The 60948-nt window shown below is 53.4% G+C and overlaps 1 protein-coding gene across 1 annotated transcript; it reads right to left on the reverse strand.

The window, feature by feature from the left end:
* Window positions 1–19919: 19919 nt before the first annotated feature.
* On the reverse strand, window positions 19920–56170 carry CAPN8 (calpain 8). Its single transcript, XM_053913104.2, is given in 17 exon segments — window positions 19920–20150; window positions 21041–21105; window positions 22639–22696; window positions 24239–24307; window positions 25228–25264; window positions 26097–26290; window positions 29371–29382; window positions 32578–32753; window positions 35350–35510; window positions 36220–36294; window positions 37965–38050; window positions 39544–39627; window positions 40612–40780; window positions 41487–41620; window positions 42118–42236; window positions 53735–53804; window positions 55801–56170. Coding segments are annotated over 17 exon segments (1977 nt in total). The 5' UTR covers window positions 56038–56170.
* Between the last annotated feature and the right edge of the window lie 4778 nt (window positions 56171–60948).

Below are 60948 nucleotides of genomic sequence, written 5' to 3' on the forward strand. Positions count from 1 at the left end.
GCAAGCGCAGCACAGATTTCCCAGCATGGGCTGGCCTCCCCATGGGTATTAGTGATTTAGGGTCCGTCCAGCATGATGATTTTCCCAGGGAGGTGAGTGAAGTGTCTGACATCTTACCTCCAGTCTGCCTGATGGGCAGTGAGCCACCTCTAGCTAAGCTCAGGAGAGGGAGGGCCCAGCCCCGTGCCCCTGGGACTGGGGTGGTGCTTAGGCCCCAGGAAGGCAGCAGAGAAGACCGTGGGTCAGAGCACAGTCGGTAAGCCAGACTGGAGCAGAGGAGAAAGCCTTTCCAAAAACCAACACTCCAGCCCTGGCCAGGTGGCTCTGTTGGTTGAAACTACATCCCATGCACCAAAAGGTTGCAAGTTCAATTCCTGGCCAGGCCACTTACCTAGGTTGTAGGTACCATTCCCAGTCAGGGCATGTGAGAGAGGCAACCAATCAATCTTTCTCTCTCACATTGATGTTTCTCTCTCCCTTCCTCTCTCTCTAAAATCAATAAATACATATCCCTGAGTGAAGATAAAAATAAAAATAAAGACCAACATCCTACCAGAGACGGTCAGAGGTTGAGCGTTCCCACCAGCCTGTGGGAAGATGCAGGGCCAGCCGACCAGTGAGAGACCAGTTAGGGGAACCAACGGTACCCGGGGGAGCTGGGCTCCAGGGACAGGTCGGTGGGAGGCTGGTGGCACCTAAGACATGGCCCATGTGTGAAAAAACATGGGTACGTGGGTAGGAGGGACATTGGTGACAAACCACAGGGCAGGAACCAGAAAGCCAGAGGCCTCGAGACCACGGGAGGATCAAGGCCACAGAAATGCAAGTTTCCTGACGTCCAGCACCACGACCTTGGGCAAAGGTTCTTGCCCTTCCCTCTCATGCCCTTCCCTCATTAGAAAGCCCAAGAAGACAGCAATTATCTGCTTCCGTTTCAGAAAGCCTTTAAATAATTAACATTTATGGACTGCTTTGAAGTCCTCCTACAGGCAGGCGCCGCTGTGAAAATACTATTATTGTTTTAAAATAGAATATGTCTGCAATCACTAGCTGTTGCTAACGGCTCTTATCTTATCCTTGGGGGCAGCTGTTTGCAAGCTGATTAATTAGAACTCCATTTTTCAGACTTTTTAATTTAGATGTTAATAAATTCAATAACTCTATCCATTTATTGTACCAGATAAGATCCTTTGGGAGGAACTTCTCATTTACGATGGTGACCGAGGCCAGGAGGCTCCTGCTGCATTATGAATGCCTTCAATATGAAATGAGGAAAATCACGCAGTGAACACAGGACCTGGCAGGCCTCCAAACTGCCAGGCCCGCTCCCCAGCCCAACACCACTACGGAGTTGAAATCAAATTCCTACAAAATTCCTGCAAGAACTGCTCTGCTGGTTAGTCTGATTCCGTGTTCGGTTTCTCAGTCCGACCACCCTGACTTTTTCACCAAACGGACTGGGCTTCCGTCTTTACCCAAAGGGAAAAAGATAAAGAGGCAGAGGGAACCTTGCGCCCCTCTGGCCTTCCCATCTGCAGGGTGCTGCCCCACCCAGCCCCCAGGCTAAGGGGCAGAGCACCTGGAAGGAGAGACACAGCCCTCAGCCAGTAGGGGGCATGGGTGAGATCTGTCTCACTCCCAAGGGACAGCTGGGCACCCTCCCTGGGGATGGAGGTGGCTGTTGGGGGGCCTGGGAGCAAGAGGCAGTCAGAGATGTGGGGAGGGTGGGCTCCGGCCTGTCCAGAAGGGACAGCCCTGCTGGAAACTGCAGCTGGTGGCCTCTCTGGGGCTAGCTCGGTCTTGGGGCCACCCTGGGGATATAGCATGGGGTGTCATCTTTCTCCAAAAGGCCAAATCCAGGTCTATCTGGACTCTAGGCCCCCTTGGAGAGGACCCCAGGCCTCCTCTGGACATCCCTGTCCAACCCCCAAACTCTGCAGGGACACCTAGTCTGGTGCTTGCATGTCCTGTGGCTCCCCACCACACCCCCAACACACACGCCTGCAGACTCTTCTTGGCCAAAGCTTTGGTTCACATCACAAGTCAACCATAATCACCTAAGCGACAATGAAGATTCATCCATCAGTCCTCAGTTACCTACGCCGAGATGGGAGGCAGCGCACAGATGAAACGAGGCCAGGAACCACCTCCAGGCCACAGACGTTGCTTATTTGGAAGGTGCTGAGGATGGTTCTGTAAGTTACACTCCCAATGGTGGCTTTGTTAGGTTACTCTCCAGGTGAACCCCATTCTGCCAGCGCTGGTCCCTGATGTGTGGTAGATGCTGTGTGTGGAAAAATAGGGCTGCAGTCACACTCACCAGGCCCCAGTAGCAGAGAGCCAAGTCACAGGCAGGTCCCGGAGTCCCCTCTGGCCAGCTCTAGTTTTACTTGGGAGGTATGGGCACCAACAGATCCAGGGTGGGTGGGGTGGAGGGAATTTCCTTTGAAAGGGAGCAGCCGCATCAGACCATATGCTGGCAAGGGAGGCGAGAAGATAAATCCCCGTGGATTCAGGCACAGAAAGAGCAGTGAGCGTGTTTTGGAACAGACAGCTCTGCCTCTCAGTCTGTGGGTGCCTGCTTCCGCAGTCGGGGTGAACGCATAATACCTGCCACATCTGGGCCCCCATCACAGCCTCTGTCTCACCTGCCTTCCACCTCCCTTGCACTCAGTCTCCCTTCTACTCCCACAGGAGCATTTTAAGAAGCAGACCTAACCCCATCACCTTTCACTCATAGCCCAGACAGTGTTTGAGTGGCTCTAACGTACCAGGCACAACTTCCACGGGGTGGAAACTAAAACACACACACACCCCCACACACACACACACCCCGAGGGAATTAACCATCTAGAGAAGAAAGCAGGTCTGCATAACCAATACATTAAACGAGCAGCTTTATATTTGTCTTCCAATTTTCTTTAAATGTGTTCCCGGAAACCCACCCCCCCTTACCCCGCAGGGAACCCACTGTAGGTCCACAGCTCTTCTAGTCACTCCCGAGTCACACAAACGGCTCTCCATACTCACAGTGACAACTCTTGGTTTAATCATTAAAAAGCTACACTGGACCCAAGACCCTACGCTGGAACCAAGCTGGAGGTCCCTCCCACATGTTCACGGCTTCTCTGGAGACGCCCCAAACCTGGGGCTCTCCCGCCGCCAGTTCCCTTGAATGGAGACAGCGTCTCTATCAGTGTTGGTTCCTTACTCTTTCCTCGGCCTCTAGTCCAGCGGGATTCCTCCAGGTCCTCTCCACTGTGGCCTCTTGGACAGGACCTAACATGTCCTACACCGGCCCTCCCTCGCACGTGATCTAAGGTGGTCCTCAGGGATCGCCCCGCACCTTTCCACCTGCCAGACCCCGGGAGTGCAGGCCAATTCCTGTGCGGCAGAAACCTCTGCTTTGCTCCCCACAAAGCCTCGGGTGAGCCTGTTTCTCTCCTTCTGGATTTTCCAGGGTGGGGTTCAGGCTCTTTGCCAGAAGGTTCCTAGAAGACTTGCCTTGCTGGCTCCTTAATCTAGGCCAGGTCCCCTGGGCACTCCCCAGGTACCTCAACCCCGAAAGGAGTAAGGGCTGGGGAAAGATTATTGGTTCAACAACCAAGAACGAACTCTTCTCTCCTGAAGCCATACAGCCCAATGCTCTGCACATAGTAGGTGCTCAGTAAACACAAGTGAGGCAATGAAACATCCAAGGGCCAGCTGGGACTACTGCTCACTCAACTTAATCAGCGTGGTTCTAAGAGCCAGCCTCATTTTCCTCCCCCCGGCCTGGACCGCCCAGGAAATGAGTAAAGGAGTTGTATTGACATCATTATCTTGTTCTCAACTCACGTAAGAGCTGTACTTGCCCAGGCAGGGGAAGGCTGGAGACCCTGCAGACTGACAACAGCAAAGTTGTCCCCACAGCAACGAGAGAGCTCGTCCCCACTTGACCCCAAGGGGCCTGCCTTCAGATCTGGGCACAGAAGGGCCTGTCACGGTCCCGGGGAAACGGAGGAGAACACTCTTGAGCTAAAACAAATGCTTCACACCGGGCTTTATGGGGGGGCTGAACCCAAATGGCTTTCCAGAGACGAGAACAGTGGGTCCCAGGACTGAGTCAGACTGCCAGAGTTCTGCATCCCCCGCAGGGTCTGCGAGCAGGGGGCCCCCTTGTTCCTCCAGATGCACGTGGGGGCTCACTAAGATCCCACAGCCGCTTCCACCTGCAGCTATGACCAAACCTCCACAGTCTCAGGACCCCCTGGCTCTCACCAGCACTCTCTCTGTTACACTCCATTCTTCCGGAAAACCAGAGAACAGGTAGACGCTTCACCAAGTTAGGCGGCTCTTTGCAGAGGCTTAGGAATCCCTGTCCACCCCTAGTTAGTTGTATCACCTTGGGCAAGCAGCATAGCCACTTGAACACTGGTTTCTTGCCCGGTTCAATGGGGTTAATGATGCTTACTGCCCAGAGCTGCTCCAGCATCAAACACAATGAGGGTCGTGGGGGCACACGCTAGACCTGGAAGTCTCCCTGACCATCTCCCTTCCTGATCCTCAGCCCACTCGGCCTTGGGGTCCCTGCAGACAGTAGGGGGCTGACTGTCCTCACCGCGTGAACCCTCTTCTCTTTCCCCAATACGATTGCCAGCTAGGGTGGGGGGATGGAGTAGGCAGGGGATTGCCATGAGTCCCCACACTTGGAGCATCAGCCAGGGTCTGCACGGTTCCTTGGAGAAATCACAGATGCACCCCCACCCCACCTCCACTTGCTTGGAGCCGTCTCTTTTGCCCCACAGAGATGCCAAGCCTCAGCGCCTAGGGGAAGACGCAGCAGCTGCCTCTTCCTTTTAAGCCAGCCAGGCTGGGCCGGCCCTCAGGCGGGCTGCTGTGCTCACTTCAGCTGCAACCACCTGTCAGGAGCAGTTCCTGCCTTCAGGGACAGAGGAGACCAGCCCCACCACCCTCCCACCTACCCCTGGGTCTGCCTGGACGGGAGTTCCCACCCACATCCCAGCTGTGCAGCCCCATGTCTGTAGAGTCAGGGATTGCCGAAATGAAAGTAGCCCTGTGGGCCATTCTGGAAGAGTGTCCTCAGAGGGATAATCATTCACAGAGATGACCTCCTCTTCCCTGAAGCTCCTGTGTTCCTGGTGCAGGTGAGTGTCCCTGGCGGTCCCAGCCAGACACCAGCTTCCTGCTTTCTGGGTCCTTCTAATCCCTGTGACTCCCCAATTTGAATTGGAAATGTCTCCTGCAGCGGAAGCTTCCAGCACAAATAGAGCCTGTGGGGAGCCCCCCAGGGTGGCAGTCAGGATTCCTGCCTAGGACTTCTTATGGGACCTCCCCTGGAAGCATCATGCCTCCGGATCCGCTCAGACTTGATGTGTAGACATGATCTCCCTCACAGGGAGTTGCAGGGAATAGCTGCATAGCGACTGTTTTTTCAGCACTTTGCCAAGTGCCACACAAATACCTCTTCATGTAAGTGATGGTCCTATATTTGAAGCGCTACAGATGGAGGGGAAAAATGATCTCGAGGGGCAGAGACACACAAATTCGTGTCAGGAAAGCGGGTCTCCAGGAGGGAGGCACCTGCGGTGTCCTGAGAATTAGATGCCAGCAGAGACCCTGTCCCTGAGCCTCCCTTCCGCTCTGCCACATGCAGGCAGCAGGAGATGTGTGTATGTGATTGAAAACCAGCAGCGGTAACACCCCCTGAAGACAGTAAAACAGGCCTGATGCAGGGACTTACACTGATTCTACCGAGGACCACCTCTCATCGTCTGAAAAAAGGGGTGATATAACGTAACTATTATTTTGCCATCTTATCTGGGGTTGCTTATTCTTTACCTTCTGAGCACTGGGGGGGGTCTTCAAAAGGGCCATTTTCTGCCCCCCGGTAGGGTGGTGTTGAGCATTATATGGATGTCATTTTCAAGTGCAGCGCAAGTCCAAGCTAGGCCCCCACCCACGTATTCCCCTCCATCTTCGGTAACACGGTGTTCGGTCGGCTTCACTCTTAGTGTGAAACAAGTTCTCAGAAATAGAACTAAAAGTTAGCACACGAGCTTTTCATGGGACAGCTTCGGCGTCCTGGCTGTTAGCTTAAAACAAGGGGTCAAACACAAAGTCCCCTCCTGGTGATGGGCCAGGCCTGTCCTAAAATGGGACACGCAGGGAACACAAACAGGCCAACGCTTGGAAATACTGAGAAGAAAACAGACAAGACTCTAACAAGACTTGATCGGCAAGGGAGAGACTCCAGATGGAATTCAGCAGGAATGAATCTAGATAGAATTACAAATCTGGCCGGCCAGGTCCCCGGTGGACGACGTTCAGGAGGCAGCCACACACTGATATTTCGCCCCCTCTCTTTCTCCCTCCCTTCCCCTCTCTGAAAATAAATAAATAAAATCTTTAAAAAAAAAAACAAATACAGCAAAGATTACAACATCGTAAGAAAATATATGAACATTTGCATGCCAACGACATTAAAACCTTCAATGAAATGAACCATTTCCTACCCGACTTCACCCACCAACTTGAAAAGAAGCAGGAGGCGGGCTGCTGAGTAAAGAGTGGGTCGAACCCGTGCATCTCCACTCCTCCCCCCGTGAACCCGCTGAAACACGTTACAGGCTTTCTCTCCCACTTGCTGGGTTTAGGGTGCGGTGCCCTTTCTGCCTGCTTGTACAGTTTGCTCTTCATTTCCATTGAGTTCTGTTGTGTGTGTGTTTTTTAATGAACACGATTTGTCACAGCAGTTTAGCTTCACAACAATATTGAGGGGAAGGTACAGGGACTTCCCACACGCCTCTTGTCCCCACAAGGATTCTCTTTTAAGAAAGCAAAATAAACATTTGGAAGCTGAAAATCCGACCGACACGTGTTCAGTGACGTAGCCATGTTAAAGAGGCGGTGTCTCCCATGGTCCCAGCCCAGCCGCCCTCCACCGCCCCCCAGACCCTTGATGATGGAGAAAGAAGATGTGGTACAAATACAGCGTGGGGCATAAGGAGGTTCACAGTTGTGAGTGTGCAAACCAGAGTTCATTCTCGTATTATTATTTATTAATTATTGCTTTATATTCCATGTGAATAACTGCAAACCTCCTCTTGCCCCACCCTGCACTAACAGGTTTGCTTGGGCCCATGGCTATATAGAGAAGAGCTTACTGAACCTCAGTTTAGGTTGGCCCCCTGGACTCTGTCCTCAAGTGTCCCTCACTAGCCTACAGTGCTTGGGTCGCCCCCCTGGGCTCCGTTGTTACCCTGTGCCCCCAGAACACCCTTCTCTCATTCTCGCTGGGCACGCAGAAACCTCGCAGATTACCTGCACCCCATAGTTTCCGAAGGGGGTCCCAACTGGCTTGGCTGCCCTACTCTGACTCCTTCGAAGTAAGGAGTACCCTACACACCCCATAAAGAGCTGCTGCAGTTGTGAGTACATCTGCTCAAGAACCCAGAACCGTGTCCCTTGACCTTCCTTGTCACCAGCTCCCCTTAAACTCACCCCTTCCTCACTTCATGTCAGGCTCCGCCTTTTCCATCCACCTTCATGGGGACCTAGTTCTTGGACCATCTACTCATCTTAGACCTTGGCCCTCAGACTCTGCTTCCCGTGTTTGCTTGTTGGCTCAGGGTTTTCCCTGCATTCCCCCCTGCTGCCCCCCACTCAGGAGAGGGGCAGCCCTTTGTGTGACTTTTCAGGGAGGAAGCAGACAATGGAATCCCATCAGAGAGCACAGGAGCGCCCGTAAAGCAGACACTTTGCCATTATAATCTAATCCTCACAACCACTCGTAACTTATTTATTCTCCACTTTATCCCAGAAATGGGATAAGTGTCCTTATGAGACTATTCATAAAAGACAAACGAGTAGGAATTAACAGCAGAAGCAAAAGAAGAAAGGGAAGCATCAGGGCTTGTAAACCAAGATTAAAACGCAAAGTGTGCATGAGAAAGTCTATCTCTGAGACCCCCAGAGCCAGGGAGAGAAGCAGACCCTGAGCAGTGACAGGAGGTGGCGGTGCCATTTCTGATGGACAGGTAAGGGAGCAGACGAGAAGGGTGAGTGACTGGCCCACAGTCGCATGATCAGAGGTGGCGATGAGCTTAAATCCAGGCCTAAACAGAAGATGCTTCCCATAACTGCACTTTAACTGCAAGACTCCCTGATCACGCCCACCCGGGGCCAGCACTCCTTCCTGAACAAGCAGTCCCCACCAGCCACAGGTGCCCTCTTCCTGACACAGTGCTGCCCCGGCTGCAGCGGGCTTCCCTTCCCTTGGCGCCATGGCAACGAGGACTATGGGCTCCCACTGCTGCTCTATGCCAGTAAGCGGCAGAAGCATCGTCCCATAGGCCGAGGCCAGGGAGCTGGGCAGGCAGCCCGCAGGATGACTGTCCTTCTGTGGGGCCACCTGCTTCCCCCCTAAGGCCCCACACAACTAATAGGCTTGTTAACTGGGGAGGTGGCATTATCCCCATCGCCACCATTTTATTAATAAGTCATTTTAAATTAATTACATTGCACTCTGGAAAGAATTAGCTCTGGCTGACTTTTCCATCCCTGCAGATAATCACATTGGTGGAATTCATTAGTCCTATAGATAAACCTGAGAGTGTGTGTGTGTACTGGGCATAGACAGGCTCACCGAGGCTGACATAGGTCAGCGCCGGGAGCCTGAGCACATGGGAAAGAGGAGTCTGTGGTTGGGCAGCAGGCTCGGGCCCACCATGACCTCTCATAGGGACACAATCCTCAACTGTCATCATCAGCCTTGAGAGAAGCATCAGGTGTCTCACTGGCTGGCTTTGTCCTTGACTGGCCCTTGACTCCTCCCTTCAGTTCTGTGGGAAAACCTGCGAATTAACATGTCAACTGGTTTCCTCTCAGTTGAAGAGTCTCCAAAAACAGATGGATGGGACCCTGAGGGAAGGGGACAGGGACGTATACTTCTTGGACCTGGACGCTGTGCTGAGGCACAGGCCAGAGAGGACCATTCTGTAGCACTGGGTGTTGTGGAGTGGACACGTGTGGCCAGTCATGAGTTTGAGTTCCACCTCGGTCTCTACGATGGACTTAGTGTTTGTGCCCCCCAACATTTACGTGCAGAAGCCTAACCCCCAATGTGATGGTGTTGGTGGGGGAGCATCTGGGTATACCGTATTTTGCCATGTGTAATGCACACCCACATTTCTGTGCACATTATACACGAGATCATTATACCCATGGTATGTATACATGGTATTATACCCATGTATAATGCGCATCCTTATTTTTCCCTCAAAAAATTGGGCAGAAAAGTGTGCGTCGTACATGGCAAAATGTGGTTATTAGGTCATGAGGGTAAGGCCCTCCTGCATGGGATTAGCGGCCTTATAAATGGGACCCCAGAGAGCTCCCACACTTCCTTTCCACCATGTGAGGACGCAGCGAGAAGACGGCTGTCTGCCACCCAGAAAAGGGCCCTCCCTGGACCCGACCACACTGGCACCCTGATCTCAGACTCCCCTCCCTCTGGAACCGAGGGACACAAAAGCCACCCAGGTTGTGTGGGACTTTGGTATCGCACCCTGAGCTGACTGAGACAGCCAGTCCCCTACCCTCCACTTCACGAAGCCTGTTTCCTAAGCGGTCGGAGACTAGCAGTCCCATCTGCAGGGCTGGGGAGGGGCTGCCATCGGTACTGTTCACAATGAGATTTTAATGGAGAATTTGCCGTGATCTGTACACGTTGACCATTCCACTCAGTCCTGCCTGCAAGGGCTGTGGTCGGGCTTCAATATTGTAACCATGAAGCACAATAATTATTCCTGTTTTAAGATGAGAAAATTTAGGATACAAAGGTAAACAATGACCAGGTAGCCCAAGGTCATACAGCCAGCAAGTGACACAGCTGAGCCCTGAAGCTAGATGGCCACCTCCACAGCCATAGCCCATGACCCCAGTCCCTGATGGATGAAATGAGATCATGCATGAAAGAGTTCATAGGAATTCTGGCATCTAGAAAAACCCAACTACTGTTAGCTGTTCTCGTTAATTTTGCAGCTTAGTGGGATGGAGAGGAAAGGCCAAACAAGGCTAAGGACATGGAAATTCCACTGGAAGGGGCCCCACCACCCTGGGTTCTCAGCTTCCCAAGGTAGCCCAGACCTTCCTGCTGAAAGGTGTCTGTTGCAGAAGCTCCACCCTCCACAGGCGCTATAATGATTTTCCCAGACACAGAATGGCGGGTTCAGGGAGCTAGAAAGGAAGCTGAGTGACTCTCTGGCCCAGCTCTCACATTACCAATGAGGAAACTGAGTCACTGGGAGGCTGTGGGGGGTGGGATGCAGAGCCTGAAGGGAGCCTGGATCCCCTGACAATTCCGGTTTCCTCTCCAGCAAGTTCACTGTCATACACTCTGCTTTGCTATTGTTGTCCCTAAATTTGCATATTGGGCTCCAGAGATTCAGCATGTGAAACAAAATGCAAGAATTTGTGGACATTGGATTCAAACTTAACAATCAACTCAACACACTTGAAATGCAAAACAGAGCCCCAGGCTGCAAGGAGGGGATGGAGCCCTGGTGAAGGAGGCATCACCCTGGGCCCAGGGTGACCCGGGAGCTGCTGCAAAGAGCTGCCGGACAAAGCCCTCCACGACAGCCCACAAGAACTGGGACACAGATCCAGGACACATGGGCTCCCAGTGCAGCCTTCATGGGTACAGGGACCCCTGAGATCACTGGACGGTTAAGGACATGGGCAAGTGTCCTGACTCCAAGCCCAGCAGGGATGGCCCCCTTCCCAGTGAAGCTGCCAGGAGGCCCCTGCTGAAGTGCCACCTCTTCCTTCCCAGGCTGGGGAGGAGGAGCCTCAGGAATGCCAGTAAGCCTCCCCTATTGGCTGAGAGCCTCCCGCCCCCCCCCTAAGGAATTGTCTCCACGGAAAACCCAGAGGCCATGAGCAGATGGACTTAAGGACAGGTAAGAGCTGGGGTTGTGTGGACATGCTCTGGAGGGTCCCCCAGGGGCGCATCTCTGGGGCAGACAGGCCCTAACACTGGGATAACCCCACTTTCTGAATCTGTTAGCTCTGTCTAGTTATCATCGGGCTCCACATTAGGCTCTACCAAGAGGGGGCACTAGCCTCAGATGAATGCACTTGGCAATTATTCCTGCAATCGTGAAACCTGCCTCCTTGTGGCAGTTGGCTCCCGCTGCGGAATCTGAAAGAGGTCTTCTGCAGAAGCTGCTCCTTCCATAGACACTGTGATAATTTCCCCAGACACAGAACGTTGGGCGGGGAGGGGCCCTGGCCCTCAGGTTCTAGGTAAGATTGGAAGGAATTCCTATTTCATACTCCCCTCTGTCCCATGGAGCCTTGCCTGAACCCCCAGGAGGCAGCGAGGGCCCACACGGCTCCCTAGGCTCGACTCCACCCCTGTCCCTTGGCCTCATATTGATGTGTTCTTACACTCGCCTTCTCTCCTCCCGCTACACCGACAGTCCCAAACGCAGGGATCATACCACATCGTGATCATTCGTGCCTGTAGCTCTCTGCCTAGCACACTTTCCTGCACATAGTAGGTGCTCAGTAATGTTTTGAGAGCCTAATAAACATTTGATAATCCAGAAATTCCAACATGACACAAATTAGCATTCCACTCATGCTAATGTGCTGTCCAACCGTATAAATCAAAAAAATAATAAAAAAATAATAATAAAAATAATTCATGTGGCAGTAAAAACAAAACAGAAACTAAAAAGAGAGAGATAGAAGCTGGTCTCTGCTTTAACCACCATAATGCACATGGGACTGTAAGATGTGAAGATGCCGCCGATCCCCAGTGAGTGTCTCCCCTGCCCCCCGTACCCCCCGTAATGTGAGGCTGCAGTTACGCTGGCATCAGGGGCAGAGTACCTGAGGAAGCCTTTCCTCTCTGAGCCCAGAGACAGCTGCGTGTCTCCTGGAAGGGCGTCCCCAACAGCTGAGCTCCTGCAGATGACAGACAGCCTTCCAACCTCGGAGAGTCTCCTTTTCAATCTCAGTCTACACGTCTCTTTCTCTTTCTCTTTCTCTCTCTCTCTCCCCCTGCCTTCCTCTCTCATTTCTGGGAAAGCATCTATTAGAGTCACTTGTGCAATAGATAACGACCCCTTTATAGCTACTTGTGCTCCCCCTGTGTAATTAGAAAGTGCATTGTTGTGTAATTCAGAAATTAATTAGTAGTAAATGTTTCAAGAATGCAGGTGTAAGTGGGAGGCCTAGTGCGCTCCATCGACCACGTATCTGGATGGCTTCTCAGCGCCTCCGCTCTGGGGGAACATTTCTGGGCTCGCCCAGGGATGGTCCCCATACAAGCCATCTGCAACTTTGGGGGTCAGCCCTCTCTTCACCCTGGAGAGTAAGGACAACTGCAGTGGCCAGAGCTGGCTACACCAGGGTGCTGTGGCTCACCGCTGGGCAGCACTGCAGAAGGTGCCCCTCAGCTGCCCAAAGAGCCTTGAAGGTCCTTCCAGCCCAGGGATTGCAGGTGGGAGGGTGACCAAGCAGCCTGAACCTCAGCAGCCCAAAGATCTCGCCCTATCTGGGGAAGATGATTTCCCTCTGATATAGAAAGAAAAAGTACCTTGAGCAGAATCATGACACAAACCATAGGAATAAGCCAGGAAGATAGCTGCTTCCTGCCCAGGCTGTCCTGCGGGGCTGCAGTGAGCGACGGCCCCAGAGTCACAGTGCCGCTCTGAACCCCCGAGAAGAGCCCAGGCTGCTCCAAAGGGGCTCTGAGTCTTTTCCTATGCACTTGCCTTCTCTCATGCTCTCCCCTTTCTCTGGAAGATCTTTCTCATTTACTGGTGTCCGCACAACACCTGGCATATAGCTGACGCTTAACAAATATTTACTGAAAGAATGAACGAGTGAATGAATGAATGAAGCCGCAGCTGTCGCATTCCTTCCCCCCTGCATGAAGCCTGTTCCGTGTGCTCAGACAGCAGTGCCCTCTCTCCTCCGGGGGCCTGTATCCCTCTCGCCCAGCACAGATGTTGAGCTGCTGCACTGTTGCAGTGACTTCCTTATGAGTCTCTCTCCCGCCCTAGACTGTAAGCTTCTGGGAGGCGGAAGCTTTACTCCCTTCTACTCACCTTTGCATCCCCTCCCTGCAACTCCCAGCCCTGAGCCTGACACGTAGTTGGTGCTTAAGACACATTTATTGATTGAGTTACTGAGTAGAACTGAAGCGTGTGGCTCCAACCCAGGCAGCCCACCCTGCTGCCCTTGGGACAGTGAGGGGACTGTCCAGGTCTCTAGGAGGAGCCTGGGGACCAAGCAGGATACCCGCCCCCCCGCCCCGCACCGTGCCCACTGGGTAAGACCACTGTACAAGTCCATGCACAAGAGTCCCTAATATTCTGGAACGGCCTCCCTTTTCACTACAGGATCCTTTTGGCTCAAATTTCAGTCTCTAATCTCCTAATCCTCTCTTCCTGGTCGAATTCAGTTCAGTTCAGCAAGCCAAAATGGAAGGCTTATACTTTGCACAGAACCACAGTAGCTTCTAAAGTCCCAGAGAATCCCCACTGGCGTCCCTGTGCTCCCTAACAGAGCCCTTCCCCTCAGGAAAAACTCAGAAGCAAACCCACATGGACAGTGTCCTCCCTGGGCTTGTCCTCACCAGGACCAGGACAGGTGCCTCCCCGCCCCACTGGTTGGGACAAGGACTCTGGTGGTGACCTAAAATTAAAGACCAAAGTGAGAGGCAATGAGCATTTACTTCAGGTCCAAAATAATAGCTATCTGGATGCACAAATTCAGACAGTAACCCAAGCAGTGTCCCGATTAGGAGGTGAAGGGAAGGGGCATATATGAGGGAAAGGGAGGAGGAACAGCTACACCCACAGAAGGAAGGCATTGCTATCCGTGCAGACAGGCTCCCACCGCAATGTGAATTCTAAGGGATACGTTTACTCTCCAGTCCAGCCGCCATCGGTGTGGTAGTCACTAGGTCTGCTGTCGTTATCTTTGCAAAGAGTCGCTGGGGAAATGATGCTGCTCCAGGCCCCGCCCTCAGGCTTGAGGAGTGAGACGGGCCAGGCGTTCCCTTGGGGAGGGCAGCTCCGACTCCATGTGGAAGTGGCTCCATTTGCATTATTTTTCATGCTAGAAATAGTGCTGAACCTCAGGATCTTCTACCTTGGACCTAAAATGGATCAGGACTCAAGGGAAGGCCAGGAGGCAAAGCTCCAAGTACATAGAAGAGATCCAACCTCCGCATCTAATAAATAACAACTACAAAATGATAAAAACGGCTGATATTTATGGTGTGTTTCCTGGGGCGTGGGTACTGTTCCCTGTGCCGTTCTGTCCATCATTCATCCTCACGACAATCCTCTAAGGCACGTGTGTATTATTACCCCATTTCACAGATGAGGAAGCTGAGGCCCAACCTGACAGTCTAGGAAGTGGGTAGAAAGGTGCTTGAGGGCAGAGCGGGGTGGTGGTGATTCGGGTTTCATTGGGGTGAATGACACACAACCCCAGTGCCTTTGGAAAGGTCTGGAGTGTGACTTTGTCTTAGCTTCCCCTTTCTCCACCAGGAAGTGGCTTCTTTAACACAGAATAGCTCTCAAGGCCTCAAGTTCATTCTCCGGGGGACTTCCCTCCCCTCTGTTGTCAGCAAGAGGCCAGGCTGAGTGCTGTCTGACAGGCAGCCTGAGCAGAAGCCCCTTCCGGGGCTTTTCCAGCCGTGACCAAGTGAGAGCAAGGGGAAAGGACTGAGAAGGAGGGGCTCCCAGCGGTGCCCACTTCCCATGTGCAGGCATGGGCTCCGGGGGGCCATGACCAGGTGGGGTGGAGGGGAGATTCCCGCCCAGACAGCCCTGGAGCCAACGGCCCCCAGCGGGAGTGTCACGCCCTAGGACAGCGCGATAGGATGACAACCACTGTGAAGGGAAAATTAGACACCGTATTCCCATACAGCCCTGGAGAGACAGGGTGTGGGAGGGGATGCCGAGCTGGATGGGCACTCGGTGTGAGATTTAATTAGACTGAGAAGCATGGGGAGCAGGTTCCCATCGCCCGCATTCCTTCTTAGAAGTCCGATCATCCATTAACACTCACTCAGCAGCATGAGAAAGGGAAAGACTGCTGTGGTTCCGAGGGGCGAGGTGGAGTCCCCACTCAAGTAAACCAACCATAAGAGCACACTGTGAAGCCAGTCGGAGGGAGCTGACTATAAATTGGTTATTAGGTGTGACCAAAGAATTATCGTTAATTTCAGGGGGGTGGATACTAACTAGTATTGTGCCTGCGTAAGAAAATGCTCTTCCTACGGACGCATCATACAGAGTAAAATGTCATGAAATCCGTGACTGACTTCAGCTAGAAATGACGAAACAGATGTGGGCAAATATTAAAAAGGGATCAATCGAATTGATAATATACGGGGCTCCAGTAGGGCCTTTCTGATGTCGTCTTTTCTGAAGAACAGAGAGATCGGGGTGGGGGGGGCGTCTGGACTGTCCACAGCTGGTTATGTGAATTCTCAAGGTCAACCCAGCCCATAAATCAAAGGGTGGGGTTAGTGTATGAAGGAAGACATCTCTCGGGGACTGGGCCCACGTGGGAGAAGAGTGGACAATCGTGGGCTGGGTATGGTGGGAGGGCCACGTCCCTGAGCCTAGGGCAATGGCAGGCTTAGGGGTGGCAGGAAACTAAAACGCCAAAAGCTGAAAAGATGCCGGCATCGGAGAAGCCTTGCAGCTTGAAGTGAAAGAAGGAAGTCAGCCTGGCCTGGCAGAGAGGGCACAGCTGGCCGAGGAAGGGAGGACTCTCTTCTGTGGTCCCACAGCCCCAACTCAGAGGAGCAGCTGGCACCCTGGAGGAGGTGGGGAGCCAGTGTGAGACCACGAGCAGCCTCTGCCAGCTGCGATAGGCAGAGAAAAGCACCACCCTGCAGAGCCAGGCTGCCGAGAGCCCCGATGTCATGAGGGCCTTGGCAGGAAGCGCCCCGTCGTCTGTGGGAGGGATGTCTGTCTGATTCTGCCTGCCCTGCTCGAGCTGCTTCTGTGATTCTGCATAATTATGATAAGCCTTGCCTGAGCAGGCAGATGTGCAGAGAAAGCTAATGCATGACGCTGAGCTGTGGCAGGAAAGGGAGCTTACTGGAGGTGGCCTTACTGGTGTGGAATGACCTAGAATATTCCGCACGCCCTGACTGCCTCCTACCCGTGTTCCTGGAGGTCTCGGTGGAGCCCAGGAGCTGCCTGGTGGCACGAGTTTTCTTACGTTTGCTAGGGAGGGGACAAGCCATGCTTTTAAGAGGCTGCGTGTCTGGGCTCTGCAGGCTGGGGAGGACCAGAGTGCCACAGTGGGAGGGTGACCCAGACCCTGCGGCTGTCTCTCCAGGCTGACTTGAGCCTCCCACTGAGCTGCCTTATTCTCTTTAAAGAAGGTGGGGAACCTGAGGGCTCCCCTAGGATTCTCTGCACAAGTCAAAGACCCAGTGACATGGGAGTCAGTGCCCTGGGGGCAACAGCTCCCTCAGCTCTTGTCATCATGTTGGGGGGGGTGGTGCCTGGGAGCTCAGCAGGGGCCCCTAAAGGTGCCACATCTTCTCCAGCCCTTCACACTGCCCCTGTCACAGAGGCGCTTGAATGCATCTGCCGTCAGCACTGTCGGCCTGGGGCTTCTGCTCAGAATTGCCCCGTGCGACCCGCGCAAACCCATCCTCTGTCCTGGAAACGCACGGGGAGCCCATGCTCTGCAGAGCCTCCTCACTGGCAAAGGAAAGGACAGAGGTCATTCACTGGGTGCCTGCTCGGTGCCCCGCCTGGTCTAACTAGGCTCTGGGGAAACGAGGAGAGCGCCATGCACTTGGGCTTCTAGCTGCAACACACAAGTTGGGCCAGGGCCGGTGGAGAGGGCTCCGTTTTGATTGCAGTGGAGTGGACATACAATATTATATTAGTTTCAGCTGCACAACAGGGTGGTTTGACATTTATACACCTTACGATGTGATCACCCCATGAGTCTAGTTACCATCTATCACCATACGAAGCTGCTCCAGTGTTATCAGCCTTGTTCCCTAAGCTGCCATACTTCCCGTGGCTTGTTTATTTTATAACCTCCTGTGCCCCTTCGCCTGTTTCACCCAGCCCCACACCGCCCCCCTCTGGCCTCCACCTGTGGGTCTTCTGTGTCCAGGGTCTCTTTCTCCCAACAGGAGAAGCACAGGGGGGGATGGGAGCCTTCCTGGGAAACCCACATGGAAAGGCTGTGGATCCTGGAGAGACTTGTTTCCCCTGCCATGCATGCAGCCACGTCTGGGGACACTAAAGAGGCCACACCAGAAGGCGACACCTCCCACTTCCTTAATCCAGGGAGAAGAAAGGAGCATGATGCAAATTTTAAGGTGTTTGAGAGAAAGTCCATGCAGCATGGGGACCTTTAACCTGACTCACGGGCTGTATTGTGAGGAGTCCCCGGGTCAACCCGTGTGGGGGGCTGAGACCCCCAAAGCGAATGCCATTTTGTAACGAGACTATTTTTCTGGTTAGCAGGTTATCCCCTAAAGTAGCTGGAGCCTGTAGGCCTGAAAAATAAAACTACCTGCTGCACAAATGTAACATAGCCCTTTAAACCCAGACAGCTGTGCCATTCGCAGTGTAAGGGAGGCTTGGTTTGCAGCACTTTGTTTTGAAAGAAAGGGATGGTGTGGGGAGTTGCACCTGGTCGGTGGGCCTCAGACTAACCCCAGTGGGGCCAACAGGGGCAGGCTGGTGGTCTGTGGGCAGCTGAGGGTGGCTGGGCACATCCCTGCTGAGTGCTGATGGAAGCTCGGGTGATGAAGCTCCCTCGTACCCCTGACTGAACGGGAGGGGCCCTTCTTTCTCCAGGACCCACAGGCTGGCGATACCTACAGAGCTCCTTCTCCGCCTTCAGATAAGCTGAACTCCCCCTGCCTTGGCGAGGGCCCTGAGCCCACCTCCCCGCTGCTTCCCCACAGGGCCTTGGGAGACCCGAAGGCAGCATGACAGCCAACTGGTGTTCTGCCATAGTTGAGAGGCCTGCTCCTTTGAAGAACGTTCAACCAGCTCTACTTCCAGATTCGAAAGCTGATCCTCAATCAGAGGGCCAGGCATGCCTGTGTGTTTTCTCGCCAGTAGCTCTTCGCAATGCACAGAATGTGTGAGTCCCCCAGATGCCCATGTGGAGCCCCTCACACACAAACCCCAGGTGATGGCATACGAGGTGAGGCCTTTGGGAGGTAATTAGGAGTAGATGAGGTCACGAGGGTAGGGTCCCCATGAAGAGGATTAGTGCCCTTGTAAGAATCACAAAAAGGCCCTGGCTGGTGTGGCTCAGTTGGTTGGAGCGCCGTTCCATAACCGAACAGCCATGGGTTTGATTCCTGGTCAGGGCATGCACCCAGGTTGTAGGTTTAACCCCTGGTCCAGGTGCATGCAGGGGACAGCTGATTGATGCTTCTCTCTCACATGGATATTTCTCTCTCTAAAAGCAATGAAAAAAAATGTCCTCGGGTAAGAATTTTTGAAAAAAGAATCATGAGAGGGCTCACTTCCTGTCTGCTGTCCATGTCAGAACACAACCAAGAAGTCAACTGTCTGTGACTTAAAAGAGGGTCCCCACGAGAACCCAGACATGCTGGCACCCTGACCTAGGACTTCCAGCCTCCAGAACGGTGAGAAAGAAATGTCTGGTGTTTACAAGGCGCCCAGGCTGTGGTGCTTTGTTACAGCAGCCCGAGCTGACTGAGACGTTCACCTTCGTCTGCACTTCACACCTGAAGTCTGTGTAGGAGAGCTGGCTCTGCCCCTACCTACCCATCAGGACACGAGGCTGTGACATCTATTTTTACCAACTAGACAATCCCTGTGTTCAGCTGTGAGCGAAACTAGCCTCAATTGCATTTCCCCTGGAGCTATTTGTCAAGTAAGAATTCCCCTCAGCGATAATTTTCCTTTAGACTCAGCAGCCACTGAAACACACAGCACAGCCATTTCTCCATCTGAAGGTGAGGAAGCCAGGCCCCTTCTCCCAGCGGCCCACCCTGCCCCCTTCCTGGGAGGGCTGCAGTGGGCTCCCTTCCAGAAGGCAGCTGCCCAGAAGCCGCTCGATCTGTCGGAAGCCTTTCCTCCAAGGAATCCACCCACAGTTTCCACTTTCCACAGCTTTGCACCGAGTCATCTCCCAAGAACATCATCTTTCCTAAAGTAGGGAAAGCCCAGGTACTCCCCGGATTGCACATCACAGGAGAAAGGCCAAACCATTTTGGCTCACAACTTTAATTGAGTTCTGTCTGTCTGCTGGGCCTGGGGTCAATTCAATGCTGCTGAGAGGGACCCCAGGTTCCCCAAACACTCCAGCGGGCAGGAGAGGGTCTCAGGGAACAATGCCAGGCAAGGTGGACAGGGATGAGCCATGAATGCCATTGGAGGATAAGTTTCACAAAATTGTAAAGGAGGGTAGAAAAGAGGCAGGCAAGCCGGCGGGGAGCGTCACCGAAGTCCAGAACCCTGGCTCAGACCAACACGCAGCACAGCCACCGCAAAGGAAGGACACCAGGTGAGCCTCTGCTCCTCCAGGAGCTGGTGTGACATTGCCAGAGGCTCTTCTGCCCCCATGAACATGAGCTTGTTCTGTCCCTGCCCCGAGTAAGCACCTTGCTCAGTAAGAGGAAGCCCTTAACTAAGTCGCCCCTGGGACAGAGCGCTGCAGAATGTGACTTGGGAAAAGCTTAGATACAAAGGAACTTCCAAAACTGGGTGTGTGTGCATTCATGTGTATGTAACATAAAATATATGTAACATAAACTACGTGTTTTATATCTATGTGTAAATCAGACAGCGTGTGAATTATCTCTCCATAAAGTTATTTTTACCAAAGCCTCCTGGGGCATTTCAGCTGCACACCCTGGATCAGAACCACGCCCCCCCATCCCAACTATGGCGCGGCTGCTCCTGAAGGGCGACAGAGTCCGCAGACCTCTTGGAGCCATGAGGGACGCGAATACCACTGGGGACAATGCGCCAGCCACCCAAGTCTAAATTGACATTCCAGAAGAATGATTCAGTGAAGGAACCGTTCTCAGCGAAGTGGATCGACAGGGAACACTTCTTTGTGGCCCACAAATTATTCACCACGCAGGCCTAATAGGACACAGAGCTGAAGAGGCCCCACGTCTGAAGGTCCGGGAACAGAACAGCGCCCTGCCCCACGGCTGATCAAGAACGCAACAGAGCTCCGCACGTGTGCACTGGCTAGCCGGGGCTCTCCTCGGGACCCGCACAAATAAGTAGTAGTGTCCCTCCCGCCTGGAAGTCATCAGGTGACATCGTGATTGAGTCCCTGAGAACTGAGCGAACCCGCCAAGGCTCCAGTTTTTAAACAAATCGGCTTCACTATCAGCCCCATGGGGCATGGTGACAGGGACCTACACTAGGCAAAGTGTTATGGAAGTGACCTTGGACCCTTCTCCCTGGGTGCCTTCATTCAAGCCATTCCTTCCACCTGGAAAACTCTAAATGTGTCCTTCAGTACAGAGTGAGGGTTAAACTGGGTCAGAGAAAGCAAAGAGGTTTTCTCTCGCGTGATCATTCTAAACCACTGGCAGTGGCTGTTCAGGGCTGCGTTAAGACCTGGTATCGAGGACCAGATGGGGATGGGGACAGGCAGGGAGGAGGGAGCAGCGAGCGAGGAGGGACAGAGTACAGTCTAGAAGGGGAAACGCTGGGGTTGACCAGGAGGCCGGGAACAAATGTCCCACAGTCGCTAAATTAAAGGGACTTAAACACTGCCTGCCTGCCTCAGTTTCTCTGCCTGTAAAGAGGAGATCATTTCAAGCCTATTGAGGATCAAACATGCCATGACATTGTTCTTTGAAGCTCAAGCAGGACACTGGCATCTGTTCTGTAAAGGCCAGTTTCCTTCTCCTTCTATCTTTTTTCTACCTTCCCCACCACCACCACCATCCCACTGGGGAGGGCTGAGGAGCCAGGCAAACAGGGCAAAAATAAACTCCCCAGCCACCGAAGGATACGTCCATCAGGCTGATCATCTCCCTGCAGGTGTCGATGTTGAATCTGTCGAACTTTATGTCCGTTCCTACACACTCAGAGAGAAAAGGGGGTGGGGATCGGGATCCTTTGCAGATGAGGGAGATAACCCCAGCCATGCAGGAGGCCACCAAGACTCCAGCCAGAGAATGGAGCCAAATGTGGTCTCTGCAGAGAAGGAGGAGGTGGTGGCAGACTCCTCACAAGGCCCCCCGACTGCCCTCGCATCTGGGGAGGTGGCACAAGTGGGCCCCAGTGTCAGAGTTCAGTGTCTGAACCTTGGCTTTGCTGCTCACATGCCATGGGACTTCAGCAAGCTAATATCCTCCATCAAGTGGGAATAAGAATCCCCCAAAGACAGGCTGGGGATTAAATGAGACAATACTAGCACAGTGCTTAGGGAAGTTCTTAACCAAATAAAACAGCTTACTTTTTACTGGCTGGGTATTGTCCTAAGCACTGTACAGCTACTCCTAAAAACAACCCCATGTGGGACATATTGTCATTGTCCCCATTTGATAGCTAAGGAAACTGAGGCCCAGAGAAGTTTATAAATTGCTCAAGAGCTCACAACGAGGAGGGGGCAGAACTGAGGTTCAAACGCAGGCCGCCTGGCTCTATAGCCAGATGTGGAGCTGCGCTTTTAACCAGGACACCCGGCCTCTCAAACAGCAGCTGTTAACCCTCCTGGCTGAACTTCAGGCTTGTCCCTGGAGCCACGGCCACCCCTGGCCCCTGCCCTCACCTTGCCCACACCTGGGAGCCAAGGCAATGAGGTGCCAAAGAGGCAGTGGTCTTCTCCTCTCCTCTGCACTGTTCCTTAGCAAGGGCAGGAGGGAGAGCTGAACAGAGGGCGGGAGGGCCACCCAGCCAGGGCCCGGGCTCTGGGCCCTGGGGAGCTTCTCTACCTGTCTCTGGGAGGACTTGCCCTTGGCCTCTCAGCCGTGCCCCTGTGTCCTGCATTCTCACGCCTGGTCCAGCTACAGAGGGTGAACATGCCCATCGCTCAACCAGCTGGAAGACTTCACCTGGCCCATCGCCGGGCCAGACCAGAAGCCGGCTTTGTGCCAGCTCACATGGGGCTGGGGCTCAGAGGGAGGGAGCAAGGCTTTTCTCCCCGTGCAGCTTGATGCCCTGACAGCCCCCAGGGGTGCTGAAGCTGGAGCGGGGAGCAGCCTCAGTCTAGGACAGTCAGACCCTCCCCCCACCCTCCTTCTGCACAGGCGCACTGCAGAGCAAGACCTTCAATCTGCGGCTTTCCACCGTATCGAAGTCATTTTATTTTGCGGGAGAATTTCACTCTATGCCCAGCTTTCTTCCTTCCAGGGCTCTTTTCTGCAGGGCCCAGCAGGCTCCAGCATCAGCCCCGCCCCACCCTGCCTCTCGGCACCCCCACACTCCCCCTCCTACCTGCTGGACCTCTCTCAGCCCAGAGGGAACCAGGACCCCCGGGGTCAGAGCCAAAGGCCCCTTCTTCCCATCTGCTGTGTTCCTGGCCCGATACCTACCCTGACCCCCACCCCCAACCCAGCATCTCTTAGGCTCCCACGGAGCATCCGAAAAGCCCCAGGAAAGCACTTACGTTTGGAGAACGCCTCATTCAGAATGGTCCTGAGGTCCCTGGCACCGATCTCAGAACCGTAGAGAGAGGAGCACAAATGTGCAGCATGCCAGGCCCCACAAGCTCTCCGGGGTCTCAGCGGAGGTACAGTCAGACATGCGGCCCACAGACCCTGTGGCTTCACAAGGCTGCGACATCCTAGCAACCCCAGCTCTGTTTCTCTGGGGTTCCCACAGCCTGGGGGGACATGTGCACTAATGACGTGAATGTGGTACACCCCGGGCAGAAGGCCGCCACCCAGAGGGCTTGCTGCCTTTCTCGGGGACTGGTGGGTCATACCTCCGATGTGGAATATCCTCAAATTCTCAAAACAACTCCACATCCGCTTTAGAGTTCGAGAAGCTGTGATTTTGCAAACTACTAAACACCCTATACCTACACAATACAATCTGTCATTTCCATGGGAGACAATTGCTGGGGGTTCAAAGCTGCTAAGTGGCAGAGTTGGGACTCCAAACTAAGACTGTCTCACCCCAAAGCACCCCCACTTCCCACTGCACCTACGGGAGCTGCCCTTCCACGCAGCAGCTCACCTCACGCCGGGAGCAGGGATTTGGGGGGGTTTCCTACCGGCGTTTGGGGTAAACACTGAGCCAGAGGGAAGATCTGTCCCTTATCTCTCAGCTGGAGGACAGACATCAGGCAGGATGACAAATGAGGTCCGGAGAAGGGGCGCTGGACTGAGCTCTAGGTTCCAACCATGACCCTGCCCCTTCCTTGCCACATGACCTTAGCCAGGTCGTCTCCCCAGGTGAAGTGTGGCTTGAACATTTGTCCCCGGGGTGGTCCCATCCTACCACCAGCTGGGCCTGCAAGCCTGTTAAAAACAAGCAAGAGAGGAGCTAAGCAGAGCAGTGTCCCCTGTGCAGGCAGCCGGTCCCATTCAGGCGCAGGAGGGCCCCAGCAATAAGACCAGAGGACCCTGCGAAAAGTCTCCAGCATGAGGCCATCGCCTCCATTTGCTCGCCAGGAAGCAAATGGGATGTCAAGAGTCTACATTCGGACCTCGGCGGGTCCCTCATGAGGCCTCGTGCTGCAGCCGGCTCCTTAGCCTCTCTGGGCCTGTCCCTTCAGGGGCAGGGAAAGTGACCCCCACTGCCCAGTGCTCCAGGAGAGGAAAGATAAGGCACACAGATTAGTGTACAAATCCAGGCTTATGTATATTTTTTCGTTTTTGTTTCTGATGTTCTTAATAAGATGTGCCCCTTGGCAGCTAAGGCGATGAGGTTTTGTTAATAAAAGGACTGGTTTGAGGCTCCATCTGAAACATAAACGGACTCATTTTTGCGAGGTCCCTTTAACGGCTGTGCAAAGGACGTGTGTTCCCGGGTCTTATTTTTCAGCAACGCACTCTGATGCCGTTGCTTCTACTCCGTGCTTAGGTCTAGAAGTGGCCCTGGGCTTCTCTGGAGGGTGGAGAGTGACTCTTCCCCTTCTGTTATGGACTGAATGTTTGTGTCCCTCAAAATCCATAGGTTGAGGCCCACCCCTTGAGCCTCTGTGAGTAAAAGGGCATTTTCCCCGCCCATCACCTGGGAGGCTGTATCAGCCCTCCACTCACCTTCCCTGCAAGCTTCTCAACCAGGCTGTGGATCTGGCCATCGTCTTGACCCCCCTCGCTGGGATGTGGCTAAGAGGCAGGACCAAAAAAAAAAAAAAAAAAAGAGGCAGAATAGTTGCAAAGTTAATGTGGGAATCGTATTTGGCCTCCGCGGAAACAGGAGCTGAGAAATTGGTATACGCCAAATAAGTCCATACGTCTGCCACACCCCCCAGCCAGCCAAACACTCGGCAGCCGTGGGGTGCCCCAAATGGCCTCTGCAGAGACACCTCAGTCCGTTTGGGTAGACAGAATGGAGTGGGGAAAGCTGGACCTGTGCCCCACGGAGAGTACTGCCCCACCCCTGACCAGAGCCCAGTGTGGCCCCACAACACCACTCTCCATGGGGCAGCCGCATGCCACCCCTTTGCACAAAATCTGAGGAAAAGGACCTCAAAGTGAGGGCACAAGGGAGAAGTACAGGGAGTGAGGTGGGTGAACCTGCACTTCAGACCCTGTGCATTCTTCCCCCAAACTCTGCTTGAGACACCGCCTCCAGGGAGCCTTCCCGGACTCGGCTGTCACCCCAACACCCCTAGGCTGCACACACAAGGGTTTAGGTCCACTTCTGCATGAGCAGCCCATCACCGTATTCACATGCTCCCATGGTTTTCCCCTGAAAGACTAAGGGCAGGGGACTGGAGCTCTTTCGGCCATTGCCTTCTCTGTCCCGCACGAACTGCTCAAACACACCTGAGTGCTCTGGCGGAGGGTCCAGCTGACTGGATGCGGGGGACACCAAGATCCCCCACTTCCGGGGGTAGGCATGTGTCCTAGTGCAGCTTCTATCTCACCTTCACCAAGAACCAGGGCCTAGGAATCGTGGTGGCCCGGATAACTAGAAAGTCCTCATACACGAAGGACCAACCTCAATATCTAAGGAACCCTCGTGAATCAGTGGGAAGCCCCGAATGGCTGCGAGGCCACAGTGCCAGAGCCTGGCAGCATACCTCATGCAGCCTTCCAGCTACCATGTCCCCAGTTTCCCTAGAATATAAAGGGAGAGATAAAGCAAACATGAACCAGGAAAGATTGCTCGTGGCGAGGTCCTTGTAGGAAGTTTTTGGCCCTTCTGAGGGGTTGGCTTCCCGCCCAAGACCCTCATTATGCACCAATCTGCATACATGGGATATTTAACCAGGACCCCTCCCCACCCCACCCTGAGTTGTCGGGGAGTCAGGGGGTGTTGTTTGTTTGTTTTTACCAGAGCTAAGAGCTGCTGGGTTCAGTTGGCCCTGAGGGCATCTAGAATGTTCGTCCTGGTGGACCCCACTTCTGGAGAATTCTCTCCTTCTTTGCCCCACTTAGGACTGTTCTCCTCTCATGAGAACCCAGCTCCGTGAATCTCTGCTGATTGGCCTCCAGGGAGAGCTGGCAAGCCCACACACCTGGAGTGTGGTGTTGTGTACTATCTGTGTGTGTTTGTGATGTGTGTTCGCGTGGTGTGAGTGGGTGGTATGTGTGTGCATGTGTTTGTGTGTGTGTGTGTGTGTATGTGTGTGAGGCGAGGAGGTGGCGCTCTGTAAATCCGACTCCATGGGCCTCGCACATCCACACCCTGCTGGGAGGGAAACTTCTAACCAGGCTGTTAGCAGTGTCTCTTCTCTCTAACCTTGAACTTTTTTAAAAAAGAAAACTCCCCAGTGTCCTATAGACCAAAGTAGAGGGGCAGGAGGGGGACACCCAGTCAGGACCCTTGGGACCTGTGGTTTTACACATTTCTTCTGGGAAGCATCAGCTGGGAGCCAGGGGTGGATGGGCCTGTGGCCCCAGGCACCCAGAATCCACCCCCACCACCACCTAGGGAAAGGACACGCACAGGGCACCAGCCTTCTTCTCCGAGAACACCCTCAGGCAGAAGTCACCGTCCTGGAAGGGCTCGAAGGTGGACAGCACCACCAGGTACTCCCCCGGGGGGAGCTGGGCCCAGGCGGAGACCACCCACAGGTTGACGCAGGTGCTGGATCAGGCCGAGGGCTGGTGGCCCAGGTGCGCATTCGTGTGCCTCTCCAGCTGCAGAAAGAGCAACGGTCAGCATCAGTCCCACTGAAACCCTGGGAGACCAGGGCAGAAAAGTGAGGTTTTATTTTTCTGACTTCAGGATGGGTAATTTTTAACCCTGAGCTAAGAACCAGGAGGCCTTGGATTCCCTCATGAGCTCACCGGATGCTGGTCAAGTGCATTTAGAACACCTTCTGGTGCCAGACCCTGTTTCAGTCACTGACCTTGACTAATGAATGACCTTGGCGAGACCCTCAGTCTTCTTCCTGGTTAAATGAAGGGTCCCCAGGTTGTGCTCAGCTCCCCTCTGGGCATTTGTCTTCACGAATCACCCACTCGCTGAATCCAACACCCTTAGTCTGTACTGTACCTGGGGTGTGGCGCTGAGCACCCCAGTACTGGCCTGTGGCTGGAGAAGTGAGTGTAAATCCTGGTCCTCCAGCCAAGGCAGCCGCAAGGGTTTGCCCGTGGGGGGAAAGGGCTCTGCAGGGTGAGCGGGCTGGCAGGCTGGGAGGGCAAGGAGGCAGGCGGGGGAGGCACAGCCAGCCCCTCTCCTCGGGGAGGGAGAGCTCCCCAGGACCTGTCTGTTTGCCGGAGGGAAAGGGAGGCTGCCGGTGTGCAACACAGCTAATTAGTGACTGCCGCACTTCGAACACACAGGTGTGGGTGCTGCGGCTGCTGTAATTAAACCTCCCACAGCAGTGCATCTCTATGGCTGGTCTCCATCAAGACGCCTGGGACAGAGGGCAGGTGCTGATAAGCTGCGAGCGCTGTGCCATCTGTGTGACCCGGAGCCAGGACTCTGGCCCCAAGTAGACAGGGTCTATTCAAAATCACCAGATGCTCTTTGGGTCACTGGGCTGCTAAGCAGGGGAGAAAGCAGGGCCACCTGCCCCCTCTGCCCTGGTCGGGACTCCACAGGGGTCCCCAGCCAGCCCCTGCCAACCTGGGTACAAGGGCAGCCACAGCTCCAGGGAGTCCCCCGAGATTATTTACGCTCAGCAGGAGAATGCTGGGGGTGGCCAGCAAGGCCATGGCCGAGGTCCAGGTGTCACAGAGCTAAAGGTCATTCTTGCCATCCCTGAGGACAGCAAGGGGAGGAAACGGGGGACCAGCAGGGGGAAGTCTCAGTGGAGCTGAAGTGGGGAAGTGAACTCTAACAGGGGTTGGGCTGGGAATGAGCCACACTGAGTTCCAAAAAGAAGCCAGACATAGGACAGACCAGAGAAGCCCTGCTCGGGAGGCCCGAGCGGGAACTGGGGGACACAGAAGGGAGAGCTGGGTCCCCTCTGTCCTTTCAGGCATGGGCCACCAGGGCCCTGGCTCTGGCATCTTCCCCTGGCACGACTCCACAAAGGGCGACGGGATGTGGGTCAAGCAGGGTTAACTGAGGGCGGTTCTCCGAACGTGGGCCCAGGGTCAGAGTGGGCATCCCTGAGAGCTGGTTAGAAATGCAGCTTCCCAGGCCCGCTGCGTGCGGAGCTGCAGCATCAGGGACTCGGGGTGGGGGGCAGCAAGCTGCACTTTAACAAGAGGTTGGAGGCAGCAGTTAGAGAGCTGTCGACTTGAGAACCCGGCACTCGGAGAGCTCGGGTTCCACAGCCACACGCCGAGGACATGGGGAGGCGCTGTCGGGGCCGGTTTCACTGTGGGTGCCCGTGACCTCTGTCACACACATGGGGCATTTCTGATGGGAGCCCCCATGGTCCAGACCTCTCAGGTTTGGACTTAATTATGTTTGAGCAGAGAAGAGAGGTGCGCTCTTGGACACCCACACACCTTTGCCCATTACCTCCATAAACAACAACACGCATTCATGGGCCAGTGGGCAGGCGGACCAGAAATCTGCAGCCTTGGCACAGGGCGTGGGCAAGAGTGTAGGAACTGGGACTTCATTGCCACATGCTCCATACCTGGCCGGCCGAGTTTGGGCACCCGGGAGAGCAGAGGGGGGGCTGTAGCAGGGCGAGCACACGGCTCCCTAATTACTGCACCTGTGCCCAGCTGGGGGCACCCCAGACAGACAGTGGCTCTTAATCTCAGTCACATACGGGACTCACCCCAGAGATGCTGATGTGCAGTAAGTCCTCACTTAGTGCCACTGATGGGTTCTTAGAAACCGCGACTTGAAGCAAAATAATGTCTAACAGAACCGATGTTATTCTAGGCTGGCTGACAGAAACAAGAGTGAAGTTCCTAAGGCACATTTCCGGTCCCAAAAACATCACCAAGCTTCTAAATAAAGGCCCGAGTCCCTTCTAATATTAAACATTGAAATAGATGTGAGCTATACATTTAAGGAAGAGGAATCAAAACAAGTACGTTATTATTTTCCACTCTGCTTACCCCAGTTCAGGGTCTCTGGTGGCTGGAATCTCTCCAGGAAGCTCCGGGTGCAGGGTGGGACCCAGCAGGTGCACTCACGCTGACACCCACACTCACTCACTTGGGACCACCTGAGAAAGCTCCCAGGTGTCTCCAGCATGCAGCCCAGAGAGGCTCACTGGGCCAGAGCGACCTGGGGGCTGATGTAGTACCGCCTGCCATAGAGCCACACCAGTCCCCTCCCCAGGAGTGCTGCCCGGTCCCCTCCCCAGGAGTGCTGCCCGGGGCTCCTCCCTTTTTCTGGACAAGGCAGAGGGGAGAGCCGGGTGACGCCTGGGATGGCGACAGGAAGCCCCAGATGTAAGTATGACAATGATGATATGCCTCCCTAACCTGGTTATCAATCACTGACGAGGCGCAGGGAAAGCCGGGAGCCAAAAAGATAAAGTGGGAACTTCCTTTTCTTATCAGAGATCAGGGCATTTATTCTGTGGGCTAGATATGATGTGGGCATCGTATTCTGACAGGCCACCAGGCACACAGGGGGCAAAAGTCACCACTGTCCCCTTCCACAGGGTCCTGGCAGGTGGGACTCAGGACCATCTTCACCAGCTCTCCGGGTCACCAGCTCACCAGGCGGGGGGGGGCGGGTGTTTGTGGGGGAAGCGGCTGCCACCAGAGGAAGCACATGCTGCCGAGTGCCCTTCGTGAAGACAGCCACACTACGTCTCACCACAGGAAGGACACCTCTGGTGGCACTCACGTACCTCTTCAGGGACCTGCGGGGCAGAGGAAAACAGCGGGTCACCTGAGAGCACTGAGGTCCTCCCCCTCCTTGCCTCTGCGTCCCTCCCCAAGTCTCTCAGACACACTGTGAGATCCTGGCCCCCTGGGGAGCAGGTCCATGCTAAAGTGAGACACTAGTCAGCAATTCTGAAACTGGAACAGCATTGATGAAGTTCAAGGCCATCTGCAGACTGAGCCCTAGAAATCTGACAGAAAAATGTTCTACTTTTTCCTTTATTTTCCAGATATGTGATCCACCAGGACCCCACATGCTTCGAAAGCAATAACCTTGGGGTTTAAACGAGAAGGTGTATCTCCTTACAGACCACGGACCTGAACTCCTTCCTGATCCAGGCAGTCACGGCCAACCTGAGCCGCAATGTCCCCTGCCCTCGGCTACAGCGACTGCCTCAAGAACAGGAGCGTGACGGAGGTGAGCCCACCAGAGACTCCTCTAGGATGCTGACCTGGAACTAAGGGAAGGGGCCCCTCCCTTTATGCTGCGGTGTCACAGGCACTGTGAAGAAAGAACGCTAAGCTAAGAGAATGGCACTGATAGCATCCCTGTCTCTCCCGGCTTTGCTGATGTGAGCTGGCGAATTCTCTTTTCACAGGTCTAGGTAGGGTTGGACGAGATCTCTGACCTGCAACCAGAAAGGCTGACTCCCACAGGAGACCCGCTCTTGGGCACAGACTGGGCCCTCCGTGCCCAGGGAAGAGAAGAGGGTTGAAGCCCCCTCTGTCCCTCGCTGCCTTGGCCCCTACCTCACAGGCCCCTTTGGCCAGAAAATCAGGAAAGGAGTGGTTTGTGGCTTAGGTCCATGGGCAACTGCCTAAAACTCTGGGGGTAAAAAATTAGGGTGAATTTGCATCAGCTGCCCTACTCACGCCGGCACCTTCATTGGTAATTGTCAGCAGAGGCAGGAAAGTCTAGGGTCACTGTGGCTCCTCTAACTCTGAGCTGAAACTGACATCACCCATGCAGAGGTCCCCACAGTATCTGCCTCCCCCTCCCTGCCTGACAGCTGTCACCCCCTAGCACCACCTCGCTGCCTTCCCTTCAACACGCCCACTGCCGCCAGGAGTCACCAGGACCTGAGCCAGCAGGCCTTAGCTCATGCCCACGGATAGATGGAAATGGACCGTCACCCGTGAAATGCAGGACCCTGAACACCAATGACAGGCCTGCCTGGCATGAGCCTGGTGTCACCACAACACTGGCAGTAACTGAGGAGAAAGAGGCGGTCAGGCAAACAGGGCTCTTTCTGGCTGCTTCGCACTGCCTGCCAAACAAGACACCATGTCGCAGACAGAGCCAGAGGAGGCCGTTCCAGGGCTCAGAGAACAGCGGCCCCTACAGTCCACACACTCCCTCCCTGCAGCCCCACGTACCCCTACAGCCCCGAGTATGCCCTATGCTCACCCTATGACCCTGTACACACCCCCAACCTGGGAACCCTGCTTGTGTTCCCAGACATCATGCTCTAAATATATGTCTCTGGCCACAAGAATAAGGTCCCCAGACCACGTTCCATGGGGCCCTTTTAGGAGCATTTATAATCCGCTGTCTGAAAAACAGACTTGCTGTGTGTAGCTATTACTTATGAGAGGGAACACCACGCCAGCAAAGCCACCTCAGGGGGTTCACTTGTGTCCCTGGGGAAGAAGGCTTTGCTCTGATTATGTAAGGCAGGGACTGGGCAAGCAAAACTGGTGGCCACAGTCCCTGGGGAGCCCACCCTTCAGCCAGGCCAGCCTACCACCTGCTCTCCAAAGCCATCCCTGACTTTCCGGCTTCAGGCAGCACGCGGTGCCCCCTCTGGCTGGAATGTTCTCCCTTGTCCGCCTCTCACACCCAGCTCATCTTTTCAAGCCCTGATCAAGTCTCCTCCTCTGTGAAGCTGTCCCTCTCTGGGACACCTGCTGGCCATGTAGGTCCCCAGCATAGCAATCCGACCTGCCCTGTAGTAGTTAACGGTGATTCTACACTGTGAGCACCTTAGCAGCAGGAACTGTGAGCTATGCCCTCTCCTCTCAGCTCCCTGAACAGCACCTGGCACATAGTAGGTACTCACGAAGGCACACAGCAAGGGCCTTCCTTCCCAGCTTTCTATCCCTAGAAGCAACAACTCTGGTTTGGTGTTATTTACACTCTAGGTGGGGATGCGAAGGGCTAAGCGGACGTAGAGTTGAGGTTCTTTATTTGAAATTATTTTCTCCTGACATCAAGCAGGAAATATTTTCCAAAGTGAAACGCACACATACACACAGCCTAAACGCGAAAGCCCTAAGTTCTGAAGTAAGAGGAAGAAAGGGGCCAGAGGTGGTATGAGCTCGAAACTGCCCTTTTCCTTCCCGGTTTCTTATTACAACGCTGCTTCTTCTATAAATTCTTGCAGTCATTTATACTGAGAACTCGGGCCTCCAGCCAGCTCTGGGTCTTCCTGATTAGAACTGAATTTTTCCCAAGAGATTCATTTTTACCAAGCTTGTATTAAAACAACCACAGTGAATCCCTCAACAATTTGTTACAAGGAGTCTCTGCCCATATAAAGCACCGGATTCCATCGGTTTCCGACTAGGCTTGTTAAGAGCCAGAGCTCTGGCTGTAACGCGGCTGTGAACTCCACAGGCAGGTGGTTACTGCAGCCAGAGACCAGGGTCAGCTGCGGTCCCCAGTCCAGGGACACTGGAACCCAAACTGGCCAAATAAGGGCTTCCCTCCCTTCAGTCTATATGCCCTGTGTGTTCCAATGAGAGTCGTAAGGTTGTCCAGGGAGGAAGGGGTATCTGTCCTTGGCTGCTATGTCCAGCCTTATTCTGTGATGCCTCTCAGATTCTTTGAGTCACCTCAAATGCCTTGTGCCCCATGTTCTGGGCTCCTGTCCCCTGAGAAACCTATCCTTGGAAAGCAACTAATAAGCATGTTGACATTGAGACCCCAATGACAGGTGAAGTTTAATGAACTCCACGTCTCCATGGAAACAGCAGGGATTAAGCCATAGGAGTGAACCTCTAACTGCAGAATTCAGGCCTCAGTAAGGCCACTGGGAGAGGCAGTTAGGTGAGCAAGAAGAATGCTGGACTAGAAATATTCAAGCAATAAGAATATGTGCTCTGGTTACTGGGCAAAATATTCTGACCCAAGACATCCAGTGCAATAAAGGCTGGGGCCGGCTCGGGAGTGCCTTGTGGACCACATAGCCGATGCTTGGCATGCCCTGTCCCATCCTCTTCTGTCGCCTGCGGTTCTTCTGCATCAGGCCCAGCAGCACTGTACAGCAGGACTCACCCGTGCCTTCCTCCTGGTGCTCATCTGCCCTATCCAAACAGATTTGGAACTGGGGATTGGTCCAGTAAGTGGCTGGAAGTCACCAGGAGGTGGTGGTTCCCGCCATGGGGAGGGAGGAGACAGGAAGAATAAAAGGAAAGGGAAGAACTTTGATCCTCCCGAAGAAAGCATACTTCCAGCCCAACTCCACCTGGTAAGCAGCCTCCTAAAGCCAGTCTCCCTTACAAGGTGGTGAGGCATTTTCTCCCATCTCCCTGCCCCACCCACAAACACACCGATGCATCCCATTGTATTCGGAAGCTTAGCACACTTCCGTTTGACCAACCAGGAGTCCAGGAGCACTTGGCTGGGAATATTCATGGTCCCCCATGGTCCCAGGTTATATTGGGCACACCCACCGCCCCCAAAGAAGTCGCTTCCAGATCTTTCTGGAGAAATGATGTACGTCGACTTGGTCTCATCTCCTGGTCCATGAAGATGGACACACCTTCTAGAGTAAGGGAGATCTCCAGGTAACCAGTGTGTCCCAGGGAGGAAGAGGTCCCTGCGGACAGGCCAGAAAGACAGCCACATGTCCCCCAGCAACTGCCATCCCATGGCCCTGTGCTCTCTCTCAGACAGGCCCCAGCCTCACGTCATAGCCCAAAGCTGCCCTAATTGCCATCCCCTGTCCACTGGCCCAGGGACCTGCCTTGATTGCTTCCGTGTCTCAGCACAGTGATGTGACACACTCTCCTCCAGAGGAAGTCCCTTAATAATGCATGAGAAACAGGAATTGGCAATTAAGAAGTATACCTGTCACACTACCTATGGAGATCTAAAAACACTGCTTCGTTCCCAATAGGACTTTTAAAAATAATCTCTCAACACAGTGACTCCAAGCCGAGGCACAGCGAGGTTAAACGGGGCCACCGAAGGCGCACAGCCATGCTGTGGCAGTCGAGTGGCCGTCGAGTGGCAGAGCGTAACTGAAGGAGACAGCCTGATGCACACCTCCACGCTAGGGCCTCCCAATCTCAATAACAATGTGTCCTGGGGACAGACAGGAGTGGGCAGAGGGGGCGTTCTCACAGCCTCTAAATAAGGACCCCCGTGGGTGAAATAACAGGGCATTCACGGGCGACCACAAGCCACAGATGATTATATTTTTTCTTAACAATCAGATAATTAACTCAATTCCACCTTCCCAGGATCTCCACTTCCCAATGCTTTTATTTCAGATTTCATAGCCAAAGATGGTCCTATTGCAGAGGAGACAGAGACCGTTGTCAAAGGCAGCCGCTGACAGCTAGTTGGCAGTACAGACGGGATGGTGGTTTGGCACGAGGTTCAAATACCTTAGGCATCCCCTGCAGTTCTGAGCTTCCCCAAACGATCCACGCAAATTTCCTACGCTTTTTCTAAGAGCTTGCTAACGGCGAGCATATTTTAGTTTCTCCCACATGCAACATGAGGGCAATCTCTGCATGTTTTTGTTTACTCTCCAGCAGAACTGGAGGATGAGAATGAGCCATAAAAATGCTACCTGCTGCTGGTGTAACACTTCCTGTTTACAGAGCGTTTCACGAGGTGGGTGTTACCGCTCCGTTTCCAGGATTAGGAAACTGAAGTTCGGGAAAGGGACCCTCCCAGGGACCCACGGCTGGTAAGCTGAGTGACGGAGGCAGAAACGGACCTGGCCTCCTTTCTGTCTGCTCAGCATCACCTCTGCCACCCCGGGTGGCAGCTCTGGGTTGGGTGAGGGATGAAGGGGAGAGCCTGCCTCGTGTGGGATTTCATAGAGCACAGGCCGGCCGGCAGTGAGCGCTGTGTGAGCAGAAAGCAGCTGGCCCTGCCCGTGAATACAGCCCAGGTGAACCACCACATTGCCACAGACTGGGAGGGAGCACAGGCGGGGGGAGGTGGACAGTGGAGGAAGCGGGTTTTGCCTTCCTTCCTTCGTTCTCCTTAGAGACGTGGGGTTGATTTTCCCAGATTTCCTCCTCAGGGGCCGCCTCAGCTGACTTGACCTAGGAGGAGCCTGCACAGGTGTGGGTTAGTGGTCTCCTGGGAACAGGGAGCGTCCCACCTTTGTAGTAAGATGAGGGTTAGTGCAGAAGCAATGGCTTTGCACCAGGCCATCCCTGCAGGGGACAGAGCTCCAGCGGCTCCCAGGAGAGAGGGGAGGGGCTACCCACAAGGCCAGGCCCCTCCCCCTGGGACTCAGGTGCAAACACAAAGAAAGGGCTACTGTGTTGGGTGTGGTCACTTGAGACGGAGGACAGATTCCTCTGTCCCACCACTAGCCACTCTGTCCCAGGGCTCATTGGGTTGGGTGCCAGCCACCTGGGTCTACGGGGAATGAACCCTAGCGCAAGGTGCCAAGGCATGGTTAGTATGAAGCACATTCTTGGGGGACAGGGGTTGGTGGGTGAAGCAGGGACAGTTTGAACACACAGAAGCTGCAGAAGGGTGTCACCTGAGATGGGGCCTCAGGTAAAAGCTGCAGAGGCACCACCCCCACCCTTGCTGCCCTGGCCTCCAAGCCCTGGGGTGAGTGGGGCCTCCGAGCAGCACCCAGAAGCCAGAGAACAGAGTGCAAAGGCATTGCCCAGAGATGAACATATGAAGACCCCCAGCTCGGGCAGACAGGCCAGAGGAGGCGGGCCCAGGCAGCAGGTCGCCTCACCTGGGTAGTTCTGGCAGCCGCCGGCGGTGGAGCCTCGTGCCCAGCAGCCGTTGAACAGGACCAGGTTCCACTTGTGAACCTCCTCGCTGCTCAGGGAGTCCGGGGACAGGTTGCAGATCTCCAGGCGAGAGAACTGCCTCAAAAAGTCCGAAAAAGACATCCTGGGGGCAGAGGGAGCAGAGGGCTCTCCGTCAAGAGAGCAGGGCTGGGAGGGTGATGGAAGGCAGGCCTGCTGGGCACGGGGAGCAGGGCACAGGGAGCAGGGCACAGGGAGCAGGCCACGGGCCAGCGCTGGGCTTTGCTACAGCCCACGGGGACAAATCCGCAGGGGCTCCTGTCCAGTGTCATATCTGCACAGCCAAGCAAAGAGAATGACCCGCAAGCTGGAAGAGACCCCAGGAGGTGATCCAGACAAAGTCCCTGCCTCCAGGGCGGGGGTTCCGTCTGGGCCTGCAAGAGGTTTCTTCCTGTTTCATTCTCAATGACGCCCAGCAGAGAGAGGCCTCTGCGCCGTGTCACAGTCACGGGGTATCCTGATTGCCCCCTGAGCCCACCCGCAAAGGAAGTCACCCTATTTAGATGGTGAGCTAAGTCTCAGATCGAAGATGTGTAGGGATTGCTCTTATTTCGTGGCAAAGCTGCGGACGGTGGGGCAGACGGGTGCGAGCTAACCCACGGCGCGGGCCCAGATCTCCTGCTGCCGATGCTTTGGGCATCCTGGCAGGGGGCGGGACCACACGGGGCAGAGGGGAGGAGACGCTGGCCGGCACGGTGCAGGATTTCCCAAACACCCAGAGATACGCTGCCCAGCGTGCAGACAGGGAGCGAGGCACAGCTGCGGGCCAGCTCTCCGTCAGACAACGCGCTCACCAAAACTCTCCGTCCTTGGCCTTTTTGTCCAGCTCTTCCTTCTGCCTGGGATCTATGTAATTCCACTCTGGGGCGCTGGGGAGAAAATTAAATGAATTTTTTACATTTTTAAATGAAGCAGAGGCCACTCCTGAAGGGTCTGTTGCAATGCAAACTGTTCACTGCAGCTAAATGTCCCCCGAAAGGCCAGAAATGGAATTTTAAAAAAAAAAAAAAGGCAGGACAGAGAGTGTGGGGAGGGGACACAGGCCGTGGCCACTAGCAGGGTGACCCCAGACCTGTGGCAGGAACATGATGCCGTGGTCTTGCCTGAATTCCAGGACAAGATTTCTAATTAGGAATCCCAGGCCGCTGAGCACAGACTTGGGGACGCAGAGAGAGGAGGCGTGAGAACGCCTGTCACAGAAAGGCACGCCCACCCTCGCTGATCAGTAAGTCCTCTCTCTGGCTTATCTGTAGGTCTGGGGGAGGATACTGTGAGAGGGTCTGGCCACCTCTGGGCCCAGGGCCACGGTCCCTGAGCCTGCAAGAATGACAAGCAGGCCAGGTTTCATGGCAATTTCCCTAAAGTAATGTCACCCTGGGAGGCCGCCTGCTGGTGGCCTTTCCGTGGCAATACCCACAAACTCTGTTCAAACGCCATCTCCAGCTACCTGACCTTTACCTGAAACATGCAGGCGATGTCTACATAACAGAGCAGTATCAAGATCTATCTTTTTAAAAAATCTCTTTCCTGGATGCTTTCATTTGGCAGAATTGGGGGCTGGGGTTTTGATCAATCTCGGGCAGTCGAATGAACACCCTCTGATACAGGAGGCCACAGACCCCTGTTCCTCCATGGAAGTATGAGGGTTCTGAGCAGCAACGACGTGTGACTACGTGGAACAAAGTTCCCTTCAAAGCCCTGCCAGCATCAGGGTTTTAAGGGCAGCATGTGGGGTACACGCATGGTTTAGGGATGCGTTGGGAGGGGGTATTGTTAGGACCACTCCCATTTTTGGTGGCTCTTCGTCAATGACACTGGTGAATTCTATTTCTTTTCCCAGTGACATCCTGCCAGCCCCATGCCAGCAGTGGTGACTAGGAGGAAATCATCCCACGTGTCCTACACCCTCGGCGACCTCGATTCCAGGGCACAGCAGTCCTGGGACACCATGGGAGACCTTGGGGTCCAGTCACATCTCGCACTGACTTCCTCTCCCCAGCGGAGAGGCCAGCCCAGGAAGAGCCTCTCTGGGCATTAATGACTTGGCTGGGAAAGATCAATACTGGCCCGCCGGGAGTGCGGGCGCCGCTCCATTCATCACTGCCTGCTGTGGCCAGGTGGCTCCCGGGACAGAGTTCCACTTTCTAAGTGGTCATTTCCTGTTGGCGTTGAGGGGGCTGGCCTTTGTCAGACAGACCAGGGTTTGCTGAGCAGAAAGAATCCAACTGTGACTGATCGATCTCACCTTTGGTGTGGCGGGCAGAAAACAGACCATGCAGCCCAGGGCCTGGTCCGAGGGAGCCGCCAAACTTGCAAATGCCAAGCGGAGACCCAGAATCAAAGGCTCTGGCTAAGTGGGTTTTGCTTTGCTTTTCCCAGCCTGGAACCACTGACCACCCTTTTCTGAACAGGCTGTGAGATTTGAGGACAGGAAGTACTGCCAAACTCATTCTACCATCCCTGGCCTCAGCATTGCGTGTTTGCATGACGCCCTCCCGCCCACGGAGGCCCGCACTGGGGGACAGGGGATAGCACCTACTTGTCACTCCAGGCTCCTGTCCACTCCACTTCGCCCCACGGATTCCTGAGTCTGATCAGCTTCTCCGGATGGCCGTGGAAACCCACCTGCAAGGTCCACACACAGGTTCACATCTGCACCTCAGATTCGTGTGACATTTGGCAAATGTCCCCAAGTGACCACACTTTTGTTTGCTTTGAAAGTGTGTTGTCAGGCCTTGGCCAACTGCTCTGTTTTCCACAATTTGGTTGAGTAAATAGTGGATTCAGCACAAAAACAAGTTTATGTCTGCTTTGAGTTGGGTTCAAAGTTGATAGCTGACTCAGTTATTAATATATCGGACTTAATGATGATAAATGCCTTCCCAGAAAATACTAATAGCACAGCAGTTAGCATTCATAGAGTATGAACTATGGACTAGGCATGGTGCTAAGTATTTCAAATGCATGATTCCCAGGGCCCTGGGTGGGTAGCTCAGTTGGTTAGAGCGTTGTCCTGATAGGCCAAGGCTGCAGGTTCAATCCCCAGTCAGGGCACATACAAGAATCAAGCAATGAATCCATATATGAGTGGAATAACAAATTGATGGTTTTTCTCTCTCTTTCTCTCCCTTCCCCTCTCTAAAATAATAGATTAAAATGCATTGTTTCCTCATTTAAACCTCCAGACAATCCTGTGAGCTGGGTCCATCATTATCTTTATTTTACAGCTCAAACCTCTGAGTCTCAGAGAGGTTAAGTTACCCAGGGTTAGTTAGTTACGGGAGGTAAATGGAGGGTGGGCACCCAGACAGTGTGTCTCCAAAGCCCGCACTCACGGATCCGTACACACCGCCCTCTCCTACCAGTTACTCAACAGTCACTTGAGCCCCACACAAATGCCATGAGAGGCAGGGTCTTCAGTGTCTCCCTTCCCTTTATTATCTTCCGTCCTAGTCCAAAGTTGACACACACTCGTATTTGGGGATCGACTTGATTAAAGAACATATTCACGAAACAAACACATGGAATGAATATCTCTACCATTTTAATAAATAACAAGGCCCAAGACACCCACTCATTTCCCTTTTTGCCTTGGCCATCGGGAAACCCAAAGCAAAATTAATTTCTCAGTTGTTGCATATGGTAAATAAAAATAATGAAAATTATTTAGTGCATCAATAATGAAACTCACAGCCCACGCTCTCCCCTTGGGTTGGAGGGTGAGGAATATCTGCATTTCTTCCCATTAGTCTGCCCCACCCTGACAGGGAAGGTACCTTTTCTGTTTAGAGAACCTACGGGATTCCACTGTTGGACCTGGGAAATGAGAATCTAACTGACAATTTCTACACCTTTCTTCTAGAGCCTTCTTCCTCATCCTGGCCACGCCCCAGAGGAGAACCTGCATTTGAGGTCACATTCCCCATATCTGAATGGGTGAGAGTCAGAAGGGCCCTGGCACCAAGCAAGAGCTGACCGCACATGCGTGGTGTCTGGGGCTCTGTGTAGCCAGAGAGTTTCCCCAGCGTTTCCTGGGGGTGAGCCCCTCGTCAGGGTTGCTCTGGACTCGTGCTCACATCACGGCTTATTGCCCTTGCACTCCCCCTGCCCGATTTTACCTCCTCGACTCCGGTGACAGAGTATGCGTGACTCTTGACCAGCTTCTGGCTGGTGATGGCTTCCGTTTCGGCCGCGCTGGAGACCTGGGTTGAGAATACAGTTCATTCAGGGTGGCTGCTCCTGACCTTTTGGGGGCTGGTCCTAAAACGCCTCCCAAGGACACAGCACACAGCCCCGCGGGCCTTGGTGTGGGGCTGGGGGTGCAGGTGTGGGGATGAGCCGCAGATGCGTAAAGGGAGCCTGTCCGGCCAGCCCCTCCGTAATCAGGCCTGCAGTTCCAGGCAGGGAGCTGCGTGGCTGCCAAGCCTGGCATGTGATTACCGGGCTTTCAAATGTCACGAGAAACTGGGAAGTCATTTATCCTCCAAGAGTGACCTCACGCTGCCTGAAGAAGACTGATTCTCCATGACGACTGCCCGGGACAAGTTCTGGTCCTCTGCTGTGTTCGGTAACCGAGCTTCCCCATTATCATTCCTGCTTCACAGCCCGCCCCTCCCCCATGCCCCATGTCGCTCCTCCACCAAAAACACACATATCCCGCTAGGATTTTCATACATGACACTCGCATGCCTGAGGTCAGGAAAGAGAGAAAGAACCTGTGACAGCAGACCACAGGCCTGGTGGTTTCCAGACTCTGGCGTCCACACCACCGCAGCACTCCCCACCACCAACCCCCCAGACAGGGCACGGCCCCTGATTTCAGAACCTTTGCTTCTGCAGAGTCCATATTTGTTTTTTAAATCCCAAAACTGCTTTGTGAAAAGGCACAGTGAAGCTAGGGCCAGGATCCAGGGATCAAGGCTACGTTCTTTGGGCAAATTCCACAGTACCAAAGGGGCTCTGTCCAGAGAGCTTGGGGCTCCTACCACGAGAACCCCCGTTCCTACCCACCAGTTAGATATTAACTGGCTCCCACATGCTAGGGACCGATATGTCCCTGGATTCGCCCTTTAAGCCCCAGGCTCTGCTCTGGCCCAACACCTTCCCGAACCTCTCCTCTCGCCCCCCTCTGGTCCCCTCCCTACCACACGCGGGTAGAAGGGGAGCAAAGAGAAGCCGTGGCTCACATCAATGGAGCAGGCCAGCAGAGAGCCCACGCGGAGCGCCTTCTGGATGATCTGGTACAGACTGGTTGGCGGCTTCTTCAGGTCAAAGAACTCGGAGATGCCCCCCGTGAAATCCTCAAACCCCTCCACTGTGGACCCCCCAGCGAGAGCCTCATAAGAGCCATTGAGCCTGTTGAAAATGAGAAAAAAGCACCACCCGCAGCCATTACCTACCCCAGGGAGGGGACCTCGTGGGTCGGGGCAGGGACAATGCTAGGACATGGTGTCATCTAGAACCTTCTAGGGGTCCTTTGCCAATTTTTCTATGGTCCAGGAAGGTGCTTAGGCCACAATTGCACATGGCCAACCCGGCACTTTGCCAGGAATGAATCTCAGACCACCTCTCACCAGGCCACCCACTCCTAGGAAAAGCTAAATGCCATCTTTCCAGAGCTGACCCTAGCTTCTTGGATCTCTTGAGTGTTGGGTGGGGCATGAATAGGGATGAGGGGGACCTTCCCTCAAGACTGAGAGGCACCCTGTGGGGTCTGACATAGGAATAGGTGCCAGGAAAGAGGTGCCAGCAAGTGATGCTAATCAAAAGAACCCAAAAGAAGGCGCTGAACCATTGAGCACCAGCGAGAAGCACAATGACTCTTGAACAAAGGGCAGCAGACTCTGACTTGCCCCCATTCACCCACTGCTGTGGGACAGAGCTGAGCTTTCAAACCCCAGCCCAATTTTCTGTGTCTCTAGGTACTGAGGGACACAGCACATGGGGTCCAGGTGCTGGGCAAGTCTTGGGCATGACACCCGGAGTTTGGGAGGCAGGGGCAGGTGAGATCCTCCAAGAAGACGGCAGGTCCCCCAGCCCCTAGCCACCCCCTCCCACTTACTTGGCGTAGGCTTTCTCCAGCAGGGCGCTCCAGAACTCACTGCCTTCTTCCGAGTGCAAGAAGAGCAACTTCCCATCCTTGGTGGGCAGCCTGTCGTCCACCACCACGTCCACCCACTCACCGTACTGCCAGAACTGCGGAGGGTGGACACAGAGCTGTGAGAGGCGCTAAGCTGGTGAGTAGGGTGAGTCTCTCCAGGGGACCCAGGAGGAGCCTCTGTGGGGATCAGTGTTCGAGTCTGGGACCATTAGTGCATTCCAAGCTCCTTAAGAGCAGGATTTGTGTCTTACTTATCTGTGCACCCAGGAGACACCGAAGAAATCAGGCAGCATGGAGTCCAGTGTCTGAGGTTGTGGATAAGAAAACTAGCTCGGCACCACGCGGTGGTGACAGGGGGTGATTCGGGCCCCCATCTCCTGACACTTGCTCCCAAGCACTTTTCTCAAGGCCATGAGGCCCGGGGTTGACAGCAGGGGTGGACATGTGGGTGATTGGATGGACGTGTTAAAGCAGTTCTCAGACCCCAGTGTACTCCAAAACTACCTGGAGGGGCTGTTAAAACATAGGCCATGGCCCTCCCTCCCCAGAACTTCTGATTCAGTAGATTTCAGGGGGGCCCAACGCACGATACCTGAAAATGAAAGATTCCTGCATAGTTCTGCTGGAAGTTCTGGTCCCTGGGCACCACCCGGTAAAGCAGCTCTTCATTCAAGGTCAAGGAGGCGATGGCCGCCAGAAGCCAGCAGTCTCCTGCCCGGGATCATAGGGTCACACACTGGTCAGGCCAGGCCTGCAGGGTCCCTGCTTTCTGTGACCCTGACACCACTCCCATCTTAAGCCAGAGAGTCAGGCTCTCTCTTCCTCCCATGTCTCAAGGTCATGGGCAGGAATCAGCTCCTGCTACTTCATTGGAAGTCATGTACTTGGGTCGAAATTTCTCGGGTCCTCCCCATCGACCCCTGTATGCTGACCACACCACATCTCCAAAGCACTCAACCAGTGGGGAAAAGTGGAAAGAAAAAAAAACCAAAATCAGTCTTTTTGGTTCCTCATTAGCAACTCCGATGAAACATTTGGTTGGGGGAACATGGAATCTACCTGCCAGCCCAGGATGTGTGGCTGTGAGCGTGCGTGTGCGTGTGTTCCTGGCCCCGCGTGGCTCGATGACAGAAAGCTGGCTCTCTGTGTCTGTTTACAGGACTGCCCGTGTGGGTTTCAGAGTGCACCCCAGCAGCCTCATCGCTTAGACCAGTCTGGAGATATCGATTAGCGTGACGTCAGTATAGAATGTGAGGCAGGAGGAATAAAACTCAAGAGGTTAAAAATTCTAAGGTTTGCCCTCAGCTGGTGTGTCTCAGTTGGTTGGAGCGTCATCCTATAAGCCAAAAGGTCACGGGTTCAATTCCTGGTCAGAGCACATGCCCAGGTTGTGGGTTCAATTCTCGGTCAGAGTGCGTACAGGAGGCAACTGATCGATGTTTCTCTCCTTCTCTCTCTCCATCTCTTCCCCTCTCTCTAAAATCAATAAGCACGTCCTTGAGTGAGGATTTAAAAAAATCTAGGCTTAAATAATGGTCACTTCAGAGATCCAAGTGAACGCAGAAGAAAACAGAACCCCCTTTCTGTGCAAGGTGGGACTCCCAGGCCTGTGCCACTGAGCGGGGCTTCCTTGGAAGGCATCACCGTCCTGGCTGGCGTCCACATCAAAGGGTTAAGCACCGGCCCCAGGCGCCCCTCTCTTACCCTCACATCCTGTGATGGACCCACCACCCTGGAACTGATGTGGACGATTCTCACACCCATTTCCACACCAATTCTACACCGATCTGAGGTGCCACGACCGTGCGTGTGCCACTCATTGCATTCCTCTCACCGGCCTGATAGTGGCCTCCTTCCAGTTTCCCTGGAAGGGTGACAAGTACCACCCTCCCGATGGCAGCAGGTCCCAGGTGAGACCAGACCTAGCAGCTGGGGCAGATGGGGTTGGTACAGGTGGTCCCAGGTGTTGCTGCTTCTCACAAAAGAAGACTTGAGGGAGGGCAGTGTGCCATTAAAAGGCAACTTCCAACGAGGAAATGAAATAGCTGGACACCCTCCTCTCCTCCAGGCCTCTTCCTGTGAACACCTGCGATCACGGCATGCCTCCGCCCAGCACCTTCCACCTCCTCCACTGCTTAAGAATGGCAGGAAAACTAACAGGACGTGAAGACCCTTCACAACCTGCCACCGCCCCACTGCTCCAGCCTTTCTCCCACTATAATCCTTCTGTGAAGCCCATCCCAGCCAAACCTGGATATGCGCAAAGCACACCCCAGTCTCTTCCACTCGCTCCCTTGTTCCCTCTGCCGGAAAATGGCTCTCTGCAACGCCACCTGCTCAGTCTCCCCCCTTCTCCACAAAGCCTTCCTGGGGCCTCCCCTCTCTGTGCTCCAGCTAGGAGTTGTCTCTTCTTCTTTGTGTCTCCTGAAGACCTTAGCTCTGCCTCTCTGTGCACGGACCACAGGCGGCCTCAGCTTATCGTCGTCCACCGGATTGGATTTAAAACTCTATTAATGCATCAGATGCTTGGCAGAGCTTTGCTGACCCTGTCCCTGACCTGCCGGGTGCCCCAGACGCTCCCTTCTCAGAGCCCCCAGCTCCTGCCTGAGCCGTAGGCACAACTGCCTCTCTCCCCAATTCCCTGATCTCTTCCTGCATGCAAAGGTGTGGATCCTTTCATCCTGGCATCCTCAGCAGCTGGCTGCCCCATAGTAGGGGCTCCATGAATGTTTGATGAATGAAAACAAATAAGCAACAGATTCGATGAAGCAGTGGGCCCTGTTTTGCTCCTGTGCAGACTCCCAGCAGCACCTGCCATATGGTTGCCCCTGAATCTCGCTGCTGAGCGGGGAAGGGGAGGCCAGCCAGGGCATATATGAACCTGACAGATTGCACACCTACAACCATCCAGGGCCTTTGCCTCCAGGGCTCTGGGCAGAGGGGGATGACGAGGCCAGAAAAGCAGAGGCACAGGAATCTGGGGAGGGGACAGGGCCACTGTTCTGCAAACTTCTCTGAGCAGGCGGCCTCCCACAGAGATCAGAGTGGCACACAGCCCTCCTGACTGCGCACAGCCTGCCTCTCTCCTGGCAAGGGTGTCCTTGCTTGCAGCCTGGGCTGCCTCCAACGGCCCGCCGAGAACACGCCTCACACATTACAACTCAAGGCACGCAAACAAAACGGCCCTCCGCGGCCGATATCAAATAGAGCTGCCCGGCTGGCGGAGAGTTTAATTTTCTCGTCATCTGCCTCAGCCCTGACATGTCACAGAGCCCACCTGGCTCTCACGGCAAGCACCGAGCTCCAAGGAGATGTAGTGGGGACTCAGGCTCTTGGATTCCTGCCATGACTGTATGAGGTGCAAATGGGTTGTCGTGAAAAATATGCTTTTTCTAAGGAATGTGTCCAAATGTCTGTGTTCCCCTTCAAAGAGTCCTCTTGGGAGAATACACATTTATTCTGTTGCTTGAAATATTTCAGGAGCTTGTTTTGGGGACCTGCCTTGAAGCCTGTGGCCTATTACTTGGGTTCTTTTCTCAGTGGGGACAGAGCTTTGATCTGGGAACCTAGTTTTCATGTTCAAAAGCAGCCAAGAGCACCCTGGCCAGTGTGGCTCAGTGGGTGGAGCATCATCCCGTGTACCAGATGTTAGGAGTGCGATTTCCAACCAGGCACATGCCTGGGTTGCAGGTTCAATCCCCAGTCAGGACACAGATGGGAGGCAACCGATCCATGTTTCTCTCCTTCTCTCTCTCTCTTCCTCTCTCTCTAAAATCAATAACCACATATATTTTTTTAAAGCAGTCAAGAGTCTTTTGGATCCAACTTGAGTGGTAAATAAGGTGGATGAAAAAGCCGGGAAATAATGTTGGTGGACAAGTCCCCTCCACAGTCCCCTCCAGTGCAGGCTGGTCATGGATTAGAGGTGTGGCCAATCTGGCAGCTAAGGGTGGGGGGAGGTCTCCTGGGTCACTGACCTCATGGGAAGTTGGGGAAACCACCTGTACTTTGTCTTCCCTCCTCCTTATTTAGATCATATATGCAATGGGTTTACTATTCATTAAAACAATAAACTGATATATTTTTTTATTCCACTCAAACAACAACCTCCTGGAACCCCCTCCACTGCATCAGGAGGCTCAGGGTTTCTTGAAAACAGAGACACACCCCAGCTGTGACAGTGAAGTCATCGCTCTGTCCTGCCAGGGAAAGTTTTAGGTCAACCAAGAAATAATGATCCTGAGTCGGACTTTGCTACAAAAAGCAATCTCTAAATTCATAAAACTTCCTCTCTACATTACAGTCAAGCTTGGAGCTCTGAACACCCAGCGTTATTACTGGCCAAGGAGAATGTGGAGGTGCTTGTGGGCTTCAGAGAGAAGGAGTGAGCCAGAAAGGGAAGAGAAAATTCCGAAGGCAACGGTTCGAGCATCGAGGGGTGGAAAGAGGACTTGGGAAAAGGAACGAAGTCTTTGAACGTTCTCATGATTCTGCCTCGAACGTCGAGCGAGAATCGGAAGATGCCACATCCTTCTGTCATGTGACTTTTTCAGGAAAAGCTCATCCCCCCAGAATGTCAACCAGCGGTTCACTGCTTATTCTAAGATTTAGAACAAAGTTGCAATGATTACATACGTATAGTGATGTCTAAGAAAAAGTCATTTTCGTACTTTTCTGTATCATTTTTCAAAGACCTGTACTAACAAAATAATTCTAGAAACTGCTGCCCTGGCTGGTGTGGCTCAGTGGATTGAATGCTGGCCTGCAAACCCAAAGGTCTCAGGTTCGATTCCCAGTCAGGGCACATGCTTGGGTTTCAGGCCTGGTTGCCAGCTGGGGGTGTGCAAGAGGCAACCAATCAATGTTTCTCTTGCACACTGGTGTTTCTCTCCCTCTCTTTCTCCCTCCCTTTCCCTCTCTCTAAAATATAAATAAAATCTTAAAACAAATAAAAAATTAAACTAAAAGAAACTGCTGAGCAACTTGAGTCTCTGTTTTACTTCCAGCAGCTGCCTTCCAACACCCGCTGTCCTCAGAGAATGAGGCTTCTGTGTCGCTGTCTGCAGTCTGGTGCTTCCTGCAGCCAGTGTGGCTGAACTCGACCCTGCTGACACCCCGTCCGTGCTTCCCCGTCACCCTTAGGGATAAAGCCCATAATTCCTGCCCAGCATCAGGGTCCTCGTGACCCCTTTCCACTCAAGATCCCTGCCCCCTGCTCCCTCTGTGCTCCAGCCCACACATTCCCTTGCATGTCCTCCCTGGGGACCTGCCCTTTCTCACTGAAGGAACCTTCGTTCATATTCTTTGTGCTTCCTGGAACCTTCCTCCCTCCCTGTTTACCCAGAGAGGAGAGACAGGGCAAGTCTGTTCAAAGAAGGCATTGAACCAATATTTGCAAAACAAATGAATGAGCCGTGAAAAATTCTCCCTGGTTCTGACAAATTAGTATGTCCGAGGAGCCACACGTCCCTTCCATCATGTAAGCGTCCACCCACAAGCCACCCCTGAAGCCGCCACGTGCTCCCCACCTCCCAGTATTTCGTAAACAAAGGCTCCAGCACACCTTACCAGGACAGCTCCCTCATTTTGGTGGTTGCCTTAGAGCCAGCCACCACTGTTCCAGAGGCAGGACCCCAGAGCACATCAACCCCGGCATTGTCTCAGCAGGGGTGGGGTGTTGGGGTCGCCCTAGGAGGAGTGTTCCCAATAGAGTTTCAAAGATTAGCTCTGTATTTTTTTAATTCAAATTATAAGAGAAATGTTATTTAGAAAGTTACAGAGGTAGAGGTACAGGTAGCGGAACTGAGCGAGCTGGGCTGTGTGGGCTCCAGAAACAAGTTACAGAAGCAAAAGAAGGGCTCTCGACCTTAACAGAGAGAAAGGCAGAGGTAATGCACCTGGGAGAAGAACAGGGGGAGGAGAAAGATGCAGGGGTGCTCCTGCGAGGAAGAGCATTCCTAGCCCCAAAACTTACTGGTATTTTCTGAGCAATGGTGGTGCGATTCCTTAAGGCAACCATAATTTTTATATCCTCAAAATCACTCCTTGTGAGCTGCACTCTGTAGAATAAAGTGCACTAAATAATCCACTTTGGTGGTTCCCCACGGACTGGCTCACATCTCTGCTTTCTGGTTCCCATGGTTACCCAGAAGCTGCCCACAGACCTGACAGAAGAGAGGGGCTGCTGGGCCTGAGGGCCCTTGAACACCTCGCAGCATTTGGCAGAGAACAGTTCTTGGCTGGTCCTCTTCTGGATCAGACGCCACCTTGCTTCACCCTCTATGTTATCAGTGGGGAGAAAAGGGGCAAAAAAATACTGCACAGCTGAGGGAACTGATTCAAATGACTTCCAAGTTCCTCCCAGTTGCTCATGAAGCCACCCAGGCCAATTCTGACCCGATTTCAGCCACTGCTGAAGGGACGAGGGCTCAGGCAGGAAACTGCTTCCAGACTTCCTGCTATTCCCCCTTAGCATAAAACAGACCTTTACTTACTGATTTTTTAATCCTTACCCGAGGATATGTTTTATTGATTTTTAGAGAGAGAGAGAGAAACACCAATCAGTTGCCTCCCCTATGTGCCCCAACCAGAGATCGAACCCGCAACCTAGGCATGTGCCCTGACTGGGAATCAAACCTGGGACAATGCCCCAACCAACTTAGCAACCCCGCCAGGACCAGACCATTCACGCTATGTATAGGGGAAATTTTCTTAGTAGACTGTAAAAATGGAATTGGTCCCCTGGAGAGGAAACAACATCAGTAAGTAAATACATCTGGGCCTCCTGTAAAAACATCTCACAGCCAGTTTCAAGGAAGGGGTGTGCTGGCTGAGTTTATAATTCTAGTGCCCTTTGGATGCAAAAATAAGACATGACCTAACAGAGAACGAAATGCAAAGGATGAGTGCTAAGATTCATCGTTTGCTCTGGCCAAGGCTCAAATCCACCTGGTGAGGTCAACGCGGTCCTTCTCTGTTTGTGCAGGGGCAGGTTGTCAAATGTCCCCTCCCAAAATTATTGAAAATGGCCTGGCATTCCCACATCGGAGCTGGAATCCTGAGGCTTCCCAATGAGCACACAGATCCTTCGAGGGCATCAGATATTAAACACAGGATGATGGAGGGCCCATGGCAAGGCAAGGGCGCCCTCCCAGCCTCAAACATGTTGAGAGACAAGGTGACATGAACTCAGATGTAAAAATGCCCGGGAGCCCGGTGGGGTGGGGTAGGGTGGACAGAAAGCCAGGTGTTGTTAGGCTGGGAAAATTCCCCCTGGGCAGAGCCCAAGGTCAAAGAGATGCGAAAGGAGACAGAAAAGAAGCAGAACTCAGGCTGAGGGGGCCCTGGCCAGGTCGGCGGGCAGGCAGCCACAGAGAAAGCAGTTTCAACCAGCAGTCAGTGCAGGTGTGGCCGGGGTTCATCAAATAATAATAATAATAATAATAATATAAACCACATAATTTCCCCAAAGACCCTGGTGGAAGGAGCCTAACATTCCTGCATGTGGAGCTTCTGGCAGTGCAGTGAGGTCACAACCGGATCTCAGAATAATGTTTCTAAATGCATACAATAACAAATAGGTCTATAAAAAGTATATTGAGATAGCTATCAAAATATGTTTTGAAAAATATAGTAAGATTCATGTGGCTTTATTAGTGTTATATAGAAGATGTGGAGTAGAGCCTGATAAACGGCATAATTGTGAGGCGGTGATCAGTAGGCACGGTGTTCTGAGATATTTGTAACCGCTGCAATGTGATGGGAAAACAATCGGTGATTTCTATGGCTGTGCTTTGTTACCTGCATTCACGCCAAAAGGAAATACGTCGGTAAGGGGTTAGCCCTGGCCGGGGAGCTCAGTTGGGTAGAGCATCATCCCAATACACCAAGGTTGCAGGTTTAATCCCCAGTTAGGGCACATAAAAGAATCAACCAGTAAATGCCTAAATAAGTAGAACCACAAATCAATGTTTCTCTCTCTCTCTCTCTCTCTCTAAAAATCAATAAATAAAAATAAACTAGAGAGGGGTAGTGTAACAAAAGATGTAACAATAGAACACTTTCATGCTCTTCTTGAAACAATGCTCATAACCCACTGGCTCAAATTCATACTAAAGGGTAAATGGCTGTCTTTGACCCTTTCCTCATAGTAGACAAGACAGTGATGATAGTGGGATCAAACAGGAGGGCACTGAGCACTAAGAATAAAGATAAAGGGAACATATATGCCACAAAGAAGGGGAACCCTCACAAGTAGGAAAAGACCCTGTTAGCAAAAGCAAACTTGCTCTATGTTGCATAGGACTGGGCAGTAAGAAACTGTTGCCTGCTGTTCTTCTGCTTCCTGGATGTCTGGCCCTGTGGCTTTCCAGAATCAAAGAGTGGGTTTGGCCCTTTAAGTTCATGGAGGCTTCCTCTGATTGCTCATTAAAAGTAACCATTCAGTCCTAGTGAATTGATTGACTTCTCACCAGTCCTTGAAGAGGGCTACAGATCAAAAGGTTCCCGAAGAGTGCATTGAAAGATGCTGACCCCAGTCCCTACTGCTGAGAGCAGTGTGCACCTGGCCCCTGTTCCAGAAGGGCGGGGACCTCCCGCAGGGCACTGCTGACTCACAGAGGAAAATCCCTGTGAGGGCTGTATCACAGATGCCACCTGAATTTGTCATCGTTGTTGGTTCTTTGCCTTTAGAGACATGCGAAATGGGCCAGTCATTCCCTTTCCAAGACAAGAACATAGAGTATAAAACTCTATTCAATAAAGACAACAAAGATGAGAACGACATCAAGCCTACAGAGGTGAAGAGTAAAATCAGGTCAAGGCAGAAAGGAGCGTGGAAGAGATAAGCACACAGGAGCACAAAACACACACGGATATAAGACTGAGAGGGAGCCCTTGCTGGTGTGGCTCAGTGGGCTGAGTGCCGGCCTGAGAACCAAAGGGTCGCTGGTTCGATCCCCAGTCAGGGCACATGCCCGGGTTGCAGGCCAGGTTCCCAGTGGGGTCGCATGAGAGGCAATCACACATTGATGTTTCTCTGCCTCTCTTTCTCCCTCCCTTCCCCTCTCTCTAAAAATTAATAAGTAAGATCTTTAAAAAAAAAAGATTGAGAGGGAAAAATAGGCAGGGAAGGCCGGATAAAGACAGAGAAACCCCAGTCCTCACCAAAGCCTTCAAAGGAAAGCTTACCTCGCTGCTAATCCCGCTCAGCATGGAAAATAAGCCACCACTAGATCAAGAGTTTGGATAACCACTGTGGCACTTGTCATTCAGAAAGCCCTCTCATTCCGTCTAGGTCCTGGAAGTCCCTGTTCCTCACTCGTTAAAGGAGAAAATCTGCTCCTTCTTCCTGCAGGCAGCTGGTGTCGAAATTCCTGTCCTCAGAGACCACGGTCGTCTGTGGTTGTGGACTGACATCCGTCAGGCCCACTTACACCTAAAGTGGTTCCCGGGCCGATGCCTTCTCACAACCATCGGCAGCACCGATGCCCGTCTCCGCGTTTCCCTGCAGGTGGACGGACAGCACAGGCGTGGCTTACTGTGTGGGGGACGAAGCCACACTCGGACATGCTGGTGCCCAACAGGATGGAGAGAGAAGGACATTCTCTGCGACACTTTATACAGGAGAGAAAATAACGCCAGTGTCCGTCAGGAGACACGACACATCGACTGTGGCCCATCGGTCGCGATGAAGCACAGGACTCTGCGTGGTTACAAAGGAACGAAGCTCTCATCCACTGAGGGGAGAAGATCTCCAAGATATTTTCTCTCTCTATTTTAAACCTAATCTGAGGTTATGTTTCTTGATTTCAGAGAGAGAGGACGGGCGGGGGGGAAGGAGAGAAGCATCAATGTGAGAGAGAAACATCGATCGGTTGCCTCCCCCATGCGCCCCGACCAGGGATCAAACCTGCAACCTAGGTATGGCCCTGACTGGGAATCGAACCCACAACCTTTTTTTTTTGGTGTATAGGATGATGCTCCAACCAAGTAACCCACCCAGCCAAGGCTCCAATATGTTTTCTTAAATGAAAAATAGTGGCAAGGTGCCGAAGAGTGTTTGTAGTACGCTGCCTTCCACGGAAGAAAGGGTCAGAATTAGAATACATATTTAGATTGGCTTGACTTTGCATAAAGGAACACAGAGAGGATTTATTTGAGTGGTTGCAGGCCAGTGAGCAATGGAGTAGATTTTCCCTGTGAACCTCCAGTTAATTTAATTTTTCAACTGTGTATTCAGAGTAATCATAAAATACAGTAGTAACACAAAGCTCTATAAAAGAAGTGTCATTTTCATTATATAGATCAACTGTTGAAAAACAATGATAAAAATTTTTTTAACCTCGAGTAGACCCCACTGCACTGCCTTGAACTCTAAAAAGGCAACTGAGCATTCAACAAACATTAATCCACATCCCACCCCGGTTTACCAAGTACCGCGGGACACCACCTTGCTCTTGGGTGAGAAATCTCTCCTCCTAATCTTGCCACAAGCCACCACGGCTCAGGGCCAGGCCTGGCTCAGACCTCACAGCCACACAGGTGGTTGTGACTCAGCCACGGGCTTCCACCCTGGCACGGTGGGCACCCACTTTCTGCTTGTCCAGGCTCCCTGTGGTCGACAGGCCCTAAGGCCCATCCCAAGCACCTGGCCCCTTCAGGAAGCTGGACACCACAGCCCCTTTAGGCTCTGTCCAGTGAAAATCACCGCCCCAGAACAGGGCACAGGGGGGCACGGGCAGTAATACTGTGATACCAGGTACGGTGCCCGGTGGGTGCGGGACGTATGGGGGGTGTCGCTTCATAAGTCACATAAATGTCTGACCCTACGCTGTACACCTGGAACTAACATAATGTTGAATGCCCAATGTCATGGAAAATTAAAATCAATCAATAAATAAATTTAAAAAGAGGTTCCAGTGACCCTGATTAAAAACAGCAACAACAACAAAAAAAACCACCACCTCTGGCGGCTGGGCTCACCCAGCCAAGGGCGGCCCCCATGGCCAGCCCCCCACCCTTGACTTTGGTGGGGGCTGGATTCTGTAGGTTGGTTTGGGTTGTTTCCTACACTCTGAGCCACCGGCTCAGGGCCATGGGCAGCGCGCGCTCACCATGGTAACACTCGGGCCTCTTTTCAGAAACCCTCTTTTCTCTTTGCTTAAAACTATTCAAAGGAAGCGCTATCCAAGTGATCAATTCAAAGACACTCATTAAATACCTTTCCCAAAGTGAAAACATCGCTAATGAGGCGCTGTTAAAAGCGTGGATGGCAAGTGGTGCTTCCGTGAGACACACATACGAAATGAGGCGAAGCATTTAGCAGGGAGAGAAAGGCTCGCCTCGCACCCAGGACCACAAGATCAGCTGGGTCCCCCCTGTGAGCCCTGCCGCAAAGGCCGGGGTTCTGGCGGAGGGCGCACACGTTTGCCTGCGGCGCCCTGAGTCGTTCTCACTGCTTTATCCTCACACTCCGAGAGCTCTGGCTGCGGGGATGTTTGCTATACTCTTTAAAGGAGAGAACGTTGGAGGCATCTAAGGCAAAGTGCACTGTGATTTTCCAAAATCGGCAAGGTTTCCAGCTGTTTGAAAGCAGGCTTTCCCGGCTGGGATGTGGAGGGGGAACCTCCTGAAAGAGAAAGGTCAGCGGGTCCCTGTGGATGCCGAGATTGCGTCTGTTTCACTGGTGTGCGCCAGGCACAGGGTTTGTCTCCTCGAGGCTTTCATTTCCAGTTCCATATTTTGTAGCTGCCACTGGATGGCAGTTTGGAAGCCCCAAGACTTCCATTCAGAGCCACAGTGTCCCCTAAAATGTCAGTGTGGCCCAGCTCGACGGTGAGGCTTGGTTAGGGGATCGAGAGCATCTGGCTTGAGGTTAGAACTTATAAAACAAAACACAATACGTTATTTCCAAAGCATAACTGCCCCTGATTGGAGGGAATATGAAAGGTTGGGAAGGGGAGGGTCTTCTTAATCCTAAAATCCAGGGGCTGTGAAAGAAAGCTTGGCGAAAAAGATGGGATCCTTGTTTTCTTACTAATTATAAAAGCACCTATTAGGACAGCTCCTAATTGTACAGACATGGCCGTTTCCCAGGGCGAATTATGTCCATTTAAAGGTGACTGCCGTCGGTCCAGTCGAACAGCTTCATCTGACGTTACTCATCACACACACGCTGCCCTGCCCCCAAACAATCCCCGGTTACTCACCGAGACCGCCCTGACAAATGTCCGTGCGTGTGGCTCCGCCAACGATAAACTGGGGGCTGGGGCACAATTCCTGAAAGCAATTTGGGACAAAATACAAGTCATAAGATATCCAGGGATGGTGTCAACAGGGGTCAAGAGGACTTCAGGGTCACTGAATTCAGACCTCGAAGCAGCCGAGGGGCTCACGGATTGTGCACCCTTCGCGTTACCGCTGAAGGCTCTCCTCTCTCTGCTCCTGCAGCCTCATGCGCCTTTTGCTGGTGTGTTTGCTGACTTTCTCCTCACCCCTCCCAATGCCCCTCCTCAGTCCCCTCCAAGGGCTCCTCTGCTCAGCTCACCCCTAAGGGTCAGGGAACCCCTGGCCAGGTCTTCAGCCCCCTGCGGCGATCCCACTCCATCCAGCAATGGCCTACCCTAAGCATTCTCTCTTGGGGACGCCACTCACCTCGTGGCTTCCACTCCTAATGATGGGACACGCTGACACCTCCCAAACCACTCCCCGGAGCTGTACAGTCAGTCACCCACGTCACACTCATCATGTGACATAAGTTCGTTAGACTCACGTCCCATAAGCCTACCAAGTTCTGCTAAAATTTCAAGTTTGGTTTGGAAGACAGAGCGGTCTGCAAAGGCCAGAAACGCGTTCAGGGGTTATAACCAAAACGGCGCTAAGAGGATTATAAGGAGAGGGGATGTTCATTTTACCACGTTATTCTTAGCATAATTCAAAATGCACCCCCTTCCCCGGGGAAGAAACCACCACCAACACCATGACTAATGTGAACCTCTCAGGGGCCACGCAATGTCCTCTGCCTTGTAATGAGACAGCATCTCCTTGTGCCTGAGAACATTCCCGAAGTCTTCTCTGCATGGCTGAACTTCTGTGGCAGCTCAGATCAGAGATACAAAGTAATCTGGCAGCCAAAGAGGTTTTAAAGAGGCCAGCAGGCCCCCGCCTGCCCACACTCGGGGCACTGTTTTTGTCTTCCTGATTAACAACCCAGTCTCTTCAGTAGTGACAGGGACCGTGACTCAGGGCAGGGTCACAATGCACATGGCTCGAGCTTTGCTTGTGTCCCCCTCTGAGGAACGGGTTCGGGAGAAACTTGGGCATTGGTGGGAATCCAAGGCAGGAAGTGACTTCAACCGCACATTCTCAGGGGCAATGGCAGCTTGGAAGCCCGCTCCCCAGGGGCATTAGACTGGAACCGATAGTCCACGCTGGGCATTTCAGGAGCTCAGGCTGTGCACATTCAGGAGACCCGGGGCTGCCGCCACCTCCTTCGTCATCACCAGCGAGGTAGGCACATACTCAGCCCAGTGCTGAACAGATTACCTCCATCCTCACTGCACGCTGCAGAGGGGGCTCCTATCCCTGAGGCTCAGTCACTCGATGGGGGCCCCCTGGTGGTAGTTCATGGACATGATAGGTTTGGGGAGGATGGCTCTCCATTCTCTGCCCTTGAGTTTGGGGTGGGACCCGTGACCCGCGACTACATCCAGGAGCCCCTGAGTTCCATCTGCATTCACAGACCCATAACCCCACCCCCCACCACTCACCAGCCCAGGTGGGGCAACGACACAGTTCATGACCTTAAGCAGCCCTGTACCTTTCTGCATCCATGTCGCCATTTACACCGAGCATGGACTTGCTCCGTGTTCGCTGGCCCAGGGGCCTATCCGTTTCCCGCCATGCTGTCTGTGCCTGATGCAGGCCAGGCACTTTGCTGAGCTTTCTCTCCAGTCCTCATATCAACCCCGAGAAATAAGGTGCCAGTAGCACCAATTTGCAGATGAGAAAACTAAGGCCCCCAGAGGCCAGCTGTCCAAGACCCCCTGGGCAGAGCCGGGATTCAAATCTAACTTGTCTGGTCCCAAAGCCCATGCGTTCTCTTCCCTCCAACCCCAGAGCCTCTGGAAAAGATTTTTAATGGGAGAGAGGTGTTCTGAAACATGGGATCCAGGAATTTAGGACCCAGAGCCACTCCTTCCCCACCAACTACTTCCAACCACAAGTGAGAGCCCTCCGTCCCGTCTGACACTTGATAACGAGGCCGTCTCCTTACCGGGGGCCGCTTCCAGACAATGCCTTCAGTTTGTGGGGAGTGGGGTCCCAGGTCCTTGTAGCCCAAGGCTGATGGGCACGCTGGGAACTCTGGGTCCTTAAACAGGACCCCCAAGTCCAAGCATTGCTGCCTGAGGGTCTCAAAGTCCTGGCCCAGGTACTTCACAGCTTTCTGGTTGGAGCCCAGGCCTTCAGTGGACGCCCGCTGCCTGGAAACTCGGGTTGCTGGGGTTGCCATGGCCGTGGGTGCACGGGGAGGACAGGAGGGCAGGGTTGCTTGGTGCTCTCCGAGGCCAGCTCCGCTGGGAAGGGAGCTATAAGGCAGGGTGGAGGGGAGGTGGAGCAGGTAAACTTTTCACCGGAGGCGCTGCTCCACAGAGAAGTGAGTCACGCACGGCCAGGAGCAAATATGTACGCAAGGTGTGAATGGACAGGGTGTCTGCCTTCCAGCAGGCAATTTGGAGGCTAGGAAACTTCCAGGCTCCCTCCCAGGCCATCAACCTAAGAAATTTCATTAGGATCTTAGCTGTCCTCCCCTCTGTGCAAGACCAGCTTGCCTCCCCTTGGGCCTGTGGGCTGAGAACTGTCTGCAGCGTGAGGCAAGGATTCACCGAGGCTTTGTAGGGGCTGATCAGGGTGGAGGCAAGGGGTTCCACGGGCCTCCTTTCTTTCCAGACAAGTTTGGCTCCATATCTGTGTGTTAAAGATGCTGGAAAGGGGTGATTCGCAGAGTGGATCAGAGCAAACCCAACTGGACGTTGTTCCAGCCACACACGAGGTTCTGACCTCTGCCCAGGTCAGAGGTCCCAGCTCCACCAGCAATCAGCTCTATCACCTTCGGCAAGTAGTGTAACCTCTCTTCCCCTTAATTTTCTCCCCTGTAAAATGGAAGATAATAGCAGGACCTACCTCGTAAGGTTGTTTGGAAGAGTGACAAGAGAGGACATGTCACTTGCTTAGATTAATACAGAAGAAGCGCTCGGTACAAGTCAGCTGCCATTATTCCTAGGACCTGAGGCTCTTAGGTTCGCATTTCAGGAGGGAGTCACGGGCTCTGCGACCTTGTATTGACCCCTCTTTTGTGGCTCCAATCCCCTAGGCCCAGTCTACCCCAAGGGTGTGGACCACATCAGTGATTTTTTTTAATTTGTTGCTCCCCTTATTTATGCATTCATTGGTTGAGTCTTATATGTGCCCTGACCAGGGATCAAACCCACAACCTTGGCACATGCGGATATGCTCCAACCAACTGAGCTGCCTGGCCAGGGCCAACACATTAGTGATTTTTGAACCTTGGTGTGTGGCAAGTTGGAAAGGGTTCCCCCAGAGGTACTGAGTCCTAATCTCTGGAATCCATAAATAATGCTTCCTTTGGAAAAAGGACCTTCGCAGATACAATTAGGCCAAGGAAGGCCAGCAGCCACCAAAAGCTGGAGGTCTCAGGGAAGGACCCTCCTCTAGAATGGCAGGAGGGGGCGTGGCATTTCCCACACCTTGGTCTTTGCAATTCTGGCCTCCAAAACTGTGAGAACGTATTCATGGTGTTTCAAGCCACCGAGCTGGGGATCCTCTGTTGCGGCAGCCACAGGAATCGAACACAGTGTGTCTAAGAAGCCCTTGCTGAAGGTGCTGATTCTCTCTCTGAGTTCCTAGCGCTGTTCCCCCCTCCCAAAGGAGGTCTGACTCAGGGGATCTGTGGGAAGACCCGGGTGTCTGCAGCTTTTAAACCATCATCCTGGAGATAATGCTCATGCAGGGGTCCACAGTCCCACCCGTGTCAGCCAATGACAGTCTAGGAGGGAAGCTCAGGTGACAGTCTAGGTGAGTTGATCTGGGCAGGCACGAAGCGGGGTCTTCTCCCCCTGCACCCAGGATAAAACTGGGTTTCTCAGGTCGCATCAGAAAGGCAAGGCCTAAGTGCCCTTCAGAGGCTGAAGCATGCATCAGAAGGACTGGGCTATGGCCCTGGCCCCTCAGGGCACCCCAGCTCAGCACCACTGACCCCCGCTTTAATATCAACCCTGCCATCAAGCTCATCCACCGTCCACAGCTGCATTCTCGCCAACCCCAAAGTGGACCCTGGTCTCACTTGGGCGGCCCCATTCTCCTTTAAAACCAGAAACACAACTCCGTCCAAGGAACACAGCACCCTCTTAAGCACATTGGATTCCAGGACGACTCTCGCAACTCTGGGGGAAAGGAATGAATATGTGTTTTTACCTTGGGATCTGCCGCCTAATTCTCTGAGCTTGTGATTGACGCCCGTGAACCATGTTACTCCACCCAGAGTAACTCCATTTCAAACACAAATCTGGCCATGTCATGGGGCAGGGAGGGTGGAAGAGTGGAAAAAATACAATTAAAAAAAATCTGACCCTGTTGCTTCTAGTCTTCAAACCCCCAAGGCCAACCACTGGTCCTAGGAAAAGCACAGGCAGGGGTCTGCAGGGACCTTAAGACCCTAAGCAGACCGGCCCTTTCTGCCCTCCCCACCTCCTCTGCCACGCTCCTCCCTCTCTGCTCTCCACCTCCTGGCTGTCCTTTGGGTCCTAGAATGTGGCTCTCTGTCCCATTCCAGGGTCTTGCGTCTGCTGTGCCCTCTGCCAGAAATGCTCTTCTCCCCACCCCGACTCATCCTTTAGACCCCGAGTGCCCCCCCGGAAGGCTTTCTGGGCCCCTGCATGAAGTCACCCCCCTCCTACCATTATCCTGAGATAATGCACCCAGAGAAGCTTGCCACACCTGGCCCAATAACTATTTAATTAATGTCTCTCCACCTCACCAGCCTCTGAGCTCCGCGAGGACTGCTCATCACTATATCGCTGGGGCCTAGAAAGCTCCAGGCGTGCAGTAAAGACTGAATAAATATTTGTGGAATGAGTGAGCACCCACAGATATGAGACGCCCAGTGGCTGGATATATGCACACCAGGTAAATGGGCCTGACGCTGCCAGGTCAGGCCATTAGTTAATTGGCAAAGAGCTCTCGGGATGTTTTCCCTGCCTCCGTTTCTCCCCTACGCCTCCCGGAACTAAGGCTAAAATGAACCAGCCTTCCCTCCATCCAATCTCAGAGGGAACCCTCCCGGATTCGATCTCCTTCCTTCCTACCCCACCTGCCTAAATACCCCCACCCATCACCACCAGATGCTGCACAAACAAACCTTCCTCACCTAGGCAGGCAGGTCTGAGCCCCACAAACAGAGCCTTCATTTCCCGAGTCACAAAGAGCAACGCCAGTGGAGGTGGGACCGGTCTCTGCTCCCTGGGCCCCTCCCGAGCCGAGGTGAGCGTCTCCCTGCCCAGCTGGGCACCCAGGAGGAATCAGCCTGCACTTGCTGGCTCTACCAACCTGGACAGAGGTTGCCCCAGCCTCACGCCCCAGACACCTGTGGAGCCAACACCGGCTCCACAGGAAGCCCAGGATCCGTGACTGAGGCAGAGGAGGCCAGGCAGAAACACACCCAGGGGCTGCCAATGGCATAACAATGATGCTCTGGTAACTAGCACAGGTGAGCACAGCTCCCTTTGGGATGCACACCAGCTGAGCTTCATCCACCACGCCGTTCCACAGCTGCAAGTACCAAGGCCTCATTGACTCCTCAGCAAGGAAGACAAGTGAGCCAGAGGCCCAAGCGTGCGTCTCAGACCGTTAGAGTTTGCAGGGCTCGTTGCTGCGCGTAGCTATGACTTGGGGAGAGGGTGAGAGAAAGCGGGCAGCGGCTCACGCCCGGGCCTCCCCACTTGGGAATTCTAAGGCAAGCGGGGATGCATCCGAAGTCGAGGGTGGTACAGAGTTCTCATGCATCGCTGGTGGGAAGGTAAAACGGTGCAGCAGCATTGGAAAACATTCCGGCAGCTGCTCACACTGTAACTCCAAGTACCATTCCACCCCAGGGGGTTGAAAGACCTGAAAATACAAGTCCACCCAAAAACTTGTTCTCAAAGCCGCCTTCCTAATAGAGTTGTTCATAATAGCCAAAAACGTGGAAACAACCCAAATGTCCATCAATGGGTGAATGGCTAAGCCAAATGGGTGTGGCCACACAATGGACTATTATACAGCCATAAAAAAGGAATGGCATGCTGACACGTGCCACAACATGGACGAACCCTAAAAACATTATGCTCAGTGAAAGAAGCCCGTTACCAAAGGCCTCACGCTGAATGGTTCCAGTTGTAGGAAATATCCAGAAGAGGGAGATCCATAAACACACCAAAAGAGGAACGATAAACACAAAGATCAGAATAGTTGTCTTTTCCATCTTGAAGAGGGGTGGGTGGGGTGGGAGAAGGCACAGAGAGATGTAAGTTTTAGGTAATGTTTTCATTCCTGGATGGGGTGGTGGGTACATAGGGGGAGTTCATTATACTATTAATAATAAATTCAGGAAATGAAAGTGAACCAAGAGTGGATGAAAGATGAGAATGTGTCATGAACTGACAATTATAATTGATCCAATGTTGAACTTTAACAGTGGGGGGAGGGGGAATTCCCACATCAGGCAGAGGGGGAGGAGTTGTGGGCTGGGGGGAGATAGTTGTGGGCTGGGGGGAGGTAGTTGTGGGCTGGAAATCCTGCCCAGAGACACTGGAATGCCACATCAATGGTGCCGCCGCAGAGCCGGGAGTCAAACAGGTTGGGAGGAGGGTGTCGACAGCCCCTCGGTCATCTCTGCCACGCAGACCGCAGGGAACAGCCACGTTCCTCATCCCCAGCTGCCCCCTCACGAGGATAAAGAGGACCCTGAATTCCCCACTGGGTTGTCAGAGGGAAGGCAAAGGACGAAAAGCTCACAGCTTCTTGTTAACTTCCAATTCCCTGCAAACTTCAGAGGAATGGCCCAAGCTGACCTGGAATACCCAGGTGCTTACTAGGACTTACTAGCAATTTCTCAAGGTTGATTACAAAACGTGGATGTGGAGCATTCCCATGGTTACTGTTTGAACACATGTCCTGTGCAGTGTTTCTCCTACCCATCCCCATCCCCCAAACCTCGGCTTCAGTACCGTTCTTTGTCCCTCCCAGCCCTGCTCATTGATGGCACTTGCCTTCCAAATTTCTCAACTCCTTGCGATCTCCAGTCAGATTCTGCCACAGGAAGTACTTCAATGCCCCTTAAAGATGGCATTCCAACTCAAAGGCACAA

The sequence above is a fragment of the Desmodus rotundus genome, chromosome 10 (genome assembly GCF_022682495.2).
Source record: "Desmodus rotundus isolate HL8 chromosome 10, HLdesRot8A.1, whole genome shotgun sequence".
NCBI lineage: Eukaryota > Metazoa > Chordata > Mammalia > Chiroptera > Phyllostomidae > Desmodus > Desmodus rotundus.